At 51.9% G+C, this 68,857-nt stretch overlaps 1 protein-coding gene across 5 annotated transcripts; it reads left to right on the plus strand.

Annotated features, from left to right (window-relative positions):
• The first annotated feature begins 593 nt into the window (after window positions 1-593).
• Window positions 594-30,839, plus strand: CEP43 (centrosomal protein 43). 5 transcript variants are annotated; one of them, XM_047093156.1, is made up of 13 exons: window positions 594-755; window positions 1,347-1,400; window positions 5,288-5,342; window positions 5,813-5,901; window positions 6,587-6,724; window positions 11,461-11,541; window positions 13,628-13,687; window positions 21,421-21,644; window positions 23,502-23,632; window positions 25,823-25,891; window positions 28,323-28,362; window positions 29,156-29,252; window positions 30,411-30,839. In XM_047093156.1, the coding sequence occupies exons 1-13, from the start codon at window positions 654-656 to the stop codon at window positions 30,483-30,485; spliced, it is 1,215 nt and encodes a 404-aa protein (XP_046949112.1). In that variant the 5' UTR covers window positions 594-653; the 3' UTR covers window positions 30,486-30,839. The 5 variants fall into 5 exon arrangements, with proteins under 5 accessions (XP_046949112.1, XP_046949113.1, XP_046949116.1 ...); XM_047093157.1 differs by lacking the exon at window positions 13,628-13,687; XM_047093160.1 differs by lacking the exons at window positions 29,156-29,252; window positions 30,411-30,839 and adding an exon at window positions 27,702-27,754 and having other exon boundaries at window positions 28,323-29,149.
• The last annotated feature ends 38,018 nt before the right edge of the window (window positions 30,840-68,857 follow it).

Below are 68,857 nucleotides of genomic sequence, written 5' to 3' on the forward strand. Positions count from 1 at the left end.
CACGCTATCTCTCGGTGAGCGCGTGCACACACACGCATGTTTTCACAAGCTCCTCTTGAAGAGCACATTTACATACAGGCATGCATGCATGTGCGTGCAGGCTCTATCGCGGTGCGCGCGTGCACACACACCCAGACGCATGTGTGCACCCAGTTCGGCTCCACCACGGAAGCGAGGCAGACATCAGGACTTTCCCAGCTGCAGTGTGTCTGCAGGGGCAGCCTGCACGCGACACCCGGACCGTCTCAAGCGTCTCGGACACCGACCCTCCACCCGCCCCGCTGCGCCCGGGGCTGAGCAGGACTGGGCGTCCCTTTGGTCGGTGGGAACGCATCCAACCTTCAAAGCACACGATTTATTCATGCCTGCGATGTAGTACAATTTCAATGACGACGCACCGCAGCGCTGCGTCCCCACCCGCACCGCCTCCCTCAAAGCCCCGGCCTCTGCCAGCGGCCCGCGGACAGCCGGGGCCCCGCCCCTCCCCTCCCGCAGGCCCCGCCCACCAACGCCCCTGGTCCCGCCCCCGACGTGGGGGCGGGCTCGCACCGGCGCCGGGGGCGTGGTCTCGGCCGCGTCGCCGCGCGCCGAGCGGAATCGGCGGCGGCCGTTGGCCGTTGGCGCGGCTTGGGCGGTTGTCTTGGAGAAGCAAGATGGCGGCGGCGGCGGCCGCGGTGGTGCCGGAGGAGGACACGGAGCTGCGAGACCTGCTGGTGCAGACGCTGGAGAACAGCGGGGTCCTGAACCGCATCAAGGTGGGCCGGGCCGGGCCGGGCCGGGCCGCGCCTGGACGCGGGGATGCCGGCCGCCCGCGGGCCGCAGGGCCTCTGCGGGCGGCGGGCGTCACAAAGGGTCGCGGGGCGCGTGGGACCGGCCGCCCGGGCCGCGTCTGGGCCGCGGGGTGGGGGGCGGGGCCCTGCGGGGCCGGGCGGGCGAGCTCGAGGCCGTCCGCGCGGGGAGCCCCCGGGTGGCGCGCGGCGCGCGGGCGAGGCGGTCCCTCCCCCTGCCCCCGGTGCGGGTGGTCGCGGTCCCAGCTGCGGCGTGTCACCCCGGGAGGACTTCTTTCTCCTCGGGCGGCGCCAGAACTAGTTGGCGTGGTCGCGGACGCGAAAGCGGGGCCAGGCCCGGGGGGGGGGGTGGGCCCCGGGGCAAGGCGGGGGGCGGCGGAGAGAGCTCGCGGGGCGCCTCCTGACCTCCCCGCCGGTACCTGCCCGCCGTTGGTTTTCGTTGTTTGGCTTTTAGACGGTGGGGATGGCGCCCGTGGAACGTACGCCGTATGTGTGCGCTTCTTGCCATGAAAATTGCCTTGAAACCATTTGTGTTCCTTTACCCCCTTTAAAAAAAAGGCTGAACTCCGAGCAGCTGTGTTTTTAGCCCTAGAAGAGCAAGAAAAAGTGGAGGTATGAAATCTACAAATTTCAATATTATCCTGTTCGTTGATGTTTGATTTTTAATTACTTAGAGATCATTCTAAAATGCTGCTTACGGTAGCGGGTAGCCGGCGAGGAGTTTGAGTTACTAAGGATTACATTTCTTTGCTATTGGAAGGGAGGCAAAATGACTCTCTTGTTGCCTGTATTTTAGATTGTTTGGAGTAATCCAAAGAAAGTTAAGGTCCCACGTAAGTCTGAGGCTGGTGGTAAATCTTAGGTGGTGTAGACCCCTTCCCGTAGGGCAAGTCTGGAAAACAAGGTCATAGGAGCTGCTTGAAGAAATGGTTCTGTGGTCCGCGAGTTCCTGGCAGGATCCTTCAGGACCTTTACTGTGTCCGTGTGCCTTGTGAACACCCGCCCGGTGGGGGCACACAGTCTCACCACCACGCTGAATAAGTATTCGGGAATTGGTTGGCGACAGTCACTCCACGATCAGGGTCTTCACCGTCCTCTGTGGCAAATCCGTCTAATCTCCTTACCTCTTTAGACTTAGGTGCCTGCGCTCCCCCCCCCCCAAACTCGCTGAAGTGCTTCGATTCCTGGCTCTTCTGTGTTTGTCCAGGTGTCCGTCTTCTCTCGGCTGGCCTCTGTTCTTGACTTGTCTGGACCCCGTGGCCCGTGTCTCAGAAACCGCAGCTGCGTCGCCTTCCAGCCATACTTGCGCTGGGAAAAGCCGTGAAGGTCCTTCAATTCAGCAGACTGCTCCCCTCCCTGCTTGTGCACGTGTGTGCCAGAGCGGTCACCCAGCGTGGCCTGCTGCTGTGACTGGCTGCTGGGTGCCGGCCTCGGCCGGGTCCGAGCAGGCCCTGTGCCTCGCTCAGCACCTCCCGCTCGGCCCACGCCGACGTCCACCTCCCGTTCCCCCCACTCTCAACAGCCACTCTCGTTTCTTGCTTCACAGGAAAATAGAAGCATCCAGTCCTGACGATTGGTGTGTGCCCCGCCCCCATCTGTCGCTCAGCCCAGGAAAAGCTTGCCCGCATCTGTATTTATCTGTGCCTCTTTCCTTCTTGCTTTGGCGGAGGAGGCTCTGTCTCGTCCATCAGTGGTCACTTTGTCTGCGTTTTGCCTTCTAGGTACTCTCAGCTCCTTAGCTGTTTGCTGTGTCTTTGATCTCTCCCTTAACTGCTTGACTCCTGTTCGCTTTTAATACCCCGCTGGCTCTTCCCCTCACAGCCAAGTTTGGGAAGAGCGTGTAGGTCTTATCTCTTAAGTTCTAGGCATCCTTTAATCCATTAACATCTTCAGTCCATTTAAATTGGTTTTAAATCTGCTACATCTAAGTAACTCCTTTTGCTGAGGTCAAGAAGAGTCTCCTTATTGTCTGTATTTTAGTTCTTACCTATCTTAATTCTTTGCAGCATTTGGCATTCTTAATCCTTCTCTCCCTGAAAATCTCCCCGGAGTTTTGGGACTTTTTTCTGTTTTCTTCTTTTTTCCTTTTGACCCCTCCTTGGTTCCTTTAGCGTGATCTTTGTCCTGTGCACCTCGCTTAAATCCCTCGCGCGTTATCTGGTGGTTCTCGTTCTGTGTTCTCTCCCCGATGACCTTGGCCACAGCAGTGACTTCGGCCCTGCAGCTTTTTTTTTTTTTTAATTTTTTTTTTTTCAACGTTTATTTATTTTTGGGACAGAGAGAGACAGAGCATGAACGGGGGAGGGGCAGAGAGAGAGGGAGACACAGAATCGGAAACAGGCTCCAGGCTCTGAGCCATCAGCCCAGAGCCCGACGCGGGGCTCGAACTCACGGACCGCGAGATCGTGACCTGGCTGAAGTCGGACGCTTAACCGACTGCGCCACCCAGGCGCCCCCCTGCAGCTTTGATCCATAGCGTGAGCCTCAGACCTGTCACAGTGCCTGCTAGCCCAGTTGGGCTCACGGGGACAGCTCTGTATCCAAGCGGGACATCAGAGAGGTGCCTGGACCCTGCTCTTTCTGTGTGTCCAGTGAGTTGCCTGGCTGTGTCATACTGTACCCGAGACGTCTGAGGTTCTCTGCTGCCCTCCTAGCCTGTGTTTAGCTACTTCTTTTCCACCTTGCCCATTCCTTCCCTCTAGTCTCCCCTTTGCTCGTGTCCCTCGCTGTCTTCCTGAAGTCCTTCTCCACAGTGCTCCTCGATTGGCTGTTTTTATCCGCATCTGATCTTGTCCCTCCACTTTCTTTAAATATTTCAGTCGACTCACTGTCTTAAAATTCCCTAGACCAACCTATTAAGGACCTCCGTGTTCTTTTTTTTTTTTTTAATGTTTATTTTTGAGAGAAGAGAGACAGACAGAGCGTGAGTGGGGGAGGGGCAGAGAGAGCCAGAGATACGAGATCCGAAGCAGGCTCCAGGCTCTGAGCCGTCAGCACAGAGCCCAACTCGGGGCTTGAACCCACGAACTGTGAGATCATGTCCTGAGCCGAAGTCGGACGCTCAACCGACTGAGCCCCCCAGGTGCCCCAAGGACCTTTGTCTTCTTTCCCTTCCTTATCTTCGGTGTTTTAAAAACGACTTTATTGAGATAGAATTGACCCACTGTAAATTCAGCATACTTAAACGTACAACGTGTTACATTTTAACAAATTTATGCAACCATGAGGCAGGCAAGATAGTGGCCGCGTCCTGACCCTCGAAAGCTTCCTCAGACCTCTTTGTAACACCCTTCCCGGCCCTGGGCATCCATGCCTGTAAGGGCCATTCAAGTGGAATCCTGCAGCATAGGCTCCTTTCTTCCTCGACCTGGCTGCATTCATTCCGCGTGATGCTTCGAGATTCTTCATGTCCTTTGTGTTGCTGGCTGGTCCCATCCCCCTCCCGCGTAGTGCCCGCTGTGTGGTCACGTGGCTGTTTACTCACCTGGGGATGAACTTTTGACTTGTTGCCAGGTTTCTTACAAACGGGGCTTCCGGGAACGTTCACGTGCACATCTTTGCTTGGATCCGTGCTTTTCTTCGAGAAAATACCTACAGATGGGTCCTAGGGGAGGGGTAGTTTCAGCTTTTGAAAACATTGCCAGATTACTTTCCCAGGTGATTGCACCATTTACAGTCCCGTTGGTGGAGCGTGAGGCCCCCGTTATACCTGTAGTTCAGTCTGCTTAAGGAAGCTGGGGTGACCCACAGGTATTTTTCCTGTATCCGAACACACGTCTAATGACAGAAATAAGCTGGCCCGTGCACTGCGGAAAATCATCTCACATACTGCCGACGAGCGGGGAGTAGCAAGTGTGTAATTTGAGTCCCGCTCACTGTAAGCGTGCTATAAATGGTAGATGTGCCCGGCGACAAAATGTCAGCTTCACGTGTTTGGAATAGTAAACAGTTGTTTTTGTAAGTAAACGTAATGTCATTTTGCAGGAGCGCTTGAAGACCTAGGCTCTAAAGTAGTTTAATAAGCAGTTTATGAAATGTTTACCAATTATAAATAAATTTTTTTAAAGTTTACTTATTTTTGACAGAGAGAGAGACAGAGCATGAGCGGGGGAGGGGAAGAGAGAGAGAGGGAGACACAGAATCGGAAGCAGGCTCCACGCTCCGAGCTGTCAGCACAGAGCCCGACTTGGGGCTTGAACTCACAGACCGCGAGATCGTGACCTGAGCTGAAGTCGGACGCTTAACCGACTGAGCCACCCAGGCACCCCACCAACTATAAATAAATACACATTTCACGTATAGTTTCATTTAATTAAGTTTGAAACATTAAGTAGTACGGAAGAGTTTTTATAGTAGTTAAGAGTTTTGGAATGGGCTTGACCATAATTTTGCGAGTGACCGTATCTCATTTATATCTTTGCCAAAACATTAAATGTTAAACCACATGTCGTAGTTGTTTTTAGGATAAACACATGACACGGTATTTCGTTTTTTAACAGAACAAAACTCCTCTAGTCAATGAGAGCCTGAGAAAGTTCTTGAACACAAGAGATGGTAAGATGTTCAGCTGGTTCTTGTTTGTTTTGTCTCTCTCCGGATTTTCAAATGATGGCTCCGTTTCGGAGAGAGCAGGGGTTTGAGATGTTTTTTGAGGTCTGTGATTCTTACAACTCCTCACTGTAAAATTGCCATTTATTGAACAGCTGTTAAGTTGTTTAAGTATCATCGGTCATGGGAAATTGTTGGCTAAAAGCGCTCTAAGGAGCGGAACACTCGAGCCCACCTGTGAAATGTCAAGTTGTCCGATTAACAGTTGGCTCCAAACTGACGATCCTACGAGAAAAACGAGGAGACTTGAGATTTTCATTGCGTGACCGTGTTCTTCTAAGATCGGTTTGCGGTGAAATGGTTTAGAAGCCTCGTTTTTCCCATCAGTGGGTTGGGCTTATTTCATGGTGTCCGCGAGGAGGCTTCGGGGTTCCCGGAGGGGAGGCATATGCTCATCAGCTCTCGCTTTTTTGCAGGCCGGCTGGTGGCTGGTCTTGTTGCAGAATTTCTTCAGTTTTTCAATCTTGACTTCACCTTGGCCGTTTTTCAGCCTGAAACTAGCACAGTAAGAATAATGCCTTTTGCATCTATCGTTTGAAACTTTCTCCGTCACAAGTGGGTTCGGTTAAGCCGAAACTTCATGAAATTTGACAATTTGCAGTGTCTTGCGTAGAGATTTCTTTGGTAGTTGATTATCTGTTTTTCATAAAAGCTGTCTGCACGGTAGCTACTTGTTTCCAGTGCTGTTTCATAGAACTTCATAGAACTCCGTCATAGAAAGGAGTCTTTTGTGGCGTGATGACACCCATTAATGGGGACTTTAATGGGGACTTTGCGTGTAGGGACTTGGTAAAGGAAAGAGATAATGAAAAAAAATTTTTTTTAATGTTTGTTTATTTTTGAGAGAGACAGAGACAGAATGCGAGTGGGTTAGGGGCAGAGAGAGAGGGAGACACAGAGTCTGAAGCAGGCTCCAGGCTCTGAGCTGTCCGCACAGAGCCCGACGCGGGGCTCGAACTCCCGGACCGTGAGATTATGACCTGAGCCGAAGTCAGATGCTCAGCCGACTGAGCCACCCAGGCGCCCCTAGATAGTCTTTTTTAAATAAGCATTTTATTTGTTAGAAAAATGGTCTCTCTGAGTTAGAGATCTCTTTCAATTTCAAAAATATTTTTCTTTAATCTCTGAAAATAATTTGCATACTTTTGTGCAGTTTATATCTTACTTCTCACGTCTTATTTCTGCCCTAGTTTCAAGGTCTTGAAGGTCGAGAGAATTTAGCCCGAGACCTAGGTATTATTGAAGCAGAAGGTACTGTGGGTGGACCTTTATTATTAGAAGTGATCAGACGTTGTCAACAGAAAGAAAAAGGATCAACCAATGGGGAGGTGAGTACAGTCCTAGCCTTCGTTATCTTTTTCTATTTTAAGTATTGGCTGCTCAGCAGAGCCACGCACGTGTTTGCATACATAGTGAGTCAGAGTTTAAACGGAAAGAAGCCGTTCCCTTAAAGCAAAACGAAACACACTCAGATTGTATAAACGCACAGTTTGAGGAAAATCGGAGAAGTGGTAGCTCCCAGTCTGGAGCTGCACTCGTTGTGTGGACGGACGTGGGGGTGTTGGGGTCAGGGGCCAGGCTCCCTGGAACGGGCTCCAGCTCGCCCACCCACTAGCCGTCGGCTCTAGGTGAGCCGTCCCTCCCCAGTGGCTCCTGTGTGGGGTGGGGAGAGAGGCCGCCTCACGGGCATCGCAGAGCCTGATGCAGGAGTTAGGGCACGCGAAGCGTGGAGGACACTGCGCTTGTTGTTAGCCGCTGTCTGGTTACCATTTCAAACAACAGGGCTGCATTAGAGGCTGGTTAACAACACTTTGAACTTAAAGGCTTTTGAAAAAGAGACGTAGAGCCGGTTAAGCTGTTGGTCATGCTTAGTTTCTGGACATTTTCAAGCTTCTGTGTTCTTATTCCTTTTGTTTAGAAATCCCACTAATGAGGTTAATGGTCTGATTTCTATTTGCAAACGTTAGCTTTACGTAAAGACGCTGTCTCACAGACGTGGATGGTATGGTAGTCGTCTCAGACACCTGGCTGATGGTGTGCTTTTAGTCCCACGCGTCCCGGGTTTATAGGTAAGGTTGTGGGGGTTGCGCACTGCCACGTACACAGCCTCAGAGTTTATTTTCTGTTAGGATCTTTGAACATCAGGAAAGCCTGACTGAGCACCTGTTACATGTAAGGCCTAACAGACACTTCCAATGAAAAGATAAGATATGAGAACGTTTCTTGGACTAGAAGAGTTGAGAGCTATTCAAGCTGGAATGCGCTCACGTAAGGAAACAGACGTTGACGTGACGCTCGTGATACCCGAGGGAGTATCCAGTAAGTGATTGGTTCTGAGCATTTTATGAGCAGTAAGGTTAGTTAAAGGGGGCAGTGGTTTCTTTTTTTAATTCAGTGTTTACTTATTTTTGAGAGAGAGTGGGAGAGAGACAGAGCATGAGCAGGGGAGGGGCAGAGAGAGGGGGAGACACAGAATCGGAAGCAGGCTCCAGGCTCTGAGCTGTCAGCACAGAGCCCAAGGTGGGGCTTGAACCCATGAACTGCGAGATCATGGCCTGAGCCGAAGCCGGACGTTTAACCGGCTGAGCCACACGGGTGCCCCGGGGGCAGCGGTCGTTTTCAGTCGTTAAACCCCATCTTGCTGCGGGAGGACAGGAGGGGACAGGACCGGGAAGGTGTTCCGAGCGGCAGGAAGCAGACCCGCGTCCCGGTGAGACCCGCGTCCCGGTGGGTGAGCAAGTCAGCCCACGCAGAGCCCACGTTGTCGCTCAGCTTGTGGGTGTAATTTCACTCGTTTGTAGTTGTTTCCCCAGTGTCTGGTGGTGCTTATCATGGGATGGGCGTCGTACCAGCTAGTGGCGAAGAAGAAGTCGCATAAACTTAACGAACTCCAGACCGCCTCGCTTCCTGCTCTCTCCTGGGCCAGTGGGTGGTGGTGAGCCGTGTCTGTCTGTCTGCCCTTCTCTTTCCTTCCGGGTCGCCCTTTGGTCCATCTCCCTGCAGTGCCAGCCACCCGTGTCGTCGTCGTCTCTGGTTCGCCGTCCCTCCCTCACGCGCCAGCCTTGGCTCGGACGCGGAGCCGGGCTGCTGGGGTCACCTCCCGGAGGTCACTTAACCTTCACGCGCCCTGGGTCCTCACCTATGAGACGGAGAGACTAGAAATGAGCCTCGAGGGTCGTAGTGAGGACCGAGGTCTTCCGGGCACGTAGAGGTCTCGTAAGGTTTGGCCTGTGTTGCCACCGTGTCTCGTGTTGTTACCATTCCCGTCTGCAGGACTCCCCACATCCGGCTCAGCGCCTCCTCCCGGCTCGAAACCAGGATTTCCAGCCCTTCACAAACATCCCCGCCTGGTCAGCTCACTCGGGCGTCTTGAGTCCTGTGTGAAAAAACCGGCTTTATCTTCTGACCGGGCGGAAGCCGCACGAGACACAGAAGTCCGCCTCCTCCCGCGTGACCGCGCGGCCCCAGCTCTCGCCCCCCGCTTGTCTGTGTGTGTCGGTCGTGTGCCTGGGCCTCCTCCGTCTCGCTCCGAGGAGCTGCCTCTCCCCTGGTGGCCTCGGTCGGTCCCTCCGTCAGGAGGACTCCCTGTCCCGCCTGAAGCCGCCGTCACCGGCCAGCTCTGTGTGCTGTGGACGGGGGGTTGGCCTCGAGCCGGGACCCGGTCAGAGCTGTCTCTCCCAGTGGGTTCGGTCTGAAAATGGAAACTCAGCGGTGCCTTCTTCCGTCGTCGTGACCGGAGGCCCCGGCGCCTCCCCGATCAGCCTAGCCCGTGTCACGGCCGCGGTCTGTCGGACGGGCCCGGAGGAGGCTTCCGTGGCGTCACGAGGTTGGAGACCGCTGCGAGATACCTACTTTCTGCTACTTTTCCCCTCTTAATATTGGGGTGTGTACTTCGCGTGTGCGTGTGGGTGCACACAAGTAAACCCGGAGTCGGGAGCTCACGGGTGTCCATTTTGGCTCTTCTGTCCTTCACTAGTGTTCCTAACTTTGAGAGGAAGACTGTCGTTTATATAGTGAAATAAAAAATGGTAGGTTTTTTTAAATTAATCTTTGACTTCTGACACCGGGGAAGAAAACCAGCTGTGGATTAAGCCCACTGAACTCAGTTAGTGATGCCTTTACCCAAATTGCATTTTAAACCGCCTGAAGAATCCGGTTGCCGGGCCCGCATCCTCGCCCGGGACTTTGAGTTGACTTGGCAGAGGGTGTTGGATGTGCCCCCGCGTGGAGTCCCGCACTCGCCGGTCTGCACTGCCCCTGGTGAGCCCTGTCCTCCCCGGGAGCGCCTCGTGGTCGCCCCCGTCCAGCTCAGCGGCACCTGCGGGTGCCCTCGGCGCTCGGTCTGCACCCTTCGCTCTTGCCGACTCCGTGTTGACGCTCAGGTCTTTATCTGTTCCTTTCCTCTTTAGAAACTGCACTCGCCGTGTGATGGCAACCAGACAGCGTCCAGATTCCTCAGTCTTGACGCGTCGACTCGTCTTTCTGGCCTCACGTCTTTTTTTGAAACGTGGGACCTTGAGCTTGAGGCAGATGGCTCGTCCTTGAAAGCGGCTTTTGCTTTCTCGCCTTCCGATCCCTTGTCCCCCTGCAGTGGCACATCACCCCCGCATCCGGCCGGGGAGTTCCTCATTCCCGGCCTCTCTTCCACTCCGCCTTTTGGGATGTTGCCTCTTGCTCCTCCTCTCTCCCTGCTGGCTGCCGTTGGAGCTGAGCCCTGGCCCCGCCTGCCTGTGGCCGTGCCTGCTGTGGCCCGGCCCTCTCTCCTCACGTCAGGCCTCTGTTGGGGACGGGCATTCTTTTTTTTTTTTTTTTTTTTTTTTTTTTTTTTTTTTTTTCAACGTTTATTTATTTTTGGGACAGAGAGAGACAGAGCATGAACAGGGGAGGGGCAGAGAGAGAGGGAGACACAGAAGCGGAAACAGGCTCCAGGCTCTGAGCCATCAGCCCAGAGCCCGACGCGGGGCTCAAACTCACGGACCGCGAGATCGTGACCTGGCTGAAGTCGGACGCTTAACCGACTGCGCCACCCAGGCGCCCCGGGGACGGGCATTCTTAACAGATCGGGCGTTCACGGTCAGTGGGAAGCTTTTGTAGACTTGCGTGCACGGGAGGTACACGTCTGTACACGTCTGGGAAGGTTAGATGGCGAGATCGGGGGAAGGCGGATCTCGACCAGGACGGTGGCTGTAAACACAGGGACAAACGGGCAGAAAAAGATCCCCTGTGAAGGAAGAAGCGGCCAGACCGAGTGAGCTAATATCTTGGCAGAGGGCTGGGGCCTTGGGGGGTAATCGGGAAGAAGAGAAGTTTGCAGAGGTGAGGTGAGGCGGTCAGCCTGGGAGAAGGCGACGCCGTTACTCGCCCTCACGGGGCCGCCGGAGGAGCGAAGGTGTGCAGCGCAGCGTGTTTTCGTGTTTAAAAGCTGCAGTTGTTGGAAGGGTTCTTATGGCAAAGTGACCGACGCTTAATACGCATACGGTGCACCGAGCTTGTGATGATGGAGCGGGTGAATTTTAGGAGGTGATTTCCGTTCAAGAAACACGGCAGAATTCCTCCTTTGCGTTCAGCGTAGCGCCGAGAGCTGACCGGCCATGCCCTGCTGCCCTGCGGACGGTGGTTGTGTGACGTGGACGTGGGGGGTGACGGGCGGTGACAGGGCTGGACGGGCACCTGGCTCAGAGAGGAGGAAGGGAGGGGCGTGGTCGTCGAAGAGGGCGACTCATGAGAGTTGCTCGTTGGTACGATGGAGACGCAGCGGGGTAGGGAAGCGAGTCTGGAAGCATGGCTCACGGGCCGGGTTCATGTGGGCTGGGCGGGGGGCGGGTGGGGGGAGACTGGGTCGAGGTCATTGAGCGAACTACTTAAGGTGATTGGCATCTAAGTGTGTTTCGTTTTGTTTCTGTTATACTAAAATTGGGGAAAACCTCATAAGAATATTTACGTTAATTACAAAAACACCAACGTCCCGTAGAAGTTTTAAATGCTACAATTCCGTTGAGGCATAATTAGTATATTTATGTTTTGCTCTGGACCTGTTTTAATTTTAAACTGTGAAATGTTTTAGGGTGCGCTAGATCTCTCTGATGTGCATTCTCCACCGAAGTCACCGGACGGCAAGACGAGTGCACACAGCGGTCCCAGCAAGGTGAGCCGACCGCGGGGACTCTGCTGCTGTCTCTCCCGTCGCGTGACTGACGCCACCGCCGCGTAGTTTCGCGAAGACGCGTCTTTCCCCTGATGCAGCGTGTGGTTTTACAGATTACTTCCCTTGGTTGGGACTGTGTTGAATTTTGTGTCCTGGAGAGGAATATGCTGTTGAATAACAGAATTGGGCTCATGTGGTCCTTGGAACATCTTCTTCCTCAGTTTGGTCCTTGGAACATCTTCTTCCTCAGCTGACCGGGACATTTACTTACTCTTCGCTTATACATTCCTGGTTCGAGGGTACTAGGTTCCAGACTGTGGTTCCAGGATATCGTTGTGTTGAATATCGCAGATGGGGGACCAGTTTGGATGGTAAATTACAAGGGTTTTATGTTAGCGAGCCATTTGGAGGATTCATACGAACGTACGTTTGCTCTGGCTGGGTGCGTAGGGGGCGGCTATGGGTTGTTGAGCCGAGGCCTTCCGGTCTCAGGGATTTGGCACCCTGGACGGGACTAGAGCGGGACCCTGGGACTGGAAGCCGGGGGCAACAGGGCGGCAGAAGCAGGATGCTTCGGGAGCGTGCCGCCCCGTGACCGGTCGGGCGCAGCGCGCACCGGTGGAACCGGCCTGTCCTAGCCGGGGTGGGGTGGGGTGGGGTCGGGTCGGGTGGCGTTGGGACCGTCGCTCTGATCTCCAGCCCGCAGGGTTAGGGTGACGCGCTGGAGGGGCTGTGTGGGTGGTTCCAGGTGAGGCGACGTGTAGGGGCCGGACGTGGTAGAGGGGGTTTCTCTCAGACGCCCGGGCTCAGACACCGTGAGCGGTCGCTGCTGTGTTGTCGCCGGTTCTTGGATGTGGCTGCTCCTTTTCATTTTTTCGATTTGGACACCAAAGGGTTTGGTGCTTTACTTCCCACCGCGGGAAGGGGCCGTCATCCCGTGCGTAGTGGTCCCCTCTCCCCGAGGTCTGGGGAGCTTTTTCTGCGGGGAAGGTTTTCCCTTGATGCTCATGGGAGGCAGTGACCGCAGTAACAGAGAAAACAAGGTTGTGAGTGGATTTAAGAAGCCCCTTTAAATGAACTGTCAGCTGTCGGAGCCTTTGTGAGCAGCACTGCTTTCTGTGAAAATGTCTGGCTGGGAAGGGGTTCAAATTAACGCATATTCCAGAACATCAGTACCCACGGCATTGAGCTCTCTGGACGCTCTCTTTTTAGCAAAGTAGCAGTATTTTTTTAAAGCCAGTTAGCAGCACCGACTTCTGCATGCGGTGGGTCTTCAGGATAAGATAGCAAAGCCTCTCGCATGTTCTTACTCTCTGTGCACAGACTTAAGTTTCAAGATCTAGGAGTTTTGATGAGGATCATTGAAGTTAGCTGGCGGGGGAACGTTGCCCCACGTGCTCACAGGACAGTGATGTGGTTTTGAAGGGGGATTGAGAGAGCAGTCCTCTGTGCTCCGGGTGGCCGTGGCCGCTCCCGGTGCCACGGCCGACTCGTGTCAACGGGAGGCCTTCTGATGGTGGGAATGCGGTTCCCAGTAGCGCTGACGTGTGGATTTGGAGTTTTGGCACTTTCCCCACCTTTCACTCGCCTTTCTTTTATGGCTCGGTGCTCTCTGAATCATTTTGGGCTCTAAGGAGAGCCTGTGTCTTAGAGCAGGTGCCTTACCGGCCCGGGAGCCCACAGAGGGGCCTGGGGACCCTGGGAAGTCGTGGTCAGGCCTGGGGGCCAGCCCGACCTTCGGAGCCCGTGCCGTGTGCTCCCGAGGAAGCTTCGGGAAGCCGGGCCCGGCGGGGCCCGGAGGAGCGGTTGCCCGCACAGCTGCCGTGGGGCGGGCTGCGGCCGCGGTGTGGACGGGTGACCGGGTAGCTGTGAGGCCCAGCGGTTCCCCGTGGGTTGAACCACTTGAAGAAGGGAGTTAAGGCAAGAGAAGAAAAAAAAATAGTGGGTCTCTAAAAGGAACAGATTGATTCAGGTTTCCAGTTTTAAGAACTTTGCTAATCGGAAGCTTCGTTAGTTTGGTGATGAATTAGTTTCTTTTTGAAGATTTATGCTTTGTGGTAAAATGTCATTTTATTCTCATGCTCAGATACCAAGGTACACAGGACAAGGTAAGAAGAAGACAAGCAGGCGGAAGTCTGGTGCCAAGGTAACACGCGCGAGGGCAGAGGGGGAGCGCAGCCCGCGCCACAGCAGACCGCCAGCCTGGGGGCCGCGGGTCCCTGCCGGGCGCTGGGTCCCTGCCGGTCGGTCCCTGCCCGCCCCGGGCCCGTGCTCCTTTGTCTGCGGTCACTTGTGATAAAGTCACGGTGCCGAGAAAAGTAATCTGACTTTCAGTTTTTATCCGGGTGAAAATCATACTGTTGTATTTTTCAAGTGTGCTGTTAATTTTACTTGAAGAATTCTTTTGTTTTGTCCAAAAAAAAGTCGAAAATACTTATTTTCCCTTTGGATGGTCCTATACATATTGTTTTTACAAATTTTTTTTTTAATGTTTTTATTTATTTTTGAGAGACAGAGCACGAGCAGGGGAGGGGCAGAGAGGGGGGAGACACAGAATCCGAAGCAGGCTCCAGGCTCCGAGCTGTCGGCACAGAGCCCGATGCGGGGCTCGAATTCACAAACTGTGAGATCATGACCTGAGCCGAAGTCGGATGCTCAACCGACTGAGCCACCTAGGCGCCCCTTTAAAAAAAAAAAAAAATTTTTTTTTAACGTTTTTATTTTTGAGACAGAGACAGCATGAGCAGGGGAGGGGGTCTTATTCTTACTCTTAACGTTATGATTTTTATCTGAGGTAAATAGAACATCAGACTACTTTTTGGATAAGTTCTGGGCGATAAATGAAAGGTGTTCAGCATTCAGCAGCTCATCTGCCCGTTGCACATCGATGTCGATGACGAGCCTTTCTACGAAGCCCTGGCCGCGGGGGTGCCTGGGGCGGGGGGTGTGTGGGGGTGCACGGGGTAGGCGCACTGAGTCGTCAGGGATCTGTGCCTGGCTGCGTTTTTTTCCTCCCCCAGAGATGACAAAAATTGACCCAGCCAGTAGATTAGCTTTTAAAATTTAAGTATTAGAGTTCTTGGAAGCACACTACTCATCAGGACAGTTCTCATACCTGTTTAGGATAAGATATTTAAGGTATTTAGTTTTTAGTTCTGTGAGATGCTTCAGTTCTTGTGGAACCTTAGCTTATAATCGAAGACCTTCAAAATTAAAGGGCTTTTAAACCCTGGATTTGCTGTGTTAGCTGGCTTCATTCTTGTGGTTTCACCAGTAAATTCCCGTTATTGTACTTGTTCGTGTCGTCTGTGTGTGTTTCTACGTGAGAAGACCCTTTAGAGTGATATTTAGCAGGTACGTTTGAACACGTATGCGGTGCACATCACTGTGTTACGTGCTGTGGGCACTTCACCGTGGTCCCCACCGAAACAGGTGACAATCTCATTGGAGAGGTGAGACCCCCCCTTAAGAAAGATGGCTAACGATATAAAACAGCGTAGTTTTTTTAAAGATACATTTGATCAATTTTTTTTTTTTTTAATTTTTTTTTTTCCAACGTTTATTTATTTTTGGGACAGAGAGAGACAGAGCATGAACGGGGGAGGGGCAGAGAGAGAGGGAGACACAGAATCGGAAACAGGCTCCAGGCTCTGAGCCATCAGCCCAGAGCCTGACGCGGGGCTCGAACTCACGGACCGCGAGATCGTGACCTGACTGAAGTCGGACGCTTAACCAACTGTGCCACCCAGGCGCCCCGATACATTTGATCAATTTGTTGGACTTTTCAAAAACGTTAAAAGCGTATTTCATAGTATCACATTTTCATCCAATCTTCCTGGTTCAGACATTTCGAAGAGGTCTATACATAGAACCAAAGCACGTCAAAAGATGAACTTTCACTTTGCAGTGAAACGCAGCCATGGTGGGCCCAGAGTTTACCCTTCAGTCTACAGCGGGCAGGCCTCGTGGTCCCCCGACCTTGGGGGCGACTGAAGAATGTGGACAGGCCCATGCCCCGGAATTGTAGGCTATCAGTCGGGCCCCTTTTATCTCATTTTTGTATTTCTGACCAAAGATACTTAGCCACTCTGAAACCTTCCCCCGCTCCCCCCCTCCTTGATCTTGTTTCTGAATTGCCATTATAAATCTGTATCGCACCCAGCATCCCCTATTTCCAGCCTGATAGGTGAGCCCTTAGCTCTCATTCCAGTGCCTCTCTGCCTTGCCTGCATGTGCGGTGGGTTTCCAGTGTCCTTAATATCCTAACACTCTTAACATCTTAATAATCAAATACCGAGCTGCCTGTGGACGTTGACGTTGGGCCCTTCACAGGGCAGCTAGGTGGCCTTTCCCAGGGTGCAAAGCTGTGAGCGTGGCCCCGCCTGCCAGGAGCCAGTGTGGGGACCACGGGCGGGCGGAGCGGCAGGAGAGCCCCACGCCGAGCAGGGAGCAGGGGTGTGGACGGGTCGTGTTCTTCTGTAGGCAGGAAGCAGGAAGGCTCGGGACTTAGGGCTTATTTGGAGATCCTTGGCTGTTTTCAGAGAAGTTACATCCATACTAGAAATGAGCTTCAAAAATCATTCATGTCTATATGTGTATGTATACGTGTGTGTGTATATATATATGTACACGTATATATTTGGTTTGTACTTCTTACGATAAACTTATCAACATGCAGAGCAAAGTCCAAGGTTTTGGAGCGAATGTAAGTTGGTTGCATAAAAGTTACATTTCTGGTTTTTGTTCCTTTGTGAGATGTTGAAGGGTGGTGGAGGGTGGTGGGGGGCATTGCAGTCCTGGGTGGAGGGGTCTTGGGTGGGCGGGCGTGGCAGTAAACATTCCCGGTGTGTCGGGAGCCCTCCTTCCGGAGCGTCGTCTGTACTGGTCCGGACTCCAGACTTCCGGAGTCTGTACTGGTCCATTTCACCGTAAACCCTTTGGTGCTGCCGACCCGGTGCCAGTTGTGGTGCAGACAGACTGGTGGAATCCACTGACTTAGGTGTGTTCTTTAAGACGCGAGGGAGTTTTTGTTTGCGATGTTTAGACTCAGAGGCTTTCTGTCATCGTGTTGAATGTAATGGGAAAGGTCATCCTTTTTGTAATCGTTTCCCAGGGGTTTTAAATCTAGTGTGTGTGGAGGTATGTTTTGCTTCTCAAGTTCTTTCTTCTTTGTTTTGTTCTTAATTTTTATTTTTTATCTTTTTAGATTTACATCCAAATTAGTTAGTGTATTGCTTCTCAAGTTCTCAAACAGGGATGCTTCTGAATTTGTTATTCCTTGTTTTCAAAATTCTGGGATCGGCCCAGCGTGATACTGATTGAGGGCAGGGGTGAAGACCGCCATGTGGGTACGTTTGGGGGTGGGGTGGGCATGCCTCTGTGTCTTTGCACTTTGCTCAGGGCTTTCTAGATACTCGAGCAGCGTCACTCCCTCACACACACACACACATACACACACACACACACACACACACACACACACTCACACCCCTTCCTGAATGGATGGGTACATGTGGGTGAGCAGCAGACCCAGCGCTGGGCCACTCGCACTTGTGCCCGGCCAGCTACGCGTCGCGGGGGCCGCTTCAAGTTCGAGAGGGGACAGCCAGGCCCTCTCCCGCTGGCCCCCGAGCTGCTGGCCGGATCTGGGAGAGGGGAGCCTCGGTGCAGAGGGTCATTTTCTAGTCTGTTTTCAGAGCCAGAGGTAGGGTGCGTCTGCAGGGATTGCAGATTGTCCGTGGATCAAAGGCACTGGTGGTCTACAGAAAGGTTTTAGAGGAGTTTAAATGTTCTGTGGCTTTCGAGACCCACGGTGTTATTTTCTAGGTGAGTGAATTCTAAATGTAGTTTTACAGCTGTAGTAAAATTCTTTAAATCTTGGGTCAAAAAAGGCCTCTGGCAGGGTGGGGGGGGGGCAGAGCTGGGGGCTTGAGACACCAGCGAGGAAGGGAATTAGTTCCCATAGGTTCCTTTAGTACTTTTGCAAGAGTGGGTTTGCTCTTTTTTTTTTTTTTTTTAAAGTGGGTTATTTCTTTAGGTGTGATGTTTCTGTGCATGAGCAGTGCAGATTAAGCCTTTCGTTTGGAAAAGCAGAATGATTATTATTTTTTTGGTGGTCAAGATGTTCTAGTGGTAATTTTTTGGTATTTTTTTGGTTCTCGAGATGTTCTAGTGGTAACTCATTATTTGGTTCCTGGAAAATTTGCAGTTATTTTCACCGTGAAACTTCTTTCTCTGTGATGTCAGTTTTCTGTTAATCTAGAAATGACTGAAGTCTAAATGTGTAAGTGTACTTGTAGAGAATTAGGTACATTCTGAAACCTTTTTGCAACTTTACTGTAATTTACCAGGACGGTTATTAGTCTCGAGGTCGGCGCACGGGCACTTAGTGACTGCTTTCTTCGTGCTGCTCAGTGGCTTCTGTGAAAAGACCGACCTCCAGGAGGGCTGTTGGCTACTGTCTGGAGCCCTGAGCAGGACTGCTGTGACAAGGCACCACCCACCTGGTGGCTTAAACAGCAAGCCCTTGCTGTCTCATGGTTCTGGAGGCCGCAGGTGTGAAAGGGGGGTGTCCGCACGCCCGGTTCCTCTGAGGACTGTGAGGACGGCGTGCATCTGTCGCTCCGTCCCCGCCGGGATGCCCTCGTGGGTTCTCCCCGGGCGGCCTCCCCGTTGGGGAGCCAGGCCTGCCTCCTGCGCCGTGAGCCCTCGTGACCTGTCCCATCTGTCGTGACCCGATTGGTGAGTGAGGGCACGCTCTGGAGCACCGGGGGTTAGGGCTCCGTCTTCTCCCTTTTGGGGAGACACCGTTTAACCCGTCACAACCGCTGAGGGCTCTGAGCTCGTCCAGGGAGTGAATGCGAAGGGAGTGAATTCGTCTAGGGATTCTTTCTGTTGTTGTCACACTTGTTTGTTGTAAACAGTGCTTAATTTTAGCTACCTTGGTTCCTCCAGTTTGTCCACATGTACGTGATGGAAACTGCGGTCACTGAATCTATGTGCACAAGACAGACTCGTCTCAAGCCACGATGCAGGGTATTTAAACAGATTCTAGGCAGCACGTCGTGACTTGACTTCTTGTTGCTCAGAGGACTCGGATTTCCCGTGTGGAAATGGGTTTTAAAGTTCTGTAGTGCTTTTGTGGTAACCTGTCAATGTTTTGATAAATCCTTCTGTCAGTGTGGCTTGTTTCCCAACGGGAGAAGTGATTTGGAGTCACGTTGAGTGAACTCATTAGGAACCCGATTGAGTAAGGGTTCTTTAGATAAACACTGAGTCATAGTTAGGGTGACACATTCCTGTGTAGTTTAGAAATGGATTTGGAGCCCAGTTCTAAAGCAGATGGAGTGTTTTTAAATTTTACCCCCTAGATGACTAGAACTATAGTTTTAATTTTTTTCTAACGTTTATTTATTTTTGAGACAGAGAGAGACAGAGCATGAACGGGGGAGGGTCAGAGAGAGAGGGAGACACAGAATCTGAAACAGGCTCCAGGCTCTGAGCTGTCGGCACAGAGCCCGACGCGGGGCTCAAACTCACGGACCGTGAGATCATGACCTGAGCCGAAGTCGGACGCTCAACCGACTGAGCCACCCAGGTGCCCAGAGAACTGCAGTTTTAAAACAAACTAATTATTACTTTTAAAAATGCGTATTGTGCCGAACATCAGAGCACGCTTGTCTGTGGAAGTTGTCTTCCTAAAACTAGTCCTTGTGCCTTTACCGGCGATACTGCTAGGACCAGTCAGAGATCACCAGGGATGGAGAGGGAGGGATCGCTAAGCGTCTGCAGTTCATCACGGGGACTGGAGTTACGTCACATAAACCGTTACGTGACTTCACGGGCGAGAGAGACTTTTTGGAATAATCCTGTGTTTTGTTAAGTTGCTTTACGTTTACGTCCCATTTTACTTCACACTGGTTCGACCTTTTGAATTTTCTCAGGAGTGTTCTGACGGAGAGAGTGTGTTTCTCGGTATCTGTAGTTGTAAATGGGTTTAAATGTCACGAGTCAGGGTATTTATTTCCACATGTATATGTCTTTGAAAACATAATCAATCCGTGTTTCAGCGGGTATGGATCGTACATGACATCGGGCATGAATCCGGGGGCCATGTAGGTGGGTGGTGCTTCTCTGTAGTTGATCACACGGGGAACTTCCAGAAAGTGCTTGGGAGACGGTAAAACGTTTCTGCCGTGTGAAAGTGCCGCGTGTCGTCTAAAGGAGGACAAGTTGGTGTTTCTTTTCCCGGACGTTTCTTTTACAAGAATTGATTTATCTACGTTAGGAACTTCTGGAATGTGTGGCTCTGTACAAGGCCACACTGTGTAGCACGTGTCCTGCCTGCTGTTGGCTGATCACGGCCTCTTGGAGAAGTGTGAACTGTGTGTTAACACACACGCCCCACCCTGTCCGTACACGTACCGAAGGTGCGTCCTCCTGGAGCGCCGTCCTCACGGCTTCCTCGCCCGCTCGCCTCTCCCCCTGCACACGCCTCCTCTCTTAACTCCCAGCAGCAGTCCCGGCTGGAGAATACTACTCTAGTTGAATTCGGTTCCTTGTGTGGTCGGCAGTAGAGCGTGGACGGGGGAGGCGTCCGTGGGGGGACACGGGAGAGTCCTCTGCAACACGTGCGGGCCCCGGCCGCGGCACTGCCCTCTGTGGTGCGGAAGGCCGAACCTGGGGAAGGTGTCCGTGTGAACCCACAAAAGTGCAATTTCATACGAGTCGACTTAATGGCATGGCATGAGTGTTAAGGACTAAGCTCTGGAATCAGACCTTAGTGTTGACCTGACCCTTGAGCTTTCTGGGGACCTTGGCAAGTGACTAAAACGACTGCACGCCGCCTTTTCCGAATCAGTGGGGAAGACGGCCCCTGCCCCCGCGCCTCTCCCCTCCCCGTGCTTTAGGCTGCTTTTGAGGATGAAAAGGAGATCGCCTGGAGGAAGATTGGAAGGTTCTCCAGAAAGGTTAGCTGCTTGTATCGCTACTAGCATGGTTTGTTTTTGTTGTTGTTGACCTAGACCTGTCTAAGGGCAAAAGGAAATGGGACCAAGGATGGAGTAAAGTGAGGTTGTGCGGATTAAGGCCAACTGAAAACAAGAAACTGCGGTGTGCGGTTTTGCGCCCGTAACACCAGATGGGCAGGACGGGGGGAGAGACGCTTGAGGGTCTTGTACCGTGTAAGGTGCGCAGAGGCGGATGAGGGACACTTGTCCGCGGATGGGTGAGGCAGTGTGGATCGGGCAGTTGTCTGGTGTCTGAAGTCAGACCAGTGCTTTCGGCAGCAAATCTGCCTTGGACACGGGGGCGGCGGAGAGGGCCCCTCTCGCCTCGACGCCTGTTCTCTTTGGCGCTGGGTGGACAAGTGCCGTCTTCCCTGATGGATGCTTTGTTTTACTGCCTGGGTCGTTCATGTGAACTAATCTTCCTTCTTCACCCGTGGGCCCTCCTCCTTTCTGCAAGTTGGCGACTTACTAATTTAAGATAACTTTTGACGCAGTGACGGACACGTAAGAGGAAATGCAGAAGTTATTTATAAGTGGGAAAGCTTCTTTATAAATGGGGTAGGGAAAGATACTTCTATTAAGGGAGGGAGAAGAAGAATGGTTCGAACACATTACTTTTGACATTCTCTCCTTCGGAAGTTAGCCATGCCGTGTATTGGGGACGTGCTGATAGGTCACGGGGTTACTCTCCCCTCCATGCAGCTATGAGATCTCACACACTCACACACACACACACACACACACACACACACACACACACACACACACAGAGGTTTGTGTATGTCCGTGTGATGTTTTCTTGTGTCAAATAGCTTCTTAATGTTTCGTTTCACCAAGGAGGCCTCTTCTCTTTCCCGTTCTGTTTTTCTAGGCCAACAGTGAGGCCAGTCAGAGTGACACAAGTCTCTCCTCATCAGAACCAAAGAGCAGAAGCAGTCTCCACTTGTTGACTCATGAAACGAAAATTGGATCTTTCCTAAGTAACAAAAGTCTAGATGTCAAAGACAAAGCTGGTCTTTGTCCAGACGGAGATGATATGGAAGGGGATTCTTTCTTTGATGATCCCATTCCTAAACCAGAAAAAACTTACGGTTGGTGAGTAAACCGTATTTTTGGATTATCAAGCCAGAGGCTTAAAAATATCATTTCCGAGTATTTCATAATTTAAAAACGAGCTACTGAAGCTTCTGTAATTATTGATATGTAAGTCTGATTTTGTGTCACTAAAGCCTTTCGTGCTGTGAAACAATCCCAGGTGGTGAAAACCTGGGTATCACTGATTTCCGTCGGCGGGCACGTACCGGGTGCCTGTCCCGTGCCAGGACGGGGCAGCCAGAGCTCAGGCAGGGCGCCTCCCTCCAGAAGCCTGCAGTCTTGTAGACAGAGGCACCAAGGAGGAGGCAGTCCCGACAGGCCGCCAGGGGGATGCAGCCAGAGTGACGGCCGAGCAGTGACGGGAGCGGTGACAGGGCGAGCAGAGGCCGGTGGTGCTCGGCTAGAACGGCCGTCCCGGGTGGCGGGGGGAGCTCACCGAGTTGGTGAGTCGGCCGGGCAGATGGCGGGGCTTCTGGAACTCCGGGGAGAGGAGGCAGCTCGTGCAGCCCTGCGGGCACGGCAGAGAGCGGCGAGGGGCACTGCGGCGGGAGTACGTACGACTTCACCGTTAGGGAGACCGGGAGCCCCGGGGTCTGGCCGCTGGGCATCCAGCTGGGAGGCGGTCGGGATCATCTGGGTGAGAGACGATGTCAGAAGTGGTGAGAAATTGGCAGTTTGGAGGTGTGCTTGGAGGCCGGATCCGAAAAGGGTTTGCTGGTCAGTGTCAGAGAACGGAGTGACCTCGAGGGGGGGTCCAGGGTTTTCAGCTGAATGGCTGGAAGGTTGGAAACCCCGCCGACAGGTGGAGAGCAGGGCTGGGCTGCACAGCTGGGCAGGTGACGGTCTAGAACTCAGGCTGGGAAGCTCGCTGCTGCCGAGGTCAGGCCTCGGGCCGGTAACTGAGGGCGTCCGACGGGCATTCGGGGAGAGGTCTGGGCTAGAGGCCCAGTGAGGGGGGAGGGAGGTGTCCGTGTTAGATGCTGCCCGTAGAGGAGCCTGGAGGCTGTCACCTGGGAAGTGGCAGGTGGCACCTGGAAGTCAGCGAGGGGAGGAGGAGGGAGAGGGAAGGGACCCAGGGGATTGGGAGAGGTGTCCTGGAAGGAGGAGGCTGGAGTGAGTCCTGAAAGTCAGTCACTGCGTAGCAGCACGGAGGCAGGGGTGACACGGAGGCAGGGGTGACGGATCGTGGGGCGGCGGGCTGCCGTGGCAGAGGGTTAGAGCGGGTTGGGCAAAGGATGGGGGCGGATGGTAGGTGGGGAGTGCTCTCCAGGTGAGTTGTGTCTTACAGGGGTGTGAGGGGTGGGGGGAGAACAATAAAGTGGGGAAGTGGGGAATGGCCGTGCGCCTGTCTGCTGAGGACAGTGCTAGGAGGGAGGGGACCGATGTGCAGGGGTGCGGGGGAGAGGCCGGTCTCGGTGCTGCTGTGCGCAGGGCAGAGCGTGCGGGTGCACTGGGCAGGGTGGGGGGGTGGGGGGGTGACGGTAGCAGCCTGGGAAGGTTCCTGCTGGCGTGGGTGGGCGTGGGCAGGGCTGGAGAGGAGGCCCGGGGAAGGGGTGAGGAGGACGGTGGGGCCGCGAGAGGCCCACGCGAGGGCGGGGCACCGCTGGGGAGGTGGCCTCTGTGCTGCCCCTCGCCGGCTTCCGTTAAAAATCACAGACCCTGAAGGTGCCGAACGGTTCAGTTTGTAAGGTCGCAGACAATTTGGGAGAGGCCAGCGGGCTTCTCCGGTCACTCGCCGCGGACTCTGCGACTGCACGTTGGGTCCCGGCGCCGCGCGCACTCCCGCCGCGGTGGAGTCGCCTCTGTGTCCTTGGCCTGGCCGCAGGCGACTAACGCGACCCGCTTGTTTGTTGGCAGGAGGAGCGAGCCCGGGCCGCCCGCCGGAAGCCTCGCCTCGCTCTCGGACGCGCCCCCCTTGAAGAGCGGCCGCAGCTCCCTGACCGGAGCCCCCGGAGCCCCCGGAGCCCCCTCGTCCGCAGAGGCCGGAAGTGAGTGCGGTGGAGACACGGCCCGAGGCCTGGCGATGGGTTTTCTCTGGTTAAGTAGCCCGTGAGCCGCTTCCTTTGCGCGAGTCCTCAGCCCGTGGTGCTCCCGAGGCGGCTCCCGTTCCCTTCCTTTACCACGGTCGCGGTCACCTCGCTTCCTCGTGCCGCCGCTTTCCCAGCCATCAAAACGCTTCCAAAACCCACTTCCTAGCTGCCTTAGATCGTGAGTATGTCACGTCATTTCTCCCGTGTGGGGCATTTAGATGGACTCGAGCAGGACTTAGAGTCGATCAGTTTTTAAGAATTTGTTTTGTAGGTTTTATGATTGCAAATAATCATCACGGGAATGTTAAAATATTCTCCCTTCAGCGATTTGGGGCCGGCCCATCTTTTTTCCCCTTTGGATATCAGAACTCCAAATCATTGTGTGCGTGTGTGTGTGATCTCATAGATTTATTTTATGTGTTTGTTCACCGTGATGCGTGTTCTCTCTCTTTTTTTTTTTTCTTTTTTTTTGATAAGTTGGCGAACATACAGTGTATACTCCTGGCTCGGGGGGTGGATTCCCGTGGTTGGTCGCTTACGCACAACGCCCAGTGCTCATCCCAGCAGGTGCCCTGCTCAGTCCCCATCACCCACTTTCCCCACTCCCCCGCCCCCATCCACCCTCAGTTCGTTCTCTGGATTTAAGAGTCTCTTGTGGTTTGCCTCCCTCCCTCTCTGTAACTTTTCTTTTCCCCTCCCCTCCCCTCCCCCATGGTCTTCTGTTAAGTTTCTCGCGATCCACGCAGGAGTGAAAACATACGGTATCCGTCTTTCTCTGACCGATGCGTGTACTCTTTAATGCCCTCCCGTTCCAGCCATGCCCCCAGCCCCTCCATTCAGGTGACCCATCCGTGTGCTCTTTGTGCTTCAGAGTCTGACTCTTGGTTTCTCTCTTTTTCCTTTTGCTCATTTGTTTTGATTCTTAAATTCCACACGTGAGTGAAATCGTGTGATACTTGTCTCTCTCTGACTTATCTCCCTCGGCATTATACTCTCTGACTCTCTCCACATCATTGCAAATGGCAAGATTTCCTTATTCGGAATGTGAATCTGACCTCTCTTTTTCCACGTACCAGAGAGGCAGATTGTCAGATGTGGAAGGGCCTTGCCGCTGCACGGTTTACCTTCCCGCCCCTCCCACATGCAGGTGGTGACAAGACAGAGGGTTTGAAAGTGTAGCCTTGAATGAAGACGCGTGTAGGTGAAGTTTGTTTACTATATCACAGTAAATAGAGATTTAATGGACAGTGTTTTAAACCCTACTAAAAAGTAGATCTTTATTAAGAAATTGTGTGATTTTTGCATAATTTTGTAGTATTTACTAACCTTTGTTTTTTAATTTTTTTTATGTTTATTTTTGAGAGACGGAGCACAAGTGGGGGAGGGGCAGAGAGAGGGGAGACACAGAATCCGAAGCAGGCTCCAGGCCCCGAGCTGTGAGCACAGAGCCCAACGTGGGGCCTGAACTCACAAACCGAGATCATGACCCGAGCCGAAGTCGGACACTTAACCGACTGAGCCCCCCGGCGCCCCTACTAACCTTTTTATGTTACGTGGTGCAGCCGCGGGATTCCCCAGGATACGTGAAGGAGATGATGTGTGGTTTCTTTGAGCCGGGTAGTAAACTGGCCACCTATCTGTTCATGTGGCCCACGCCAGTTCCCCTCCCCCCCCCATTCTTCTTCCCCAGTCGTTGTCACCTGCAGTGAGAACTTAGCGGGTCATGGTCAAGTTGCTCTTAATGGCGAGTAGAGAATGACGACTGGGAGAGGATGTTGAGCACTTAGGACTGAAAAAACCATCAGTTTGGTAAATGAAATAGCCGTTGAATTAAAGCAAAATTGAAGGAAATAAAATTGAGAATAACCGTAGTGCCTGAATTCACACTTAATGAGTCTTTTCACAGACGGTGCTATCTGTTAGGCCAGAAATTATTTCCTGGTCAGATTTCAATAAAGAGCAGTATGGCGTGTGGTTAAAAAGGGGGTGCGATGCATGATGTGAGCATCATTCGTCAGTTTGCAATTCTGTCTTCGATTTTGGTTATGACGTTATAGTCATAAACCCTATACCGGAAAAACCAGTGGTACGCCTTAGAGACTGTTGGGTTCTAAAAGTCAATCCCGTGTGAATGTTTTTCCTCCACAGGTAAAAGAGGAAACACGGTTTTGAAAGATCTGAAGTTGGTCAACGATAAAGTTGGATCGCTCGGGTTAGGTAAGTAGATTTCCTGTTTTTAGTCTTAATGGCCTGAAGGCCATTGTGTTTTAGAATAAAACCTTAAATGCAGCGGGTTGGCCTGCAGCAGGCGCCTCCTGACTGGGCGCCTGGCGGTCCCCGGGGGTGGGTGACGCAGCGGCCACCACGGTCTCCCTGCTTGTGGAGCTTGGGTTCTCGGGGCGGGGGGGGGGGGGGTTCTGCCTGGGACGGGCCCCCGCTGACACCCGCGGCGTGGGGGGAGCCAGTGGGCGCTGGGGTGGAAACGGGCGGGAGGCGGGAGGCGGGCTCGTCCTCGCCCCGGGGGCGACTTCCCTGCCGAGACCGGGTGGGTGGCGTTTCAGCGCGGACCGAGGACAGTCCGTGCAAAGGCAGAGTCCCTACTCTGGGCACAGGCCCTGGGGGAGCAGCCTGAGCGGGAGACAGGCTGTGGATCCGGTGTTCAGTTGTGTCACGTGGAGTGGTGGTTTGTGACCCTGAGGGAGGAAGTGCGTTCCTGCGGACGTGAGCGCTTCCAGGGCCCTGGGGCTCTCCTCCGGTGTCCGGTCCGGGGGGAGGGACAGAGGCGGATGGGCGTCCTCTAGGCGCACCTCACCCGGGAGGGGCTGGAAGAAACGGCTCGGCCCGCGTGCTCGGCCCGCGTGCTCGGCGGTCCCTCTTCCGTCCCCGCGGGACAGGGGTGTGTGCCCCACGCGACGTTCCGCTGCCCCGGATCTGCGCTCGCGGGGTGGGCGCTGGGCCCTGGCGAGACCCCCCCCTCCCCCCCACCTCGTTCTGGAGGACACTGCGGTGAGCGGAGAGGACTCCGGTTTGGGAGTGGGTGGGCGCAGGTGACATCGCAGATGGGGCCTCCCTCCGTGGCGCGTCCGAACAGGCGGAGGCCAGCCGTGCCCTCTCCGGGCCTGCCCGCGGGCGCTGACGGCACCCAGCTCCTTGTACGCCGGAGACACTCCAGTGACACACGCAGGCCCTAGTGAACGGTGCCTCATGAGCGCCAGCTGCCTCTGGCGGTGTCTCGGCTCGCCCTGCAGCCGCAGCGTGGACGCGCCCCCAGCTGCCAGACTCTGCAGCCGCGGCGGTAGCGGTGGTGGTGACGGTGATGCTGGGCGGGCCTGCGCCCTTGCCCAGAGTTCCCCCGGTTCCTGGGCAGGCCGCCTCTTCCTGCCGCCCGCGGCTGCCGGCTCTACCTGCCCCTGCCCCGCCCCTGGCCCCACCCCCGGCCCCGCCCCCTGCTCCCTGCCTGGCCTGCTGCTTCTCCGTCTCACCTGCTTCTCACCTGTGCCAGGTGTCTCTGCCTCCTGCTGTCCCTCTGCTCTGACAGCCTGCTCTTTGTCAAAGCCAGGGCAGCCCCAGCCTGCTATTGAGGAGGGGACGCTGAGCGTTGCCCTCGTGGAGGGAAGGGGCCCTGCCGCGCTGCAGGTGCCAGCCGGGAGGAGGGGGCCCTCTGCTTCCCTCGCCTTCGCCGGGACCTGTGCTGTCGTTGGGCTGGGGCTGTGGGTGCCACTGCGGGGAAGACCTGGGACTCGTCAGCTGAAGTTTGGTCACTCAGCCGGACGTGAGGGTTCGGTGTAAATCAGCATTTCTGTTTAGTTTTGTTTGATGGTATTGCAACAGTATTGCTTCCTGTTTGTTTTTGTCGTCGTCGTGAATTTGTGGACTTCTCAGTATTTGAAGTAACGTACGAATGTTAGCGGACCAGCCTAGGGTAATAATGACGCTGGCGACACGCACTTGGCACCGTGGCAACAGGTGGTTTTATCTCAGTCTTAACCCTGTGAGGTTGGTTTTAGTATTTCCTCCATTTCTGCAGATGAGAGCCAGGTTACGTGAGTTGCCTGAGGTCACGCTGATTGTCAAGTGCCGGTACGTTAACTGAGAGCCCTACCTGGACATTATTTTAGTTTTTTAATGTTATTTATTTTTGACAGAGAGAGAGACAAAGCACGAGCAGGGGAGGGGCAGAGAGAGAGGGAGACACAGAATCGGAAGCAGGCTCCAGGCTCCGAGCGGTCAGCACAGAGCCCGACGCGGGGCTCGAACCCACAGCCCATGAGGCAGCAGTAGGGGGTTCGTGATAATCTGGTTTTGAGGTCTCCCATTAACATCCAGCACCTGATATTTTTAATATCAGACGACTTTACAAATAATAAACATACAACGTGATTTAGCTTTTGGGTACTTGGAATAAAAGACTGGGTATTAACCACATTTTATGAATGACATTCTGTTATTTCGTAGGTAGTTTAAAATTTGGTCCTTTGCTTTCGTGTCCTATAAGGGAAAGATATTTCTAACCCCGGAGACTTCATTTTTAATGATGCAATATCATTTGGTAATGGGGTTTTTCCTGAAGGAAACGTGAGTGTGCGATTGTAGCTACATCGTGAAGCATGCCGATGTAAACGTCGCCCATCTTTTCTTAAACTTACAGGGACTGGAGAAGACGACGACTATGTTGATGACTTTAACAGGTAAGAAAAATAGCTGGGCAACAAATAAATCGCAAAGAGTTTGTGACACGGGAAGGCGTGACGGAAGTACGTTGCTGCTTATTTTAGTGTATTTGACTCTCTCGTGCACGCTGGTCACTCCAGAGTTACACCCTGCACTTCGAAGCCTGTTTTGGTTTTGCATTAGAATGCGAACAAACGCGTCATGTTCAGGAAATTTGGTAAGAACACGACACGGCCACTCGGAGGCGTCAGGTCGCCGTGGTCCACGTGCGCTCCCCCAGCCCCGTGGAAGGTGGGGACGCGCGCCTAACTTCAGACATTGCCCTCTCCAGCTAGTGTCCTCATTCAGATGACAGGTCATGTTTTGTTCAGATACCTTTTTACGTACGTAATGATAATATAATCTGTGAGTTGCCTGATGGTTTGGAAATAATTGTTGTGGGTGTGATGAGAAATTTTAAATTAGAGCCTGAGAATTTTATGTAATTGACAAGGTCCCCCCCCCCTCATTGAGAATTTATATTTTATTTCTTAACAGAATGATTTATCCTACAGTTTTTTTGAGAGATGGCATGGCTTGTAGATGAAATTTTAAGAACCTGGGTTTGTGCTTTTCCTGACATTGTGGCCAGAGTCACCATCACGGACCTTGGTTTTCTCATGTCTTAAGTTGACTCCCCTGTTTCTGTTGCCCTCGATAAGTTATGTTAAGGATCAGGTGAGGTAATACGGACAAAGTTAATGGTACCTGATGTTTCATTTAAACGTTCATATTCAGTGTCCTTTATTCTGTTTCCTTCTCTCAAACTAGTACCAGCCATCGCTCAGAAAAAAGTGAGCTGAGTATTGGTGAAGAGATCGAGGAAGATCTTTCTGTGGAAATGGACGACATCAATACCAGTGACAAAGTATGGTGTTAGCGTTTCCTGTGGAACGCTGTTTGTGCCTGTTGCCTTGATTTGCTGTAAAGCTTCAAAAAATGTACACAGATTAGGAGAAAAACAGTTGAAAATCGTGACGTGACAGCTACTGGGCCCAAGTCGAGAAACAATGGCTTTTACGTGTCTGTAGGGTGCCCCTGATGGCCGCTCCCGGGGTCAGTGCGTGCCGCTGGGGCACCTGTGCCCTGTGGCTGGGCGTCGTGGGCGTAGGTGGGCCCCGGTGGGTCGGGACTGGAGTCCGAACTGACCGCCTCAGGAGTGTAGACGGCAGAGGCCAGAGAAGTCGGGACAGGACTGGGAGTGGGCGCAGGGACGGGAGCCCCGTGCAGGGGGAGGTGAAGCGGCGTGTCAACAGGCAGGCCAGGGCTGACGCGGAAGCCCGAGGGGACGATGCGGCGGACATGCGGCGGGCTGTGCGGTTAGGAGTGCGTCCTGGAGATCCACGTTCGGCCTTGTTCTCGGGCAGAGGGCAGAGTGTACTTGGGTGGACGCACGTTGCACGTGAGACGGAGGCGGCATCTCAGGCTGTCCCGTCGGCGTCACAGAGGCGGCCGCCGGTCAGGTGGGCGCCTCTCAGGCTGTAGGCGGCCCCGGCCCGGAGGTGGACGAGGGGCGTTCCCCAAGTGCCCGTGACCGCCGCGGGATGAGCGGACGCGGCAGGCCGTTGGGAGAGGTGGTGCGTTGGAGCCGGCAGGCTCTGGGAGCGTGTCCTTTTGCGTCCTGTGGTCTCCTGGGTGCGCTTTAATCTGTCATCTCCAGCCTGCTCGTTGGCACAGCGGGACCGGTAGTGTGTGCCTCACGGGAGCGTCGGGAAGGCTGGGGGAGGACGGCTCCCGGCACTTGGTCTCTGGTCGCACCCGATGTACCTGCAGCCACCGGGGCAGCTGGGAGGGTTATGGCAACAGGTGTTCGTTAGTGTGGCCTTGGGCTGCGAGCTCAGCCTTTGGTAATCGTCCCAGGTTTCGAAATAGGGGGAGGAAGGGGAGGGTTTAGGGGACTTTTGGATACGAAGTGGTTTGTGGAGTACAAGGTGATATGTAAATGACAGCAGTATGTTTTAGAGATTATTTATGATTCTCTCTTCTGACACCGGCTCTTTTTCCTTTTTCCGTTTGAACCACGAAGCTTGATGACCTGACGCAGGACCTGACTGTGTCCCAGCTCAGTGATGTCGCGGATTATCTGGAAGACGTTGCGTAGACACGAGAGGAGGAGGTGTTCTCATCAACAAAGGACAGAGGACTGTGATCAGTTGCATCCCCCCCCCCCCGCCCAGACAATCACTCTTTGCTGGAATGTCTGCTCCCTGTTGGTGCCTTGTGTTTCAAAAAGACTGCAGATATTTTTAAAAATTAACTTTTCGTTATACTAAACAAAACGCTTCCGACTTGAGCCCGTGTGTGGAAGATACAAGTTCTTAATTTGGTTTGGCTGCACATTTCTCTGTGGAAATTGATTATCTACAACTCAGACTCCTCACAGGGAGTGAACCCATGAAAATACGAGTATTAAGAGCATCCTGAAAGGTGTCAATAAAGCTGTAGGTTCACACAACTGTGTGTGTGTGTGTGTGTGTGTGTGTGTGTGTGTGTGTGGCTTGAGCCGTCTAGAATCAAAGCATATTCGATATTAGGTGGTTCTGCACATACTTGGCAAAACGACCTGGTACATGTGCAGCATTGAAGCCTGTTACTTTAAGTTGAATTTGATGTGTCCGCTTTATTGTGTATTTCCTTCCGTCTGGAAGGGTTGTTAGACCAGGAAGCTTGTATGAAAACACTTGTGTGTGTGCTACGTAGTTTTGCTTGATTTGAAGAAATCTAGAGGTTGCTCTGACTTTTAGTTCCTGGACTTGTCGCTGACATTGGTGGTCGCTGCCCAGGTCCATGTAAGGAGCGTCAGTGGCAGGTTGTGTTCTTTATAGTTATAATTTATTGCTTATAAAGATGCCTGGAAACAGACGAAATGCCAAAGGCGTCGGAAAGCATGAAGCAGTGCTTTTATTTCAGATGTGTAGGCTGGTCGTACTCAGATCCAGATTGGACTGGAACAGTGGTGATGGCCTAAGACCACATCTGGTCTGACGGGCTTTACCCACTCACTCTAGGTCGTTCCACCGCGGCCCTTTGCACACGGGGCCAGTGCCGGCCTGGGGGCAGCCCCCCTCCCCCGCACCTGCCGAGCTGCTGTCCACGTAGGTCACCGAGGGCTCTGAGGGCTCCGTTCCAGACAGCCCAGAGAGGGCACGTCCGTTCCTGTTTGTGTAAGTGACGCTGTGATTATGTGTTACGTTCTGTACTTTTTTATTTGAATTAAATTATGCATTTTATTAGAAGTCACCTTTATTAATAAAGAGTGAACTAGACCTACGTGACTGATCTCAGTAAGTGAGCAGACTCCGTGGTTCATGGAGTGCCCGTTTTTCATTTCACGTTAGCCTAAAGGGGGCAGAAATATCTGCTGGGCCCTCAGAGGTAAAGGGAGGTGATGGCGTGAGGAGCGAGATTGTATAACTTGACAATCTGCTTGTATAGCCCCTCGGTGAAACTGAGCCACAAACACCAAGAGGAAGGAGGACAGAAGACGGGCCAGGGCCCCCTGGGAGCCGCAGGGTCGGTCTGCCCTCGGTCCGTGGGCTGTGGCCTCCGTCCTGGCGGTGGGTCACGTTTTGTGCGAGTGAACAGCGCCGTGTGGGGATGTGCTCTGTTGCCGAAAGTCCCCCCGTGTGCTTGTTCCAAACTGCATTTGCCTGGAAGCCATCTCTGGAAACACTTTCTCTGAGCCACGGCAGGACCTGTGTCACAGGTGTGACTTTTTATTCAAAACAATTTTTCTTCTTACGCTTTATTTTAGAGAGAGTGAGTGAGCGATCCAGCATGAGCAGGGGAGGGACAGAGGGAGACACGGAATCCGCAGCAGGCTCCAGGCTCGGAGCTGTCCGCACAGCTGACTCAACCGACTGAGCCCCCCCCCAGACGCCCCTGGGTGTGATTTGTTTTTTGTTACCTGATGGGAGCTAGAGTTCAGTGACAGGATTGGGAGTGACAGCTGGAGGTGGCTTTTGAGATTTGGGGAAAGCATGGGAACAGCACCGTCTGAAATTGGTCACCGTTCTGTTACGCAGAGAACCCGACCTTTGGTCGTATCTGGGAGGACGGGCAGGAAACGCCCCATCTGGAACCTCATTTGTCATTAGCACTGCATCCCTCCGGAAAGTGTGATTCCCCATGTCGTCCTTGAGCAGAAAGGTGTTGAGTGTGTGAGCGTGACGAGTAGTTTCTTTTTGTTTGGAAATACCTTCCGAGATACTAACCCACGGAACGCATCCGTATGGGAAAGCCTGGATTGTGCGGTGGGACTGGTACGTGCGACGCGTCATTTTACTGGTAGTGGCTCAAAGCGAATAAAAAGCCTTTATTGTCCCATTTGTGTCCCTGCACCTGCTGCATCTCGCGTGTGATGGTCAGCGCGCCGACGCTGTGCCCGCCGCTCACCGGCTCCTTGTCCGCACCGCCCTTGCCCAAGAGTCGCCGGTTCGTGTCCCTCCCGTTCTCAGACGTTCCAGCCCGAGGGGACGCCAGTTGTCCTTCCCACTCCGTCTGTGTCGTGGGTACCCGGGGTATTTCACTCCCGTCTCGTCGCTGACGCGGGCCCGTGGGCTGTGTGCGAGCCGTCCGAGCGGGCGCCGTGTTTCGCCACCTGGGTGTGTCTTTGGCACCTGGAATAGCACGTGGCCCATCGTGTGGCTCTGTAAGGACGGGGCGGGGGGACAGATACGGTGGCCCGCTCGTGGGGTTGGGTGTCGGCGGGGGCGCCTGGGAGACGCTTCTGGCTGGGCAGCCACCTCCTGGGGACAGCGTTCCTGTCCCCGGGCTCCCAGGCCTGCTGAGTCGGTCCGTGGTTCGGTCGAGGCCGTCAGAGGGAGCCGCGGCTCACGGGACACTCGTTATTAGCTCTCGTTTTGAATATCGCCATTCTGGTGGGTGTGAACGGGTTCCACACCGTGGTTTCGATTTGCATCTGGAGTGACTGTACGTGCCCTTGTGAGTCTGTGCTGCCGTCGGGGAGAGTGTCTGACTGCTGAGCGGTGTGGTCCACGCGTTCGGTTCCCTTACCGATCTTCTTCCGTTTTATTCTGTATTGAAAGCGGGGGCATCAGAATCTCCAGCCTTTGCCGACTTACCAGTTTCTCCCTTCGGTTCTGTCGGGTTTTGCTTCTGGTGTTGTTGGAACTCTGCTGTTAGGTGCATTCTGTGTAATTGCTGTATCTTCAGAAAATGTCTCTCTCTAGCAATTTCGTTTTGTTTTAAAACCATTTTGCCTGGGGGCGCCTGGGTGGCTCAGTCGGTTGGGCGTCCGACTTCAGCTCAGGTCATGATCTCGCGGTTCGTGGGTTCGAGCCCCGCGTCGGGCTCTGTGCTGACAGCTTGGAGCTTGGAGCCTGCTTCGGATTCTGTGTCTCCCTCTCTCTCTTCTCCTCCCCTCCTTGCACTCTGTCTCTCAAAAATAAAAATAAACATTAAAAAAAAAATTAAAAATAAATAAGTAAACATTAAAAAAATTAAAAAAAGCAAACCATTTTGCCTGATACAGTGTGGCCAGCCTTGCTCTTGTGGTGGCCATTTGCATGACGTTTGTGTCTTTGAATCTAAAGTTTGTCTCCTGGAGATAGCATGTAGTTGGATTTAAAAAAAAAAAATGCAGTCTGGTGACCTCTACTTTTTGACTGGATTGCTTGGTCCGTTCACATCTCGTGTTGTTATTGATACAGTTTGGACTTACGTGGGCAGTTTTAATATTTGTCGAGTAAATGTCTCATGTCTTTTTTTGTCTCTGTTCCTTTGCTGCTTTCTTTTGCAGTAAGTGAATATTTTTTCTTTTTTTTTTTTTAATTTTTTTTTTTTAATGTTTATTTTTGAGACAGAGAGAGACAGAGCATGAACAGGGGAGGGGCAGAGAGAGAGGGAGACACAGAATCTGAAACAGGCTCCAGGCTCTGAGCCATCAGCCCAGAGCCCGACGCGGGGCTCGAACTCACGGACCGTGAGATCATGACCTGAGCCGAAGTCGGACGCTTAACCGACCGAGCCACCCAGGCGCCCCGTAAGTGAATATTTTCTAGTGCAACGTTTTAACTTCTTAAATTATTTTCTCACTGTATATTTTTCCAGTTGTGTTGAGGAGAATTGACATGTGTCGCTGTGTAAGTTCAGGTGTGCGGCACGACCGTTAGGTGTCTGTGTGCCGTGAAACGATCCCACGCCAGGTCCAGCTGACATCTGTGCTCTCACACAGATAAGCACAAAGGAAAGAAAAACTTCCTGTGAGGAGAACTCTTGGGTTCTAGTCTCTTCACAGTTTTCCTGAGGGTCCTCACTGTATTTTTAAGGCGTTTTCTCAGCGGTCGCCCCGGGGTTTACAGCGTACTTCTCATTGGTCTGCACCAAATCGTTTCCCCCCAGCCTAGGGAAACTCCTCTCCCAGGCAGCTCTCTTCCCTCTGGTCTTGTCCTTGTGCTGTTGTACTTACTACCTCTCTGTAGCTTACAAGCACAAGAATTATCCGTTATAATTATCACCTTAAATAATTTTAGGTCTTGGGGCGCCCGGGTGGCTCTGTCGGTGAAGCATCTGACTTCGGCTGAGGTCACGGTCTCGTGGTTTGTGGGTTCGAGCCCCGCGTCGGGCTCTGTGCTGATGGCTCAGAGCCTGGAGCTGCTTCGGCTTCTGTGTCTCACTTTTGTCTCTGCTCCTCCCCCACTCATTCTCCCTCCCCCCTCCCTCCCTCCCTCCCTCCCTCTCAAAAATAAACATTAAAAAAAACGTAAAAACAACACAGTAATTCAGGTCCTTTAAAAAACTTGAGGCTCTAAAGTGAGGGAAGGGAGCGGGAGCGGAGGGAGAGGGGAGGAAGGAAGACCCCATTCAAGGGGACTCCGCCTTTCCCGGTGGAGGGGACAGCCGGGGCTTCCTCTCCAGGGTATTCGTGAACCCCCGCTTCACCCCTCTGCCAATGGCGAGCCCCGGAGGACATCCCTTTCTTCTCCCGGGTCACCTGCTCCCCGTGCAGCCCTGGGCCGTGGTTGGCTCTGACAGGACTCCGAGCGCTCCCGGGTTCACTTTGCACTTGGCTGACGAGCTCCTCGGCAGTGCCGCTGCCTGGGACTCGCACAAACCGGGTGACTCCGGTAGGATTTCGGTGAAGTTCAGGCAACAGGCTTTCGCGGCTGCCCGTGATCGTTGAAGAGACTGTGAAGCGGGCATCCGGGATGACGAGTCCAGGGCCGATGGTGAATGAGCCGCCGTCGCCCTGCAGGGAGCAGAGGTGAGATAGCGGGTCGGGGGATGGGCCGGGCTGCTGAGATTGGCCACCTTCGTTGCCACATGGCCGCACTTAACGCCTGTAGGACCAGTAAGTGCCAACCCAGTGACTTTCTGGCGAAGGTTTGCCATGTGATTCTTCCAGAAACTGGGGCTTGAGGATACTGTTTTCTCAGGTTGTTGTCTGTACTGGTGGAGAAGGGGTCTGTTCTACAATCGAGATAAATCCTAGCGAGCAAACGTTTGAATGTCTTCACGGACCCATCCTTTACCGTGGAAACCAAACAATGATTTAGTGAAATGTAGGTATTTCCTGGACAGTGGCGAAAATGTTCTGAGCTTTAAGTACTAAGTCAAAACAGGTGTTGAGGTGAGCCTCAGGAAAGATAAGCGGCCAAGTTTTGCCCACGATCGCTCCTCCTGGAACACAGAATCCCGTTGTGGGACTTACAACTGAGGGTTCTCCTCTGCGGCTTCGGGGGAAGCCGCTGCCCCAGGTGCCTCCAGCCCCGACCTTCTAGGACTTCCAGAACCGTCCGTGTCATGCAGGGAAAAAAGCTGCCAGCCTGGGCTGGGGCGGTGCCTACGAGGTGCCAACCGCCTGGCGAGGGAAACCGGTGGGGGATGCGGACGGGCCGGCCAAGCAGGACCCTGGGCCCGGGCAGGCACGGCTGACGTCCTCGGGGGGACGGGCACAGCTGTGCTCAAAGCCAGCGCGACTCCTGCAATTGTGTCGTCAGAGCACCAGCCACCAAAAACTGCCTGGAAGTGCTTGCTGGCCTTCTGTTCACATTTCGGTATTTAAATAACCCCATCTACACAGTGTGCTCAGTAATGGCAACAGGTCTGATTATGTCATTTATCTAGTTCCGTGTGTTCGAGCCGTAGGGGAGCAGCGCAGCGATTCCCATTTCTTATTAAAAAAAAGAACCCAGTTGCCATGGGAGCATAAACATACTTGGCTGTGTGTGTCCTAAGAAACAGCAGAGAGCCTTACATGTTTTCCCTACAGAGAAAATAAATTGAGGGCTCAAAAAACGTGGAAATCGTGTTTACTGGCCAACTTTACAAAAGCAAAAAGAAACGTTCAGTTGATGCGTTGTGGGCGAGTAAGGACGGAGAGAGGGGAGCAGCGATGGGCCAGGGCGCAGGTGCAGAAGAGAAGGTGGGGGGAGGGGGGTGAGGAGGGGAGGGCCGCGGCGGGAGCCCCGGGCGCAGGCACCGAGAGAGAGGGCCCTGCCGTGTCCTCCTGTGTCCTGCCGGTGCTGGGCCGCGAGGTGACCAGCCCGTGCACGGCCAGCGCCCCGGGGACCCACGGCGGGACTCAGAGTCCAGCAGGTTTGGGCCAGCCCGCTTCTGGGACCGCTGGGACCCGAGGGGTGGGGGCGTCCACGTGTGCGTTAAGCCCTAGGTGATCCTCAGCACCTGAGTTGATGAAGATCTTCAGAATTCTCAGAGGCTTCTATACGTGTTGAAGAAAAGGATTAGCATCTTCAGTCTTGGGAGACACCTGAAATCTCACACGTAGCCCCGTCTGTGAGCTCGAACCCGGAGCCAGAGGCAGACTCCTTCCCAGGGTCGAGCTGGCGGGACCCCTGCTGCTTTTCCACGGCACGTGTCGTCCACCACCTGTCCCCAGCCTCAGCCGTGGTGATAGGATGTGTATACGTACATTGTTTTCGGAGACTCGGTGCTCTTTAATCATGTGGGCTTTAAGAAGAACTAGAAATATAGGCCACCTTAGAAGAAGGCATACCAGAGTAGGAAACTTTGCAGAAAATTATCTTGCTGATTCTTTCCAGAGTAGCTGAATTTTCCACTGTGGTTTGGCTTCTGTGGTTTCAGAAGTGATGTGTGTGCCGAGTGTTCTCTTATGTAACAGCCCCGCCGTACCTGCCCTCGGTCCTTAACTCGGCCACGCTCGCCCGAGGCGAGCCCTGTGCCCAGGACGGCACCCAGGAGCACTCACGTCGATCGGGTGTTCTCTCCAGATCAGAGGGTTGGAGAACGTAATTAAAATGTAGGGTAACTGATCAGCAAGCTTCGTGAGTGTCCAGATTCTTCACTTCTTTCTTCAGTGACTTAGGACCTTTCACTAGTTCAGGCTCATCGTCCTCAACGTTAGTTGCTGCCTAATCCTCGGTGCCGCAGGGCTTGTAGGGAAGTTACTGCGTTCGGCATCCCGGTGCGACCGTCTCCAGCTGTCGCTTTGTTGGTGGCCTTCGGAGTCACCCTTAAGGGCCACAGACAGTGGTGTGGCCGCAGGAAGGGGCAGCCTGGGTCCCCGAATAGCCACGTGAGGCAGATGCCCCGCCCACGAAGTTCTCCTGTGTGAAGTCACAGAGGTTTTGAAGCTGACTCTGCCCGCCGCTGTTGTAACTTACGCCCCAGCCAATATGTTTTCATTTTACAAGAGTTAGAAAGTGTGTGTACCAACCCGTTCCTTAAAAATCCTACTCATTCATTCATTCAGTCATTCATACTTTCAGTATTAGGAGAGGCCTGTGCTGTGCTAGATATTTTATAAACAATAAGTCCCTCCATTAAGTTCTTTAAAAAAAAAATTTTTTTTTATGTTTACTTATTTTTGAGAGAGAGACAGAGTGTGAGCGGGGGAAGGGCAGAGAGACAGGGAGACACAGAATCTGAAACGGGCTCCAGGCTCTGAGCTGTCAGCACAGAGCCCGATGCGGGGCTCGAACCCACGAACTGTGAGATCGTGACCTGAGCCGAAGCTGGACGCTTAACCGACTGAGCCCCCCAGGTGCCCCGAAGGTTTTTTCATTGTTATCTGCTTTACTCCTAAAGGTGATGAATAGAAAGGAATTACAGTAGAATATTTCTCACACATGACAGTCAATCAAATACAAGTTTTCCTGAATTACTTGAAGAGGTAAAAATAACACACTGGTGGAAAATAATAAAAATAAGGTGGAGGGGGGTAAGGGATGGCAGTAACCATCCACGAAAGGTTACGTTTTCGTGCTCCTCCCGCCATCACTGAGAATAGTGCTCGTTCACCAAAAATGGTCATCAGGTTAAGAAGCTGAGTGGGGCTTTTTCTTTTCTTATCAAAAAATTAATACACTCTTAATTCCATGATCCGGGTCAAAGAGATGTGTCGGGAAGTCACAGCAGACACTGTGGTAAAGTGGACAGCATTAGAACAGCATGAGAAGCCTTCCGCCAAATAAGCCCTATTTGCATAAAAGTGTGTGTGATTCCACGTCATAGATTTGCAAGGCTCGCTCCTACGGCATAGACACGGACCCACGTGCCCACGCCGGAAAGGGCACGGGAATGCCTAAATAGATAGCTGCATCGTGTGTTTGGATAAGATGATTCAGAGATGTAAATGTATCCATTGCAGGAAGGTGAAGTGTGAAGTGAGAGGGGAATGGGCTTGGGGATTTTACGTAACGGATTTAGTGTTGTTACACTGTCCTCCTGTTTTTTCAAAACGAAAAAGATTCTCTAAACGTGAAATGACCCTCGGGACTTAGACTGTGTTCGTTTTGCACAGAATGATTGGTGTCAGAGGAGAGGGATGACTTTGTGGGTGTGGACTGAGGGAGTGTCAGCAAAAACCACCGAGTTCTGGCTCCAAGACTGGGAAATGGGGCGCCCAGCGCTCAGAGGGGTGTCTGTGTCCCGCTTCGTTTCTCTTGCGCCCCAGCCTCTGGAGGCCCACGGCTGCCTCGTCTTTGAGGGAGGAAGGACCCTCTGCTCTGACGGGAGGAAGTGAGGTCCCCAGAGGGCAGAATAAACCTGTATGCGATTTTTGTTTTCTCTACTTCTGCTTCTGCTTCTTGGCCCCGAGTATAAGCACAGTCAGAGGGACTGAGGGGCATTGTGGGTGATGAAAGCCAGAGCCATCTGGCAGGAGGACTTTAAGGGAAACCAAGGAGCCAGAAAATGCTTGGAGGTGGCAGAGAAGGGAGCAGCCCCCCAAATGGCCCCATAACATTGTTTATGACTTGGGCACCCCTGAGCCGTGCATGCGTGGATCTGACCCTGCACAGTATCCCTACACATGGAGTGCTGAACTGTGGGATGAGCTGCCCGGCCCCGAGAGTAGCCACAGGGCGCCATATGCATTTGATAGACCTAAATAGTCCCGCAGAGGCTTTGAGAACTGATCTGGCTTTGGGAACAAAACCCATGGAAGGCAGATAGGGACTTGGAACTGAAATTCAACCAACTGATTGCCTTCTAAAACACAGTGAACCAAGACCTGGAAGGTTTTGATGTTCATCTATCCTGGATACAGTCCAAACTTGCACTGCACACAAAGAGCCATTAAACCCTTAACTTGCTCAGGAAAGACGGTCAACAGTTGCACATACTGGGATGACACAGGATGGAATTATTAGATTAAGACTTCAAAGTAGCTATTGTAGTAATGCTCCTTGCGATGCATGGAGGGGGAGAAATAACCGGCAAAGAGAGAGAAGACATCAAGAACTAAGTGGAAATTAGAACTGAAAAATTTTTTAAATGAATAAAATACTCAGTGGGTTCAAGAGCAGAACAAAGGTGACAAAGGAACGAGTCAGTGAACTTGAAGACGAATTAACCAAATGAGATCATTTGAACAGCAGAGAGAAAAGAGACTGAAGAGAAAAACGGGGAACTCTGGGATCATACCACAAAAAGGCTGACATTTGTATCATTTGGATACCAGAAAGAGATGAGAAAAAGTGTGTAGAGAAGAAAACATTTGCTTCTGCACAGTGAAGGAAATCATCGACAAAATGAAAAGGCAACCTACTGAGCGGGAGAAAATGTTTGTAAACCACATTCTCTGATAAAGGGTTATATCCAAAGTAGAGAAGAACTCCTACAACTCAGTAGCAAAAGGATTCCTCCAAACAGTTCAATTAAAAAATGGGCAGACGATCTGAATAGGCATTTTCCCAAAGAGGATGTGTAGATGGCCAACAGGCACATGAAAAGATGCTCAACATCACGGATTCTCAGGGAAATGCAAATCAAAACCACAACGATATCACTTCTTATCCACTAGGCTGGCTAGAAATAAATTAGTCAAATAATAACAACTGTTGGGGAGGATATGGAGAAATGGGAACCCTCACGCACCCCTGGTGGGGATCTCAAATGGTGCCATTGCTTGAAGACCATCTGGCAGTTATTCAGATGATTAAGCATAGAGTTATCCTATGACTGGGCAATTCCACTCCTAGGTATATGCCCAAGAGAAGTTGTTTCCACAACAACTGGCACATGGATATTTATGGCAGCATTAGTCGTAATAACCAAAGGTGGAAACGACCCAAGTGGCTATTAATGTGTGAATGGATACATAAAAGTGGTGTATCCATATAATATTACTTGGCCACAAAAATGAATGAAATACTGATACACGCTTGTAACTTGGATGAAATTTGAAAACATATGCTACGTGCAAAAGCCATTCACCAAATCCACATGCTCTGATTCCATTCATATGAAAGTCCAGAACAAGCAAATCTGTATGGAGGGGAAGTAGATTAGTGGCTGCTGCTTTAGGGTGGTGTGGCAGGGGGCGGGGTGGGGATAGGGGTTGAATGCTAAGGGGCATGGAGTTTCTTTTCAAGGTGATGAAAATATTCTAAAATGGACTGGTGATAGGTGCATGTATTTGTAAATGTCCTAAGGATCTACTGAATTATGTACTTTAAGTAGATGAATTGAATGGTATGTGAATTACTGTCTCAAATAAAGCTGTTAAAAAAAAAAAAAAAGAAAAAGCCCGGGGGAAGATATACTCTGTAAACACAAATGCAAAGAAAGCTGGTGTGGCCCTTTTAGTAATAGACAAAATAGACTCCACAATAGAGATCATTACCAGAGATAAAGAGTGCCCGCTCACCAAGAAGACACTAACAACAGAGCTTCTACACCTACCAAACAGGGGCTCCTGACTGGCTCAGTCAGTGGAACATGGGACTCTTGGTCTCAGGGTTGTGAGTTTGAGCCCCATGCTAGATATAGAGATTACTTCAAAATAAATAAATAGACAAAAATCTCACAACATACAAAACAAAAACTGAAAAAAAAAAACCCACAGCTGAAGCAAGTAAAAGACAAATCTGCAATAATAGTTGGAAATTTCAACATTCCTGTCTCACTCATTGATAGAATTAACTGACAGAAAGACCAGTAAGGATGTAGAAGGACCAAACATCATCATCATTCAATTGGATCCGACATTTGTAAAATACCCCACCCAACAACAGTAGAATAAACATTCTTTTCGAGTGCACAAAGAATAGTCACATAAATAAACCATATGTTAGATTATTAAAAAACTTCATGAATTAAATAGAGCTGAAATGATATGAACACATTTCTGACCATAATGATACTAAATTAGAACTTAATAAAAGAAAAGAATATCACAAGATAATATTCTTGAGGTTTCACAAGGAACCCTAACCTCTTGGAAATTAAACGGTACATTTCTATAGTCTATGAGTAAAGAGGGAATCTCAACAGATGTTCTAAAATATTTTGAGCTGAATGCAAATGAAAATACACTATATCAAAACATATGGGTGCTTTGAAAACAGCCATAAAAGCAGTGCTTAAAAGGAAACTTCTAACCTTCAGAGCTTTATTAAAAAAGAAAGGGCTCAAATCCGTAATCCAAACTTCTACCTTAAGAGAGTATCAAAAAAAGGGAAAATAAATGAAAGGATGGTAAAAGTCGGAATCAATGAATTGAGCGCGGAAAAATACAGTCAATGAAACCAAAAGTTTGTTCTTTGAAAATATCAATAAAATTTATTAAACTCTAGCAAGAAAAAGAAGACACAGGGGCGCCTGGGTGGCGCAGTCGGTTGAGCGTCCGACTTCAGCCAGGTCACGATCTCGCGGTCCGCGAGTTCGAGCCCCGCGTCAGGCTCTGGGCGATGGCTCAGAGCCTGGAGCCTGTTTCCGATTCTGTGTCTCCCTCTCTCTCTGCCCCTCCCCCGTTCATGCTCTGTCTCTCTCTGTCCCAAAAATAAATAAACGTTGAAAAAAAAATTTTTTAAAAAAGAAAAAGAAGACACAAATTGTTAACATAATGAAGAAAATATAGGATGTCACTAGACCCTACATACATTAAAAGGATAGTAAAAGAATACTATTAGTGGGGCGCCTGGGTGGCTCAGTCGGTTGAGCGTCTGACTTCGGCTCAGGTTGTGATCTCACGGTTCGTGGGTTCGAGCCCTGCGTCGGGCTCTGTGCTCGGAGCCTGGAGCCTGCCTCTGATTCTGTGTCTCCCTCTCTCTCTGCCCCTCCCCTGCTCACGCTCTGTCTCTCTCTGTCTCTCAAAAATAAATAAGTGTAAAAAAAAAAAATTTTTTTTTTAAAAGAATACTATTAGTAACATCATACACGTAAAATCGGCAACTTAGATAAATGGACAAATTCCCAAATAGACACAAGCACCAAAATTCGCTTAAGAAGGAATATGTGACCTGAATGATTCTAAGTCTGTTAGAGAAAATAAATTTGGAGCTAAAAACCTTTTAAAACAGGAAGCTCCAGATCCAGATGGTGTTGCTAGTAAATTCTCCCAAGAAGAAATAATCCTTTACAAAGTCTTTACAAAAATCTTTACAAAAAAAAAAAAGTCTTTACAAAATCCTTTACAAAGTCTTGTCAAAATCAAAGAAGGAATACTTCCAAACAGATTTTGTGAGGCCAGAATTACCCTGGAGACCAAAACCAGACAAAGACAATGCAGGAAAACAACACACAAATGTCCCTTATCAACGTAGGTACAAAAATATTTAACAAAAGATTAGCAGATCACGTTCGGCAAGAGAGAAAATTGATAATACATGACGACTAACTTAGGTTTATCAGGGAAATGGTAGTGTGGTTCAATATTGGAAGAATGATCCATGTAAACCAAAATGACAATATTCTAAAAACACCACATGATCGTGTCAATTGATACAGAAAAAGCAGTTGATAAAATTCAATATCCATTCATGATTAAAAAAAAAAAAATTCTCAGCAAACCAAGGAGCAGAAGGGAAGTTTCTCAGTCTGTTAGAGGACCTCAACCAAAAACCCACAGCTCATTATGATGGTGAAGGAGTGAATGCTTTCCTTCCAAGACTGGGAACAAGACCAGGGCTGCCCACATTCATCACTCCTGTTTGTTATTGTATTGGAAGTGATAGCCAGTGCAATAAAGCAAGACAAAGAAATAGAAAGTACACAGATTTGAAAGAAGATGCAGAATTGTCCCTATCCAAGACTCCATGATTTTTTACGTATAAAATCCTCGGGCTTGGGGTTTTCTGTAGGCTGATCCCTCCGCCTTCTCTGGCGCCGCACCCAAGTGTGACAAAGGGCTCTGGCCTCTGTAGGATGCTCTTGGCACCACGGTCAGAGGCAGAAGAGCTGACCCGGCTTTCAGTCTGTCCTCATGGGTTCCAGCTCATTACTTAGGGTCCGGCTGTCCTTGATCTTTCCCATTTGTTCTCTGGTTTCCTTCCCGTGTGTCCTATGGGTTTCAAACGCCAGGACCAGAGGTGGAGATAAATGGACTTGTAGACTCAATATGTACATATTCTACTGGCTTCACTTCTCTGCTTGAACCCTGACCCGGTTATCTAACCTCTCAGTTTGATCATCGCAAAAATGGGGATAATTGTACTTATTTCATCAGTTCACGTATATTAAATCGAGATAGCATATCTCATATCAAACTCTATGTTTCTTAAAAAATATTTTTTAATGTATATTTTTGAGAGGTAGAGAGTGGGGGAGGGGCAGAGAGAGAGGGAGAGGGAGAGAATCCCAAGCGGACTCTGTGCTGTCAGCACAGAGCCCAATGTGGGGCTCGAACCCATGAACTGCAAGATCATGACCTGAGCTGAAGTCGGATGCTCAACCGACTGAGCCACCCAGGTGCCCCCACACTCTGTATTTCTTACATGGGAGACTCTTGGACAATTCTCTGCTTTCATTACATAATATATATATTTTAATTTTAGAAAAAAATGGAATAAACTGTTTTATTTCTGTGTGCTTCTTCCTTGAAGACAAGTGACACATCCCGTGGGTTGTGTATATATGCGATGAGGGTGTTTATGAAATTCCTGTGAAAATTCTCTTTGTTTCTAGAAATATTCTGGCTTGTCCCTTTCTAGTAGAGAAAGAGAGGAATCTTCCTTTCTTCCTTCCTTCTCCTCCCCCCTCCCCTCCCCTCCCCCTCCTTCCACTCTTTCTAACACAGGGAGAAGGATTTTTAATGTCCCGACTGAACATTTGCCCAAAGAGAGAAGAGAATTATATTTGGATAGCAGCATTGCTGTACTACATCTGCACAGTGGGACCCGTGTAAAGGGGTCAAAAAACCTCCCCTTTCTGAGGGAGTCACCTGGCCGGTATCCAGACTCCAGCTCTGGGGAGGGCACCTCTGTTGCCCGCTCCTGAAACCACATGAGCCATACCAGGAGCTGGGTGAGGACGCCATGGTTTGGGTTGGGCCATGGAGACGGTGAAATGGTCCCACTTTCAACACGGGTCTGGAGGCAAAGCAAATGACATTGGACACGGATGTATGTCACATCTTACAGGGACAGTGGGACGGCAGGGTCATCTGGATGGACTTGGTCTCTCAGTGCTCTGAAACATGCCTCAGTGCAGTTCAGTCAACCTCCACTAGACTTTGTCCAGGATGGCGAGGCAAGCACTTTTTCCAGTTTTCTCAGGCAGTTCCAGAAGAGAAGGGGAAAGTCGATCACTCAAAATGATCAAAATGACCTGTTTCCCCACCCTCCGTCACCTGGCATTTACCTAGAGCACTTAAAAAAAAATTTTTTTTTTCATGTTTACTTTTGAGAGAGAGCATAAGGTGGAGGAGGGGCAGAGAGAGAGGGAGACACGGAATTCGAAGCAGCTCCAGGCTCCAAGCTGTCAGCACAGAGCCCGACGCGGGGCTTGAACTCACAGAGCACGAGATCATGACCTGAGCTGAAGTCGGACGCTTCACCGACTGAGTCACACAGGCGACCCTTTCCTAGAGCACTTTTTTTTCTGTTAACTCTTTCAAAAGTGGAATAATTGAGACGTGCATTTTATAAATCCTAGTTAATAGACTTCTTCACGTAAAATTTTGGATAGTTTTTGTCCAAACTACAGTAATAATAATTCCTTGGGCCTTAATTAAATTAAATCAATTAATTTAATAAAATGAAAAGTATTCTATGGGGCGCCTGGGGGGCTCAGTCGGTCAAGCGGCCGACTTCGGCTCAGGTCACGATCTCACGGTTCGTGAGTTTGAGCCCCGTGTCGGGCTCTGTGCCGACAGCTCAGAGCCTGGAGCCCGCTTCGGATTCTGTGTCTCCCCCTGTCTCCGCCCCACCCCTGCTTGTGCTCTGTCTCTCTCTGTCTTTCAAAAGTGAATAGACATAAAAAAAAATTTTTAAAAAGTATTCTAGAAATCAAGTCGATTTTCTCGTTTTGGAAAATGTTCTCTCCACCTGAGTGACAGTGTTCCGGAAGGAGAGAATGGATTTGGTGGGAAAACCGGCCGGTGGGATCATCGTCTTTCCTCTCTAAAATGGAACCTCACCCATTGATCAAAAATGCAGTTGAAGTTCGATTTCTCCTTTAAAGGACTTAGACTTTCGGGTAGTTTGGGGCAGATCCGAGAGGGAAATGGGTCAGCTTCACTGCTGTCTGGGCCTGGCCCACGGGGTGGATGATGGGCAGGTTTCCTCGAGCGCTTCTCCAGGGTCCCCTGGCCTCATCCGCAAGGCTCAGCTGTCTGGGCGCATGATCTTTCTAGTGATGTCCAGAGTGACCCGCCTTTCCTGTAGCCCCTCACCACGTTATGGGGGAAAGAGCATGAGCTACATAAGGGGCAGATTTCGAACAGAAATCTAGTTTTTTTTTTTTTTTTTTAATTTTTTTTTTCAACGTTTTTATTTATTTTTGGGACAGAGAGAGACAGAGCATGAATTGGGGAGGGTCAGAGAGAGAGGGAGACACAGAATCGGAAACAGGCTCCAGGCTCTGAGCAATCAGCCCAGAGCCTGACGCGGGGCTCGAACTCACGGACCGCGAGATCGTGACCTGGCTGAAGTCGGACGCTTAACCGACTGCGCCACCCAGGCGCCCCCAGAAATCTAGTTTTGATGCGTGCCAGGCTAGACGTATCAGGGCCCCACTACTTAACCTCACCCGAGCCTCGGTCTCTGCGTCTGTAAGATGGAGTTTGCGCCTACTTTGCGTAGAGTTTGTGACTCTTTTGTAACGTTTATTTATTCTTTGAGAAAAAAAGAGAGAGCACAAGCAGGGGAGGAGCAGAGAGGGAGGGAGACACAGAATCCGAAGCAGCTCCAGGCTCCGAGCCATCGGCACAGAGCCCGACGCGGGGCTCGAACCCACGAGCCGCGAGATCACGACCTGAGCCGAAGTCGGACGCTCAACCGGCTGAGCCACCCAGGCGCCCCGAGTTTGTGACTCTTACGCAGAAAAGCGACACCCGGGATGCAGCAGGTCCTCACTATTAATTTCGTGGTCTTCCTCCTCACCTCTGTGGCTTCCAACGTGTCTCGGATTTCCAGAGGAACCAGCTCCTGCCAAGGCCTCCTGGTCCCAAGCGACCCGTGCCGACACGAACGGTGATGTGTGCCATCACCAGCACGAAGCCAGAGTCTCCCCGTGCTGGGTCTTCCAGATACAGGATGCGGGCGTCGGAGACGGCCAGCGTGTGGCCCGGATGCTAGTCATTAGGTGCACACCTGGAATCTCATCTCAGTGTCGTGGCTTCCTGGCTCTGTAACCCCGGGCACACGTCTTCTCCGCTCTCACTTCCTCTTTCCTGATCCAGAGCATTTCCCCACAGGCGTGCGGGACAGATGGTAGCCGGTCCACGCAGAGCGCTTAGCACGCAGCAGGGCCGCACGCGTGTTAGCCAGAACGACGCGCGCGATCTTTGTGATTCCACCGCAGGCAGGGGAAGCCGTTCTCCTGGCAACGGCAAGAAAGGGGTAAAGTGGCCCCAGCACGTACACAGCTTTGGAGCCGTTGAAACCCACTCCTTGAGGAAGCGTCCTAAGAGCTTAAAACATTTTTAAGGTCATTTCTCTTTGGGGACATCTGTGCCTTTGCAATTTTCCCTTCAGATGAGCAAACAAGCCACGCAAGTCAGGGCAGGCTGGATTCTGCCACGGTAACAGACAGCCCCGCTTCTCACCCGTGCCCTGCATCCGCTCCAGGTGCGCCCCTCGCGGCTCTCCACCCTAGGCGGTCTGACGGGGCTCTAACATTTGGAGCACTCCAGGATGGAGAGAGCACGGGGCACAGTCACACCGAACTTACAGGCCTCTCCCAGAGTGCCGTCCTTTTCCTCCGGACTCATTGTATTAACCGAAGCAAGTCATGGGGCAGCTGCCGACGCCCGGGGGTGACGTGTGGAGGAGTGCCGGCCACTCCACGTGGACCCAGGCGGCAGAGAGCTGAAGTACTGAGTACCGATTACCAGCACCCTGACTTCACAGAAACGCGAGGCACGCGAACCCATCGATTCTGCTTGACCCATGAAGCGGTGCTGATGTTCTGGGAGGGACTGCATGGCACGGATGTCAGAATGGATGGTGCTTTTTCCCAGGGGAAATGAAAAAAAAAAAAAAAAGACTCATCAGTTTATAGTTGAATTCAACGTGACTTTGAGGAACAGCTTTTCCTAGGAACTGATGATGAAATACAGATCTAGATGCGGAGACTGAAGAAGTGACCTTATCTGTGAATGAAAACTTGAATGCAGTCATTCCTAATAGCAATGCGGTGTTTAATCCGTAATTTGGGCAGTTGAGATGCTGACAAGAAAACCTTTAAGGAAGAAACAGCAGATTCCCATGGCCCGTATTTCCATTTTAGAGCATCAGCAAAAACTTGTTTTGTGGCAACTTTCATGTCAATAGATCTGTTATTAAATAAGACCCCGTGAGGACGCCTGGGTGGCTCAGTCAGTTGGGCGTCCGACTTCGGCTCAGGTCGTGATCTCACAGTTCGTGGGTTCGAGCCCCGCATCGGGCTCTGCGCCGACGGCTCGGAGCCTGGAGCCTGCTTCGGATTCTGTGTCTCCCTCTCTGTCTGCCCCTCTCCTCCGCGTGCACTCTCTCTCTCAAAAATTAAATAAACACTAAAAAAAAATAAGACCTGATCAGTCCTACGTTGATCGAGGAATGAGTCTTGCTTCAGATCTTTCTTTCAAGAGCTCCTGTATCCCCGGTGTGCACATTTCCGAACAAGCGGTGACTTGGGAAGATCTTACCGGTACCGGGTCGGCTGTAGCGTAAGCTGTGTCCACGGAAACCCATCCCAATACGGAGCAGCACACACAGCAGAAGCAGCAGGGCGAGAGCAGGAAGGTGAGTGCCGCCGCCCGCAGGGTAAATCCCAGGGGGGCCGTGTTCGTTCATCTCGGGTGCGCGTCTTTGGAAAAGTGGGTAAACGGTGAACAACACACCTAAAGATGCTTAGCTTAGCGTCTGGCTCAGAACTGGCGCCTGATAAGTGCTTGCGTTTGCTCGCAGCCCTGCTGAATGTTGCTGCCCTCGGTGCTGCTGTGTGTCCCGCCTGCCTGGGAGACCTGGGGGACGCGCGGGGTTCCGGCGGGACCCAGGTTCGGGCCCTCGAGACAAGGCCACCTGTCAGTCTGCGTGTGGAATGTCCAATTGTGCCACCGCCCGTCACAGCATGTTAGTGGTGACAAGGCTGTGAGCACTGGAATCCTTCAGAAGCGCTCGGCACGTCCTGGATCCAGCTCTTGGTGTGTGTGTGTGTGTGTGTGTGTGTGTTCTAGAACCTTGCTGCCCAAGTGTGGTCCCCGCTCTGTATGAGCATCTAGGTGCCCAGAGCTTGTTACAAAGGCAGACTTTGGGGCCCCGGCCCGGGGCCCGGGTGTCAGAATCTGCAGACTCACCACGGGTCAGGGGATTCGTGTGCCCGTTGGAGTTTGAGAAGCACCCAGCCCACAGAACAACTCACATTCCTTCCAGAATAGACACATGCTTTTCGGAGGACTTCTTTAAAGCCAGACGGTTGCACAGCCGATCCTTGAAGACTGCTCCACGGCCCCTCAACTTTCAACTCCTGGTAGGAGGAGAAATGGCCTTCTCTTCTCTCCGGCCACAACTGGAGGTCTTCAGGGAACAGGCAGACGGCAGGGAAGCCGGCCCACAGCAGGGGAGCCGAAGACAGCCTCTGAGTCCTCTCCGGGCCCCGGTGCTGACACGCGGCTGTCGCACCTTCCGTCCTGCTCATCCGGCTCTCTCAGCTGGACAGCCGGCGCCCGGAGCGCCCTAGGAAGCGAGCCGCGGTCCCGGCGAGGCAGCTCCCGGCCCAGGCTGTCCGCAGGCCGCTTCCTGGGACTCCGCCCTCTGTTCGGGCTCCCTCTCCGCTCTGGACGTGCGTTTCCTCGATTCGCAGCTTCGTGGCCTTTCTCACCTCTTGGCTCCGCTCCTGAGTGACAGCCACAGGGCCTGCCTCTGCCCCACCTGGGACACCGCCCGGCTCACTCTCAGCAGGCGACTCCACACGCCTTCCAGCCGCGCTCAGCTTTGGCCCTGGCGATCCACCCGGTGACGCCCCTTCTGGGTGTCACCGCCTCCCCCCCCCCAGCACGAGGAGAGGGGGCTCATTCCTACGACGCGCGTTTCTCCCGTGGAGGGGACGGGCGTATTGGTCACGGCCTCCAGAATCACACACGCGTTCGGGTTTTGCCAGTTGCCGGACGTCTGCTTCCCGTAACCACGTCGAAAGGCCCAGGGGACCATCGGTCTGATCGCGGCTCCGAGAGAACTCCGGGTCGCCCACCAGGTGACAGCTCTCCCTGAGACCGTCAGAGAGCTTCACGTGCAAGACGGCTGTGGGAGCCGGACTCCAGACCGAGGCGGGCCCCTCTGAGGGGAGGCGGGCACTCGAACTGTGCCAAACGTGGCAGAGAAAGGAGAACGAGGCGGCAACCAAATCATAGGTAGGAGCAAAGCAGCCAGTTTTAAAGACCGAACCTGGGCCAGCGGGTCAGGTTCAAATATCAGGAGGCCTGGGACATAGGGAAGCTTGCAGTCACTGCCAGGCTCCTTCTACGGGCCTGCCCGAGGGATTGGGGATGGGGCGGAGGCCTCGGAAGAGCCCCCTCGGTGGCACCGGCTCGTATGAGGGCGTCAGTGGCTCTTGCGAAATAGACACAAGCTCCCCATTATCCTCTTCTGCCGGTAGAGCAGAAGCCTCGAGCCTCCCGTCCCAGGACGAACACAGAGACCCAGTGCTGCAGGCAAAGGGACGGGAGACATTGTCCCTCCTGCGACCAGCACAAATATAAGGCTGAGAATGGCTTCCATGGGAAGGAGGAGCGGGAATGCTCACCAGACTCCCCGCTGGGGCCCAGATTCGCACCGTTTGCCTAAGACCCAGCATCAGGAATCCCTCCTGCCACCACTAGGAGCTGAGCACCGTTAACAAGCAAGGGCTGTCTATTTCTGGGGAGGGGCCAGAGCAGGAGAGCGACCCCCACCCCCGAGGGGCACAGGCTCACAGCGAGGCGGCCGAGAGTCGGGATAGAGCAGGAACCCAGGAGACCCTCCAGCACCGCAACCCTGTATGCAGCCAGCCCTTCCCTGCAGGGTTCTGAAGCCTGTGCTGCTCTGAAGGTAATGATCTAAAACAAAGCGAAACTCAAAGCCGGCTCAACATCTAACGTGATCAACAGCCATCTTGCCCCCACACCACAGGCAAAATTATTTTTTACGAGCAGAAAAACCACTTCCTTCAGTCTCTACTACTTATGCATGGCTTTCAGCAGTCGATCAAAAGTTGACACTTAAAAAAGCAAAGTTAGGGGTGCCTGGGTGGCTCGGTCGGTTAAGCGTCCGACTTCAGCTCAGGTCATGATCTCGCGGTTTGGGAGTTCGAGCCCCGCGTCTGGCTCTGTGCCGACGGCTCAGAGCCCGGAGCCTGCATCGGATTCTGTGTCTCCCTCTCTCTCTGCCCCTCCCCCCGCACATGCTCTGTCTCTCTTTGTCTCTCAAAAATGAATAAATGTTAAAAAATTAAAAAAAAAAAAGGAAAGCTAAACAAAACAAAAATAAAAACTAACTGCCAACAGGTAAAGCCAGCCCCAGAACCAGAACTGGAGACGACCCGGTGTCAGTGCTCTAAGGCAGGGATTTTACTGTAACCGTGAGGAATGCTAGTCTGGAGGAAGAGGCAAGTAGCGTGCAAAAACAGGTGTAGGATTTCAGCAGAAAGGTAGAAACAGTAAGAAAGCGACCAGTAGGAATGCCGCAGGTAGAAACTGATACAAGACACGGAATTCCTTCGGCGGGAGTATCAGTAGACTACTCTCAGCCGGAGAAAGACTGATGAACTTGAAGACAGACCAACAGAGATGGACAAAAGTGATACACAAAAAGAATAAAAGAGTGATAGCTACAAACAAGGTATCTAAGAGCCACGGGACAACGTAAAATGATCTAACATACATGTAACTGAAGTCCGGAGTAAAAGAGAATGAATACAGCCTAAGAAATACGTAAAAAGACCAGAGCTAAGCATTTTCCAAAAATAATGCAAGACAACAAACCTCAGAGCCAAGGTCAGAGAACCTCAACAGTATAAATACAAAAAACTAACCAAAACATAACAAAATAGAATGAAAAAACCTAACAAAACCAACCAAAGAAACCTCCCCAAATAAAATAAAAACTCACCTCCACATACCATAATAAACTGTTAAAAACCAAAAACAAGGAGCAAATATAGATTGTTTCCAGAGGGGAGGGGCACCTGGCTGGCTCAGTCAGTAGATTGTGTCACTCTTGATCTCAGGCTGCTTAAGTTTGAGCCCCCATTCGGTGTGGAGCTCACTTAAAAAAATCAGCTGGATTTGGGATGCCTGGTTGTTCAGTCAGTTGAGCAGAAGGCTCCTTTTTAAAAAATGTTTATTTATTTATCTTGAGAAAGAGAGAGAGAGATCGAGGGAGGGGCAGAGAGAGAGGGAGAGAGAGAATCCCCAGCAGGCTCCGCACTGTAAGCGCAGAGCCCAACATGGGGCTCGAACTCACTAACCGAGAGATCATGACATGAGTGGAAAACCAGGAGCTGTTCGCGTAACCGACTGAGCCGCCCAGGTGCCCCTCTTATAACCATTTTTTAAGAGATGGTTGACCAAAGCAAAAATAGCGAGGGTTTATAACATCTGGAGAAGCAGAATACCTGGAATTAATCACCTTGAGGATGGGAGGGAGAGGCTGGAAGGATCACGTGGTCAGCGTGAACCGCCGAGGTCTGATAATATCTTGAGATTTTCCGATTGTTTCCAGGCGTAAAGTGGGACTTTCAGATCGGTTGTATCACCGAACGCTGTTACACATGAAGAAGGGTAAGCAGTGCTGTGTCCGCGTGAGACTCACATTGGAGAGAGAAAAGCCTTTTTGTCATTTAATTTAGTCGTTCTCAAATCCAGCTAATGTCAGAACCTCTTGGGAGTTCGTTAAAGCTGAGCTTTCTGGGCGCGGTGCGTGAGAAGTGTGACGCCCGAACCTGTCTTGGGTGATGCCCCCTGCTTCAAGTGCCCGCTGGGGACACGTGTCCTCCAGCGGTGCACGCGGCCTTCCTCCGGGCAGGCCGCCAGGCTGACTCAGGGCCGGCCGGCGGCCATCCAGTGAACCACCCCTCTCGCTGCCGCCCGGAGACTGGAGCCAGGATGAACCCCAGGGAGACCCCTCCTTTTAACAAGACGCTCTGTTCCCGGGGCGCCTGGCGGCATCCGACTCTTGATTTCGGCTCAGGTAAGAGCTCACGGTGCGTGAGTTCAAGCCCCGCATCAGGCTCTGTGCTGACCTCATGGAGCCTGCTTGGGATGCTCTCTCTCCTTCTCTCTCTGCCCCTCTCCCAGCTCGTGCTCACGCGTGCTCTCTCTCTCTCAAAATAAATATTGAAAAAGAAGCAGCTGCGTTCCCGTGGGGGTCGGTGTGGAGAGATAGGATTCCCCGGGAACAAGGGGCTGTCCCCGACAAATCTAGGGACCTTGCCCTCCAGAAACCAGGGGGCCACGGGCAGCCAACCACACCAGCCTCCGTGGGGGCCGCTGTGTGGTTTACAACAGGAGCCACCGGGCCACGGCGAGCTTTCGTCCAGGCCGAGGCCACAGATGAGTACCATCTCCTCGGGGACCCACGCTGGCTTGGGGCCACGCGTGGGACGTATTCCGTGGGCCAGGGTTGGGCGGAGGAGGTTGCCCGGCGCTCCTGAGTCGACCATGGCCGTGGTCCGGAGGTGAAGACGGGAGGCGAGGGAGCCCTCGGCGTTGGGCCGCGTCACCAGCAACAGGGGTCAGAAGATGGACGGGGAGATGGGGGAGGGGAATTCTAGCGTGAAGCCGTGGGTGGGGGCTGGGCTGCCTGGGGGGGGGGGCGTGTGGGCAGGAGGACGGTGCCGCCCTGAAACCACAGTGGGTGGCTCTTCCCGGACTAGTGTCCTTCCCTCGATGGAACAGCAGAGACAGGATTTCTCTCTTCCACTCAAGGTGGGGGAGGGGGGGGAGAGGCTGAGGCTCGGCCAAACACCCCAAATCTAGAAACCCTGGTGACCCCTTCCTTAGGTGTGTGCTTCCTCCAGGTGGCAGGAAGAGGCGTGGCCGCCCCGCCTCTGTGGCTGGTCTTCTCCCTTCTTCCATACCCACTTCCTCCATTCGGGTTCTCGTATGTAAAGTGCTGGCTGACACCGTGTTTCTGCCGACATTACACCCAAATGAGTAATTTTCCTACCGGCTTTCTGAAGAGTTGGTTCCCAAAAGCCCGCGGCGGTGGCCTGGGCTGTGGGTCGGTTGTCGGCGGGCAGCCCTTCGCGGTGTCGACAAGCGGGATCCACGGAAAGTGATTTTCCTGCCGCGGATCTCCTCGGATGACGTAGGGAGCTGCTTGCTCCTCGCCGAGCTTCCGTGTGTAACCCCCAGGCCCGTGGGGCGCACCCCTCCCTGTGAGGCCTGCACCCCCACCCCGCACTCGAGGAGATGGCGGCCCAGAGATGAAGCGACTCTCACAATCCCCTCCCTTCTCCCGCCGCCGACAGGTGGTCAAGATTCAGACGCCGATGTGACCCCGGGGCCTGTTGCTCTCTATCGCGTCCTGGGCCAGCCGGGACCCGGCGTCTCGCTCCCGTGGCCCGGCCACCGCAGTCCCAGCTCCAGCGCCCCACGTGTTGTTCGTTTCCGTGTCCTAGGCCTGTACCCTTTCCTATCTCAACTGAGAGGGAATTTCAACTTCCAAAGGAAATCCCAAGTGTGAGGGTCCATTCACTTCCCCGAGACGTGTTTTTCCGACGGCCAGAGCACCTTTGTGGCTTCTGGCCAGCTGAGACTCTCTGTCTAACAGAGGTTGACGGCATCTCTGGGGTCTCTGGCCAAGCGGTGAACGAGCAGTCCCGAGCAAGGAGAAGTCAGAAAGGAAGCTGCCCGGCCCTGCTGGGGTTCGCGGAACCGGCCCATAGAAAGGCTGCCTACCTTTTTTTCTTTCAACCTAAAACCTCTTCCCCTTTTGAGATGACAAATCACAAAATCGGCTTGCCCCAGATTGTGGTGATCTCCCCCTATCTGTGCATCGACCAGAGGCTGATTCAAGAGATCAGGTCTGGGGATGGTTAGAGAAACGAATTCAGCTTCTACAAGATCCACACTGTCTAACGAATTTCCCGAGCCCGTCGCCATTTCGTCCCCCCAGTCCCGCGGCAGGTATTTCTGGAACGCCCGCCCTGTTCCAGACGGTGGGAGGCAGCCGGGAACAAAACAGAGCTCTGCGGCTGCTGGGGCTTGCACGCTGGTGAGCGCAAGCAGGCAGACGCCTCAGGCAGGGGACGATGGAGCCAGAAATGGGGTTGGGGCCCGGAAGCTGCTGCAAATCGGTGGTCAGGGAAGCTCGAGCATTTGTGGCCCCCTAAGGGCGTGGGGGGGAGGTCGTCTGGGGGAGGCATTCTTGGTAGGACAAAGGCCCTGAATCAGGAAGGTGCCCCGCCAGCTCCAGGAAGGGCCTGGTTGCCGGGGTCGGGGTGACCGGTGTCCACGACAGAGGCACTTGGGGGATAAAGCAGGGAGGTGGCTGGCGCGTGCAGGGAGACGGCACGTCCTGCGTGTGCCCCGGGGGCCGTAGTCAGGGTGCGGGGCTTTATTCTCATGTATTTGGGGCGCCCCTGGAGAATTTTGAACACAATACAGACATGATTCCAATGCATTGAAAAGTCCCACTTTGGGGCGCCTGGGTGGCGCAGTCGGTTAAGCGTCCGACTTCAGCCAGGTCACGATCTCGCGCTCCGTGAGTTCGAGCCCCGCGTCGGGCTCTGGGCTGATGGCTCAGAGCCTGGAGCCTGTTTCCGATTCTGTGTCTCCCTCTCTCTCTGTCCCTCCCCCGTTCATGCTCTGTCTCTCTCTGTCCCAAAAATAAATAAACGTTGAAAAAAAAAATTTAAAAAAAAAAAAAAAAAAAGAAAAGTCCCACTTTGTCCCTTGGGTGGAGAAGGGACCTCAGAGGGCAGGGGGTGGGGCGGGAGACCAGCCGAGAGAGCAGGGGGGAAGGCCTCGTGATTCAGGACGTAGGTTAAGCGTGGATCTGGAAGGGAGAGCTGGGCGGATTGGCTCCTGTCGGGTGGGCGTGGCCTGAGGGGTGGGAGGGGCGTCTGATGCGAGGACCAGCATGACTGTGTGGGCAGAGTCTGGGGAATCTGGGGAGTCCGGGAGGGGGAGTCGAGGGGCAGGAGGGATGCGGCAGCCTGACATCTGGGGTTCCAGAGAGGACTGGACTGGGGGTACAATTTGGGGGGGGTGTGGGTGGTGGAATAGTGTCGCCCCCAAATTCACGTGCACCTGGAACCTCAGAACGTGACCTTCTCTGGAAAGAGAGTCTTGGCAGACGGAATGAGCTCCGGGTCTCAGAGGGAATCATCTTGGCTTGAGGGTGGGGTGCCCGGCGCAGCCTCAAGCCGTGTCCTTGTCAGAGGAGAGGGCGCAGAGACGCACAGACGGAGGTGTGGAGAGGGAGGCAGAGACGGAGGGGTGTGTCTGCAGGGCCAGGGCCCCCGGGGCTGCGGGCGCTCCCCGCCCCCCCCCCCCACCCCCCCCCGGGAGCTGGGAGGGAGGCGTGGCGGGGTCTGTCTGCCGGAGCCTCGGCAGGAGCCAGCCCCGATTTGGGGCTTCTGGCCTCCCGACCTGTGAGAGAAAAAGTCTCTCAAGCCACCGAGTGTGTGGTGCTTTGTTAAGACCTCCGTGGGGAACGGGAGTGGGGGCTCAGGGCGCAGACGGCGTTTGGCATGTTGGCCTGGGCGGAGCCAGACGGGGCGGGGCCCAGGGGACCCTGACCTCCGGGGCAGAGAAGGCGAGGGCCCCAGAGCAGGACCGGGCTCAGGCTCGTCAACGTTCCCGTGGGATCCAGAAACAGCCCCCGTGGGAAACAACAGCTGGGAGCTGCCGGCTGCGGGAACGAAGCCGCGTGTCGGGCGGGCCATCATTCGGCCCGGTGCCCAGTTCTAGAAATCCACCTCGGATGTCTTCGCCCGGTGAGGGGGTGGCACGTGTTTTAAAAGTCAACTTTATGGAGAGACAACTTACATGCCACAAAACGCGTTCATTTTCAAAGTCCTTTCAGCAAATCAAAATAGAAAATCTGCCTTGCGTCCCCGAAGTTCCCTGCGCTCCTCTGCCGTCGCCCCCTGCCCCTCCCCCTGCTGTGAGCCTCCCCTGACCTGTGCGGGGCCACTGTGAGCCAGCGGCTTCCCCTGGACCTCCTGTCCGTGGAATCACACGGAAGGTACTCTCCTGTGCGTGCCGTTCTGAGCCCTCCACGCTGCAGGTGCATCGGTGGGCGGGAGCCCTGGGCCGGCTGCACATCTCTCCCCGGTCCCGGGTCGGTGGCATTGTGGGGCCGCTTGACCTTGGCTGACGCCCCAGATTCACACCACAGGAGTCGGCAAAGTGCTGTCAGCTGGGCCTTTTGGGCCTTTTTATCTCCCGCAAAGCCAGCTGATAAATGTTTAGGAGCCTACCGCCCGTCACGGCTCTGAGTAATTTCCTCATCGCTCTTCTGGCCACGGGAGCAGAAAACCCAGCACCTGTTGCTGCTTCTGTCTTTGCAGCCCTGCTCACGCCTGACTGCCCCCCATCTCCCAGGAATCCTGGGAGGATGTCCTCGAGGGGCTTGTCCTGCTTCGAAGGCACCACTGAGGGAGAAATGGAGACCCTGGCCCATCCCCCAGCCTGAATGCGTGGGGACGCATCTTCGGTTGTCGTGGCTTCTGTCGCGTGGTGGTAGGAGGATGAGCGGTCCCTCACGGTGGTTCGTCTAGAACGTTGTGCAGGCCCGAGGGGTCTCCCCATGGAAGGGGACACCACCACCGAGTCAAGGGTGTAGCCTGCGTTTGCACAAACTCAGTTGTTGCCCGGTGTGCTCAGCCCACTGGTGGAGGGCAGACCTATGAGTCCTGGTCACCTGTTGGTCCCCCCTCCTCCATGGCCTGTTTTCCCCGGGGCTTGTGATGTTCTCTTGGCCAGTGGACTTCAGTGGAGAGCACCCTAATCGTCCCGGAAGTTTTGGTAATGCTGAACCCCCAAAAGAAACCTATGGCTTTTCTCATAGGGGTGGCTCTGTCCCGTGCAGATTTATGCACCTTCTCCCCAGAGCCTGACAGTTTTGTAAACTGAGTCAGAGAACGGCTATCGTCGAGCCGGCTACAGAAGTTCTCGTTCCCACCTGCCACCGTGGCCTCCTTGTCCTCCGCTTACATGACTTCCGAGAACCAGGAAGGTTCCGGAACCTCTTCGGGTTTCTCCGGAGGCTGGCAGGAGGCTGTCCGCTTTGAGCCCGTGGCCCCTCCAGCTGTGTGGGACTCAGCATCCCCGGCAGCCATCCCCACCACGAATTCCTGGGACTCGAACTTGTACTCGTAAGGAAGCAGGCGATTCAGCGTGATGTGCTGGCTTTTCATGCCAAAGCCCCGGCTCTCCTGGTCCTGAATTCCAGCTCTGGTGCTGCTGGCCGTTTGCTGTGGTTTCGCCCGGAGGAAGCTAAATGACTTCGCTGTGGACGGGAATGCTCAGCAGTCCCACCATGAGCCCCACGAGAAGGCAGGTCCTGCACGGGTTCAGGCTCACGGGCGCCGCGTCCGGGTTTGTGGTTGGATGGTGACGGGAGCTGGGAGCGCCGCACGGATGAGCCCAGCCCCCGATTTACTTCTGGCTCCACCGGCTGTCGTCCCACGTGAGCCCCAGTCCCAGGCCGGTCCGCACTTTCTCCCCATTTTGTGTCACACAACAGTGCCCCAGACACCTCGCGACTTGGGGCTGGTTTGAAGACGGGCCATTGTGTCTCTGATGGGAGCCCTTTGGAAGTCTGGCTGGGTCTGTAGGCAGAAGGGTGCTGTGACGTGTCCCCACGCGCCAAAGAGCCGCAGCTGGGAGGCCGGCGTGGACAGGAAAGTGCTGGAAGGCCCCCTGGGCGGCAGCTCCATGACCCAGCCCCGGGAAGGAGTCCCTCGGTCCCCCGCCTCTGCCCGAGTACTTCTAGTCTCAGACCTCATGTGGCAGGTGCATCATTTGATAGGAAGGAGTCCTTTTGTTAGAAAGTTCTCCTTTGAATGAACCGGTATCTGCTGGAACTTCCCTTATTCGGCCGGTCTCCTCATCTGGCCCACTTCCTCGTGTGACACGAACCCTCAGAAAATAGGGGAACTGAGAGGAGGGCTGCTTCTTGCCCGGGATGGCTCGCCCCAACCTGAGGACAGCTGTCGGGCCGTCCCCCCCCGCCACGTTCTCATCTGGGGTGCACACGGGTGCAGTTCTTGTGGCTCCTTACAAAGGGCAGGGTCCCAGGAGCTCAGCCGTCAGGCCGCATCACTCCGAGGACGCGGTGCCCGGCCTGGAAGAGACGACCCCCTTGTGTGGTCAGCGCGGACCCCGCCTGAGGTGGACCGGTGGCCCTGGGGGCCCCGCGTGGTGGCCCAGCACTCCTGTCCTTTGCATTGTGGTTTCACAGGCTCCTGTCAGGAGGCAGACCCGTCTTCCCGGCTCGCGGGTCTGCCTTGGCCATCTGGCTCAGTCGTAGAGCCGCCCAGCTTCCCCGTAGACTTTCGAGCGATAACGAGGGTCAGCGTTGCACGCCACTGAGGTTCTAGGGCTGTTTCTCACGCAGTGTCCTTTTGGCCATAGATCACCGATACCTCCTGCCACCCGTGCCGTCCAGGACTGGATGACCTATCGTAGTGACTCGCGTCAAACCTGCGAGCGACCGCCTTCAACTCGCAGTTTTGACGTCTACCCACGTGGGACTCGTGCCACCCAGTACGGTGGCCGTAGCCACGCACGGCAAGGGCACACTTGGAATGCGCTCCGTTGACCTGACCAAACGCACATCTGATTTTGAAGCCTTCATACAAAAATAAGGAAAAGTACCTCACCGATAAATTTCGTATTGATTACATGTTGAAATGATTACATGTTGGATATATGAATATTTCAAAGATGAATCTCCTCCGTTTCTCTTCACCTTTTTAAATGTTCTACTAGAAAATTAAAAATTACACGTGGGACTCATGTGTCACAACACCATTCAAGATAGTATGTTTCCAGCCTCTGTGTTTATAGTTTTATTTATTCTCTTATTGAAAGAGAGAGAGCACAGGTGGGGGATGGGGGCAGGGGGAGAGAGAAAATCTTTTTTTTTTTTTTTTTTTTCTACTGGGCAAAGAACTTGATTCCCAGGCTTCTTCAGCTTTATTAGCTGCAAAGAATGAATTGTGTCTAAGCAAACACTGAAAAGAGCTGTGATGTCCGAGCGGCTTGGGCTTTAAAAATATTAGCGATCTAGATTTTCTCAGCTCCATGAACACGATTTTGACAAAGCAGTCATGACAAAATGGCAGCCCCCAGTAATTTCTTCACATTTTATCTTCTTCAGAAGTTGACGCAATTCCGTTTGCTTCATTCATTGATGAAGCTTGTGAACATATCCACTTCTTCAATACCAGAGAGGTTGTTTACCCCTAACTTCTTGAAGGAGAACTGAAGATTTTTTATCACCTGTCGTGGCTGTTCTACGAGCCACCTTCTTTCGGCCAGCGGTTCCTTTCCCATCAATGCACACTTGTGCTCGCAGTGCGGCGAGTTTCTCCTGGTTCGTGACAGCGTCTTTCAGTTTTGTGAAGTGCTTTGCCGAAATGAAAACAACTTGTGGAAATCCAGATCTGCAGAACGGGGGTTAAAATGGAGATCTGCAGAGTGAGAGGTGCTCCCCAGCATGCACCAGTGAACTGACACCACGAGAACAGAAACCAGGCATGAGTCAACCAAGATGATGGCACAGGACGCTCCTGAGCCCCCCTCCTCCCACGGCCACACCAAATTTGCAGCCACACACAGAGCAATTCCCTCTGAAAGAGATCCAGACACTGGTGAAGTGACTTCCACACATGAGACATGTGAACAAACACCCACGTCCAGTTGCCTAAGAAAGGCTGAGACACACGTTTACCATAAACTCTGCCCCTGGCCCAGCACCAATCAGGCAGGAACCCCAACTCCTAGCTTCCCCCGAGGGGTAAAGGGTTGGCTTCCCCCACCCAGTACCCAACTCTTAAGGCTCCCGCCAGAGGGGAGGGCCCCTGCAACAACCCGCTCCGAAAGCCACCGGGATGTGTGTCCCTGAGACTCACAAGACTGGGGCAACGGGAGAGGCAATTGTCGATGAGCAAGCAGGTAGGCACCTGGCCGTCCCCCCAAAGTCAGCCCGGAGAAAGCAGGCAAAATTGCCCATGTCCCGGTCTTTCTCCGAAAGCGGGTTATCTGCATACTTTAAAAGTTGGTATCCAGAGGCCACGTTTCTAGTTTAGAAGGCGTCAAGGTGCTGGTGGAAATATTCCCGAGACTGGGCTGCTGGTCGATACCTTTGATCCTCTTGCCCTCCAGTCATAAAACCCAGCCGCCAGTGTCTCCTTGGAAAGTACTTGCACACACGTGTGGCTTCTCAGCTTTGTGGCTGCACCAAGGGACAGAGCCACAGATCACTCGTCCCCAGTGGCCAATGGGGCTTGTGCTTATGCTTCCCAGGGCTGTAGCAAACAAACAGTTCTTTTTTTCTTTCAAAGTGATTTCTTTCTATTTTTTTAAAGTTTCTTTATTTATTTTTGAAAGTGTGAGGGCAGAGAGAGAGAGAGAGAGAGAGAGAGAGAATCCCAAGCAGGCTCTGCACTGTCTGCACAGCCCCTGATGTGGCGCTTGAATTCACAAACTGTGAGACCGTGACCTGAGCTAAAATCAAGAGTCAGATGCCTCACTGACTGAGCCACCTGGGCACCCCAAACAAACAGCTCTTAATGGTCACAGGAACAACATATCCTCATCTGCCCCACGTGCCCCGCCAATGGCTATTCACCCAGGCCCAGAACAGAGGGAGCAGGTAAAAATGCCCATCTCCAAGTTTCTCCCTCGAAGGGACATAACTATTTATTTTCTCAGCTTCTAATCAGCCTGCCGCTAGGTGCTGACTGCAATCCTCCCCTTTGGGTTGATGATGGGTCTCAGCACCCCTCAAGCATGGGAAGCCTCTGAGAACAAAGAAGGAGGCTTGGAAAATCACCAGAGTTTGAGAGACAAGGAACTAGGAGCATGGGCCAGGCTGACTGACGATGTTCATCTACACAAGACTATTCTTGTCAAGTCTAGGAGAGGTGGCCGCTTTGGCCAATGTGTAGAAACCAGAGCAGAGAGTAAAGGAAAAGAAACAGAGAAATACATTCCAAAGAAACGGATAAGATAAATATCCAGAAAAAGATCTTAAACAGAGATAAGTGATTTCCTTGATAGAGATTTCAATATAATGGTTATAAAGATGCTCACAGGGATCAGGAGAACAGTGTACGAATGAAGTGAAAATTTCAACAAAGAGATAGAAAATATTCAAAAGCACCAAATGAAATCACAGAACTGAAACATCATAACTGAACAGAAAAATTCAGTAGAAGTGTTCACAAGCAGACTAGATCAAGTAGAAGAAAGTATCAGCAAGATTGAAGACAGAGCACTGGAACTCAAAGGGGGAAAAAAGAAAAAAAAGTGGAAAATAGTGAAGACAGCTTAAGGCACTTATGGGACAACATCAAATAGACTAATATAGGGGCCTGGGGCCCCGGTAGGGTTATATCAAATATAGTAGTCTCTCAAATAGATTAATATAGGGGCTCAGTAGGTTAAGTGTCTGACTTCGGCTCAGGTCATGATCTCGAGGTTTGTGAGTTCAAGCCCTGTGTCAGGCTCTGTGCTGACAGGTCGGAGCCTGGAGTGTGCTTCAGATTCTGTGTCTCCCTCTCTCTCTGTCCCTTCCCCACTCATGCTCTGTCTCTCTCTCTCTCTCTCTCTCTCTCAAAAATAAATTAAAAAAAATTTTTTTTAATTTACAAAATGGACTAATATATGCATTTTAGTGGTCTCAGAAGGAAAACAGAGAGAAAGGGGCAGAAAGTTTATTCAAGAAAGTAATGGCTGAGAACGTTCCTAAGCTGGGGGGAGACACAGACATCCAGATCCAAGAAGCTAAGACCGTTCCAAAGGTGAATCTAAAGAGACACACTCTGAGACTCATTGTCATTAAATTGTCAAAAGTTAAAGGCAGGGAGAGAATCTTAAAAGTATCAAGAGGAAAGCAACCTGCTATGTATGAGGGGACGCCCATCAGACCATCAAGAGATTTTTCAACAGAAACTTTGTAAGCCAGAAGGAGTGGGATAATGCATTTAGAGCATGGAAAGAAAAATACTGCCAATCAAGAATACTCTACCTGGCAAAGTTGTCCTTCGGAATTGAAAGAGAAATAAAAAGCTTTCCAGACATACAAAATATGTGAGGGTCTTTGGTATATGTTCAGAGTTAGAGTCTTACCAGCTTAAAATAGGTGGTTATGAATATAAGATATTTTATTTAAGCCTCATGGTAACCATAAAACAAAAGCCTATAGAAGATACACAAAGCATAAAGAGCAAGGAATGAGCACACTGCTCCAGAAAGTCCTCAAATCACAAAGGAAGAGAGCAAGAATAGGAGAAAGGAACAAAGGAATACAAACCACCAGAAAACTGTGAACAAAATGGCAACACAAGTCCCTTATCTATTAATGATTACTTTAAGTGTAAATGGACTAAATTTTTCAATCAAAAGACACAGAGTGACTGATTGGATTAAAAAAACCCCAACTAACTATATGTTGCCTACAAGAGACAGAAATAGACTAAAAGTGGAGGGATGTAAAAAGATATTCCATGCAAATGGGAAAAAAAGCAGAGGTAGCTATACTTGTATCAGACAAAGTATACTTTAAGTCAAAGACTGTAATGAGAGACAAAGAAGGTCATTATCTAATGACCAAGGGGTCAAATCAGGAAAAGGATACGTGACAAGTGTAAATGCCTACGCATCCAACATAGCAACACCTACATATATAAAGCAAATGTTAACAGAGCCGAAAGGGGAGATAGCAATACAATAATAGTAGGGTACCTCAGTACCCCACGTTCAACAATGGGTAGAGAATCCAGATAACAATAAAGAAACACTGGACTGCACCACTGTTAGACCAGATAGGCCTACCAGATAACATCCCATCCAACAGCAGCAAGACGCACACTCTTCTTGTGCACATGGAAGGTTCCCCAGGATGGATCATATGTTAGGCCAAAATACATGGTTTATTAAAACAAGTCTTAATGAATTTCAGAAGGTCAAAATCATATCAAGCGTCTTTTCTGACCACAATGGTATGAAACTAGACATCAATGATTATAGTAAGAAAACTGAAGAATTTACAGAAATGTAGAAACAAAACAACATGTCCCTGACCAACCAATGGGTCACAGAAGAAATCAAAAAGTAAATTTGAGACAAATGAAAATGGAAACACAACATATCAGAACTTATGTGGTGCAACAAAAGAAGTTCTAAGAGGGAAGTTTATAGCAATAAACACATACATTAGTAAAAAGAAAGATCTCAAATAAACAACCCACCTTTACACTTCAAGGACCTTTACACCTCAAGGAACTTGAAAAAGCATAAAAAAATAGGCCAAAGTTAGTAGAAGGAAGGAAATAACAAAGAGCAGAGCAGACATAAAATAGAGACTAAAAAGGCAATAGAAAAGATCAATGAAACTAAGTTGTTTTTTGAAACAATAAACAAAATAGGAACCTTTAGCTAGACTCCCCAAGAAAAATCGAGATGACTCAAATAAATAAAATTAGAAATGAGAGAGGAGACATTACAACGGATCCCACAGAAGTACAAAGGACCATAACAACTGCCGTGAACAATTGCACACAAAAAATTTGACAACCTAGAAGAGGATAAATTTCTACAAACATGTGACCTACCAAGACTGACTTGTGAAGAAATAGAAAATCTGAACAGGCCAATTGCTAGTAAGGAGATGGAATCAGTAATCAAAAATCTCCCAACAAACAAAAGTCCAGGGCCAGATGGCTTCACTAGTGAATTCTACCAAACATTTAAAGACAAATTAATACCAATCCTCTCAAATTCTTCTAGAAAACAAAAGATATGGAAACATTTTGAAACTCATTTTATAAGGCCGAAATTATTGCCCTGATGCCAAAGCCAGACAAAGTCATTACAAGAAAAGAAAATTACAGGTCAATTCCCTGATGCACACTGATGCAAAAATCTTCCACAAAATGTTAGCAAACTGAATTCAACAGGACATTAAAAGGATCACACACAATGATCAAGTGGGATTTATTCCAGGAAGGACAGCTCCACATCTGCAAATGAATTAATGTGATCCACCACATTAACAAAAGAAGGATAAAAATCACATCATCATCTCAATAGATGCAGAAAAAGCATGTGACCAAATCCAACAACGTTTCATGATAAAAACTCTCAATGAAGTGTGTATAGAGGGAATATCCCTCAACCTAATAAAGTTCGTATATGATGAACCCACAGCTAACAATATACTCAGGGATGAAACACTGAAAGCCTTATCCCAAAGGTGAGAAGTAAGACAAGTATGCCTGCTCTCACTGCTTTTATTCAAGATAGTGCTGCAAACTGTAGCCAGAGCAATTAGTCAAGAAAAAGAAATGAAAGTCATCCCAATCAGAAGAAAGAAGTAAAACTGTCTCTATTTGCAGAGGACATGATATTATAGAGAGAGAACCCACAACACTGCACCAAAAAAGGAACCAAAATTATTTCAGCAGTGCAGGATACAAAATCAACACACCAAAATCAGTTGCATTTTTATACACCAATAATGAACTATCAGAAAAAGAAATTGAGAAAACAATCCCATTTACAATTGCATCCAAAAGAATAATATTCTTCAGAATAAATTTAACCAAGGAAGTGAAAGATCAGTGACCTGAAAAGTATACGACATTGATGAAAGAAACTGAAGAACACATAAATAAGAGGAAAGCTATTCTGTGCTCATGGATTAGAAGAATTAATACGGTTCAAATATCCACGGTACCCAAAGCCATCTACAGGTTCAATGCTATGCCCATCAAAATCCAATGACATTTTTCACAGAGATAGAGCAAGCAATCCTAAAATGTGTGAAGAACCTCAAAAGACCCCAAGGACCAAAGCAGTCCTGAGACAGAACAAAGCTGAAGACATCACACTTCCTGATTTCAAATTATATTATAAAGCTACAGAAATCATACCAATGTGGTAGTGGCATAAAAACAGACACATAGATCAATGGAGCAGAATACAGAGGCCAGAAGTAAACGCATCCATATATGGTCAACTAATTTGCCACTAAGGAGCCAAGAATCTCCAATGGGGAAAGAACAGTCTTTTCAATAAACACTACTGGGAAAACTGGACAGCCACTTGCAAAAGAATGAGACCGGACCCCTATCTTACTCCCATACCCAACAATCAACTCAAAATGGATTAAACATAAGACCTGAAACCATAAAACTCCTAGAAGAAAACGTAGAGAATAAGCTCCTTGACATCAGTCTCGGTGAGGAGTTTTTGGATATGACACCAAAAAGCAGAGGCAACAAAAGCCATAATAAGCAAGTGGGACCGTATCTCACGAAAACGCTTCTGCACTGTGAGGGAAACCAGCGGCAAAGTGAAAAGGCAAAGTGCTGAACAGAGAAAATATCTGCAAACCGAATATCCGAGAAGGAGTTAATATCTAACATATACAAAGAACTCCTACAACTCAAGAGCCGAAAATCACCCCAAAATAAAGCCAATTGAAAAATGGGCAAAGAACCAAAATAGACATTTTTTCCAAAGAAAATACAAATGGCCAACAGGTAAATGTTCAACGTCACTAATGAATCACCAGGGAAATGCCCACCCAAACCTCAGTGGGTTCCCCTTAACCACACTAGGATGGCTGCTGTCAAAACCAACAAGAAGTTTAGGGGCACCTGGGGGGGCTCAGTTGATTCAGCATCTGACTTTGGCTCCGGTCACGATCTCACGGTTCGTGAGTTCGAGCCTCGCGTCGGGCTCTGTGCTGACAGCTCAGAGCCTGGAGCCTCCTTCCGAGTCCGTGTCTCCCTCTCTCTCTCTGCCCCTCCCCCGCTCATGCTCTGTCTCTCTCTCTCTCTCTCTCTCTCTCTGTCTCAAAAATAAATAAAAACATAAGAAAAAAGACAAGAGGTAACAAACGCTGGCGAGCATGTGGGGCAAAAGGACTGTTGGTGGGAATGTCAGCTGGTGCAGGCAGCCATGGTGGGAGATGGTATGGAGGTTCCTCAAGTAGTTGAAGATAGAACTACCGTGTGATCCAGGAATCCCACCTCTGGGTATATGCCCGAAGGGGATGCAGCTATTGTCTCAAAGAGATGTTTGCACTCTCGTGTTTGCTGCAGCATTCTTCACAACAGCTGAGATGCAGAAACAACCCAAGTGTGTGTTGACTCAAGATAAAGAAAATACGGCGCACATACACCATGGAGCATTGTTTATCCTGAAGCAAGAAAGAAATCCCGTCGTTTGCAGCCACCTGCGTGAACCCGGAGGGCATCGTGCTAAGGGAAACAAGCCAGGCAGAGAAAGACAAACGAGGCGTGGCGTCACTCGTCTGTGGAACCTAAGGCAAGAAAGTTGCACTCGTAGGGACAGCAGAAGAGTGCTTGGCCGGCGCTGGGGGTTCGGGGAAAGTAGGGAGAAGTCGGTTTTCAGAGTACAAATTTTCAGAGCGAGGTCTGGGGATCGAACGTCTAACGTGGTGACCGTAGGTGATGTCACTACCCCGTGCGATCGACATTTGCTCCGAGCGGAACGTCAGTGTTGTCACGCGTTGAATCCCAAGCTGGTCCTGTGAGGCGGTGGGTGCAGTCACTCCACGGGGGGAGTCCTGTCACGTGACACACGCACCGAGCCATCACGCCGCAGGCTTCAAATATCTCGCCATTTTTTGTGCCCACGTAGAGCGAAGACGGTGCTTTCCGACCACGTGCTCAGAGGCCTCCGAGAGTATTCATGAGACAACACGTCCTAAGACACGTCTGGGTGTCGAGGGGCGGCTGGTCCTCCGTGCTTGTTTTCCGTGCTGCTTCTTGGAACTCGGGACATCTGTCGTCTGCAGCTCGGTGGGGGTCCCTCCCCCTGCTCCCATCTCCTCAGGCGTGCGGGACATTGGTCATCGTCACGCTGTGCGTGCTTCCGTTCCCTGGTCCCCGCCAGGCGTCAGAGGCTGCCGGCCTCCGCACAAACCCACTCAGACCGTCAAGGTCCTGCAGAAGTCACTGCTGAAATGCCTCAGTCAGGGTGGACCCCGGAGCCACTTCAGCCCCAGACACAAAAAGTTCTGTTCACGGAGGCAAGCTGAGTTTTTCCCTTAAACAGTGAGAACAGTCTCCTCTCAAGTTTTCGTAAAGCTCAACACCTTCCCTAATACTCTCGATTTGCCTTTTCTCCCATGAAGTATGTTCTCACTTGTAAAGGACACCCAACAGATCTTCTCTAGGTGCCCTCACGCCTGCACCTGTGAGCCCCTGTGCCTCCCGCATGCCTTAGGGTCCCGTGGGCACCTGAGAAGGAGCAGCTGGGGGAGGGGCAGGGTTAGGGTCCTGTGGCACCTGGGCAGGAAGGCTGGGGGACGACTCCCCAGCCTCAAGGCTTTGCGCGTGCTGTTCGCTCAAGCCTGGAACGTTTTCTCCCCACGCTCCCTCTCTGGAAGGTGGCCCATCTTCTCAGCCTCTAGTGCC

This window comes from Lynx rufus, unplaced genomic scaffold (assembly GCF_022079265.1).
Source record: "Lynx rufus isolate CCGP_SWC_20201006 ecotype Redwood Valley unplaced genomic scaffold, mLynRuf1.p SCAF_32, whole genome shotgun sequence".
Classification (NCBI taxonomy): domain Eukaryota; kingdom Metazoa; phylum Chordata; class Mammalia; order Carnivora; family Felidae; genus Lynx; species Lynx rufus.

Excerpts from the sequence above, each read along its gene's own strand:
- CEP43 (XM_047093156.1), top strand. The coding sequence starts at position 654 with ATGGCGGCGGCGGCGGCCGCGGTGGTGCCGGAGGAGGACACGGAGCTG. Across the intron at positions 756-1,346 it reads GGGTCCTGAACCGCATCAAG|GCTGAACTCCGAGCAGCTGT; the intron begins GTGGGCCGGGCC and ends TTTAAAAAAAAG. Across the intron at positions 11,542-13,627 it reads CACACAGCGGTCCCAGCAAG|ATACCAAGGTACACAGGACA; the intron begins GTGAGCCGACCG and ends TCTCATGCTCAG.